The sequence below is a fragment of the Salvelinus fontinalis genome, chromosome 13 (assembly GCF_029448725.1).
Source record: "Salvelinus fontinalis isolate EN_2023a chromosome 13, ASM2944872v1, whole genome shotgun sequence".
Taxonomy (NCBI): Eukaryota; Metazoa; Chordata; class Actinopteri; order Salmoniformes; family Salmonidae; genus Salvelinus; species Salvelinus fontinalis.
In genome coordinates, this window is record NC_074677.1 from 7,720,918 (window position 1) to 7,793,006 (window position 72,089).

General features: G+C 44.3%; 1 protein-coding gene, 2 long non-coding RNA genes and 1 pseudogene across 3 annotated transcripts; 3 read left to right on the forward strand and 1 right to left on the reverse strand.

Annotated features, from left to right (window-relative positions):
* Positions 1-9,341: 9,341 nt before the first annotated feature.
* On the forward strand, positions 9,342-12,467 carry LOC129868021 (uncharacterized). The gene is made up of 2 exons (XR_008761712.1): positions 9,342-9,562; positions 11,846-12,467. It is a non-coding gene; the product is annotated as an uncharacterized LOC129868021 (long non-coding RNA).
* A 12,529-nt stretch (positions 12,468-24,996) lies between these two features.
* LOC129868022 (uncharacterized) lies at positions 24,997-28,727 on the forward strand. The gene is made up of 2 exons (XR_008761713.1): positions 24,997-26,411; positions 27,566-28,727. It is a non-coding gene; the product is annotated as an uncharacterized LOC129868022 (long non-coding RNA).
* A 13,774-nt stretch (positions 28,728-42,501) lies between these two features.
* On the forward strand, positions 42,502-47,661 carry LOC129869110 (uncharacterized). Its single transcript, XM_055943616.1, has 5 exons — positions 42,502-42,625; positions 43,861-44,897; positions 44,991-45,122; positions 45,285-45,624; positions 45,884-47,661. The coding sequence occupies exons 1-5, from the start codon at positions 42,532-42,534 to the stop codon at positions 47,569-47,571; spliced, it is 3,291 nt and encodes a 1,096-aa protein (XP_055799591.1). The 5' UTR covers positions 42,502-42,531; the 3' UTR covers positions 47,572-47,661.
* A 19,798-nt stretch (positions 47,662-67,459) lies between these two features.
* On the reverse strand, positions 67,460-68,606 carry LOC129869111 (uncharacterized; annotated as a pseudogene).
* Positions 68,607-72,089: the final 3,483 nt, after the last annotated feature.

Below are 72,089 nucleotides of genomic sequence, written 5' to 3' on the forward strand. Positions count from 1 at the left end.
AATGCTTCATTTGAAAATGATGTCTGAGTGTTGGAGTGTGCCCTTGGCTATTCATTAAAAAAAAAATTAATCAAGAAAATTATGCCGTCTGGTTTGCTTAATATAAGGAATTTGAAAATATTTATACTTTTACTACTTAAGTATCAAAAGTAAATGTAGTTGCTAAAACATACTTAAGTTTATTTCAAACCAAATACTTTGACTTTAAGTCAAGTAATATTTAACTGGGTGACTTTCCCTTCTACTTGAGTCATTTTCTGTTAAGGTATCTTTACTTTTACCCAAGTATGACAATTGGGTACTTTTCCCACCACTGCGATTAACCTTTTGTAAGAGAAATTAGAAGATTATGTTATAAATACTGTTATTGCATTAAATTATTGTTTTATGCAACAGAAGAGGGTTCTTAGAACACTGTCATCTGTGTGTGTTCTACTGAGAATTGGCCTCTGGGGGCTTAATGCTGACAGAAGATTTATGATGCCTTGGGTGGTAAATCTTAATAAGACCGCATTCCATAGCATGAGTTTGTGTTTTTATTCTGAGGTACCAGGGTCAAGATGGCAGAAGTTTGAGGGCTAGACCCTGGTTTCTACACATAATGAGAACAGTCTTTTACACCAGATACTGTCTGCTGTGAATTATTAGTATCTTTCATACGATTCCTAACCTTGTGACCCATTCCATACATCTGTTGTTTGTCATGAACATTCAGGAGGGTGTATCTTTGGTTAACATGTTTACTAAACTGCCTGCAACCTCTGACCTTTCCTCCACCAGTGTAGTAGGCCCTAGTTATCATGTTAGCCTCTTGCTCTTGTTCCCATAGAAACCCTGTTGTACACTTATTCGCTACCACATTAATTTCCTCCCTAAGTTGCAGCGATGAATCTGCTGACCCTGTCTTATTCGGACATGTATGGTCAAACAAGTCACTACTATTTTCAAATTCTAGTCTTTCTAACCATTTATTTAGCTCTTCTCATCCTTTTATTACCTGTCCTCCTAAACCTGAGCACTCACCTTGTCACGTCTTCTCCTGGTCCTGCTCCTCCTCTGCGGCACTCGACGTTGCCGGTTTACTAATCACTGGCTCTGACAACCATCATTATGCACACCTGGCAACATCGTTATGCGCACCTGTGCCTCATTATGAGACACACCTGGACTCCATCAACTTCACTGATTACCTCCTTTATATCTGTCACTCCCTTAGTTCCATTCCCCAGGCAGTATTGATTATATGTTTCATGTCCAGACCCTACTCTCGTTTTGTATCGGTCCATGTTCATCGCGTTATTAAACTCACCACTTGCTTCTCGACTCTGTTATAGAATACTGCCTCTACAAATGGAAGCAGCAGGAAATCAGAACATCTCCCAGACGGTCGACAAACAGGGATACCTACTTCGTCAACACCACGACCAGCTGGCGCAACTGGAGATGGCTATGGAAGAGGTTCTCTGCGGTCTTCAACGTCTCGAACATACCCGAGAAGTGTTGCCTTCAACTTGCGGAGGATACTCTACCGCCAGTCGACCCAGCAAGCCAGCATGCCAGTCCATTCAGCAGTCCACACAGGTCAGAGATGCCCGTTTGTTCTTCCCAGACAAATATGATGGAACCCCATCTAAATTCCGTGGCTTCCTACTCTAGTGCTCCCTCTATTTTTCACACCAGATGGGAGCCCCCACCACCGAGAGGTCCAAGGTTACCACGGTTATTTCTCTGATGACTGGGAGGGCGTTGGAGTGGGCTACAGCCGTCTGGAGGAGAGGAGCAGCTGGCTTCGTATGAGGGGTTCATGGCTCTGTTCAGAGGTATCTTCGATCATCCACTGGAAGGCAGAGGGGGGGTGTGAGCATCTACTTCAGGATGACCAGACTGCTGCCGAGTACACGCTCACCTCCCGGACAGTAGCAGCATCCAGCGGCTGGAATGAGCTGGTGCTCCTTAAGCTATTCAAAAGAGGACTTTGTGAGGAGGTCCAGACGGAACTGGCATGTCGAGAGGACAACACCTCCTTGGACACTCATTGGGATGGCCATCCGTTTGGATAACCTACTTCGGGAGCGTCGGTACCCTCATCGTTTCTCTCCCTCCCTAAGTGACTAGTCTGTATCACAGCCTGAACCCATGTAGGTAGGGGTCACACGCCTCCACGTGACGAAGCGACGGAGACAGCTGGAGTTCTGTCCCTATTGTGGTCAAGGAGGGCACCAACTTCAGCAGTGTTCGGTATGTCCTAACACGGGATCCACGAGAGCAGAGGGATGGTCACGTGACCATTTTAGTGTCGATCACACTAGTTGACTGTCCGCGCTAGTGGATTCCGGTGCCGCACGGAACTTTATTGACCAGACCCTTGTCTCCTCTCTTAACATCACCTTATACCCGCTCTCCTCTCCATTTATGGTTCAAGCCCTTGATAATCGGCCACTAGGATCCGGGACCATCATACACATCACACAACTCACCCTCATCCATATCCATCAGGAGAACATTCCCTTCATCATTAGTGCACCAGCTCACAAGATTATCCTCGGCCTCCCATGTCTCCAACGCCATAATCCCACCATCTCATGGTCGAGGATGAAAATCAGACTGGGCACCCGGATGCCGGAGGACCTGCTTTCCCGTCCCCTGTGGTTCCACGTCATTTGAAAGTCCTGTGGTTGCCCTTCAGTCCAATATCCCGGAGGTACAGTTGAAGTCGGAAGTTTACATACACCTTAGCCAAATACATTTAAACTCAGTTTTACACTATTCCTGATATTTAATCCTAGTAAAAATTCCCTGTTTTAGTCAGTTAGGATCACCACTTTATTTTAAGAATGTGAAATGTCAGAATAATAGGAGAGCATGATTTATTTCAACTTTTATTTCTTACATCACATTCCCAGTGGGTCAGCAGTTTACATACACTCAATTAGTATTTGGTAGCATTGCCTTTAAATTGTTTAACTTGGGTCAAATGTTTCGGGTAGCCTTCCACAAGCTTCCCACAATAAGTTGGGTGAATTTTGGCCCATTCCTCCTATCCGAGCTGGTGTAATTGAGTCAGGTTTGTAGGCCTCCTTGCTCACACTTGCTTTTTCAGTTCTGCCCACAAATTTTCTACAGGATTGAGGTCAGGGCTTTGTGATGGCCACTCCAGTACCTTGACTTTATTGTCCTTAAGCCATTTTGCCACAACTTTGGAAGTATGCTTGGGGTCATTGTCCATTTGGAAGACCCATTTGTGACCGAGCTTTAACTTCCTGACTGTCTTGAGAGGTTGCTTCAATATATCCCCATAATTGTTCTTCCTCATGAAGCCATCTATTTTGTGAAGTGCACCTGTCCCTCCTGCAGCAAAGCACCCCCACAACATGAAGCTGCCACCCCCGTGCTTCAAGGTTAGGATGGTGTTCTTCGGCTTGCAAGCCTCCCTATTTTTTTCTCCAAACATAACGATGTTCATTATGGCCAAACAGTTCTATTTGTTTCATCAGACCAGAGGAAATTTCTCCAAAAAGTACGGTCTTTGTACCCATGTGCATTTGCAAACCGTAGTCTGGCTTTTTAATGGCGGTTTTGGAGCAGTGGCTTCTTCCTTGCTGAGCGGCCTTTCAGGTTATGTCGATATAGGACTCGTTTTACTGTGGATATAGATACTTTTGTACCTGTTTCCTCCAGCATCTTCACAAGGTCCTTTGCTGTTGTTCTGGGATTGATTTGCACTTTTCGCACCAAAGTACGTTCATCTCTAGGAGACAGAATGCGTCTCCTTCCTGAGCAGTATGACGGCTGCGTAGTCCCATGGTGTTTATACTTGCGTACTATTGTTTGTACAGATGAACGTGGTACCTTCAGGCGTTTGGAAATTGCTCCCAAGGATGAACCAGACTTGTGGAAGTCTTGGCTGATTTTCTTTAGATTTTCCCATGATGTCAAGCAAAGAGGCACTGAGTTTGAAGGTAGGCCTTGAAATACATCCACATGTACACCTCCAATTGACTCAAATGATGTCAATCAGCCTATCAGAAGCTTCTAAAGCCATGACATCATTTTCTGGAATTTTCCAAGCTGTTTAAAGGCACAGTCAACTTAGTGTATGTAAACTTCTGACCCACTGGAATTGTGATACAAGTGAAATAATCTATCTGTTAACAATTGTTGGAAAAATGACTTGTCATGCACAAAGTAGATGTCCTAATCGACTTGCCAAAACTATAGTTTGTCAACAAGACATTTGTGGAGTGGTTGAGGAATGGGTTTTAATGACTCCAACCTATGTAAACTTCCGACTTCAACTGTATACCAGGACCTGCGGGAGGTTTTTCCAAAACCCGCGGTACCCGTCTCCCTCCTCATCGCCCCTAGGACTGTGCCATCAACCTGCTTGCAGGCTCTGCGCCCCTGCGCAGACTCATCTACCCTCTGTCGGTGGCTGAAACCAAGGCCATGGAGGAGCACATCCATGAGGCGCTCCAACAAGGTTTAATACCCACGTCCACCTCTCCTGCGTCTGCAGGCTTCTTCTTTGTGGCGAAGAATGATGGAGGATTACGCCCGTGTATTTATTAGAGGACTGAATGAGATCACCACAAAATACCGTTACCCTCTCCCGTTGGTGCCGGCAACCATGGAACAGCTCCACGGGGTCCGGTTCTTTACCAAATTGGACCTGCGGAGTGCATACAATCTCATCTGCATCCGGGAGGGGGATGAATGGAAGACAGTTTTCAGCATGATGTCTGGTCACTACGAGTACTTGGTGATGCCTTTGGGCTTAGTGTTCCAGGCATCGTCAACGAGGTGTTCCGGGACATGCTCGGACGCCAGGTGGTCGTGTATATCGATGACATCCTGGTCTACTCGGCTACCTTGGAGGATCAAATCGCTCACGTCCGAGTGGTCCTAGAACGTCTCCTGGCCAACGAACTATTGGTCAAGGTAGAGAAGTGTCAATTTCATTAGGAAGCTGTCTCCTTTCTAGGCTACCAGATCAGCCCGCAAGGAGTGATGGACGTTAAGAAGGTAGATGCGGTCAGGTCATGGCCAGTCCCAACCACAATAAAGGAGTTACAATGGTTTTTGGGGTTTGACAACTTTTATCACTGTTTCATCAGGAACTTTAGCACCATCGCCTCTCCTCTCACCTCAAGGGTGGGGTCCCCCTCCATCTCTGAGAAATATTGGTGACTAAATCCCCCTGGCACGCTCCAGCAGGGAAACTCCTCCCCCTTCCTGTGCCTCAGCGGCTCTGGTCTCATCTATCCCTTGATTTGTCACTGATCTCCCATCTGACGGTTTCACCACCATTTTGGTTGGTTATGGATTGATTCTCAAAATCCTGTCGTTTCATCCCCCTCTCTGGTCTCTCTACTGCTCTCCAGGTCGCTGAGGCACTATTCCAGCAGGTCTGGGGGGGTTACTGTCACGTCTCTTGCCTCTCCCCCTCTCCGGCACTCGACGTCACCGGTTTACTAATCACTGGCTCTGACAACAATCAATACGCACACTTGGCACCATCGTTATGCGCAACTCCGCCTCATTATGAGACACACCTGGACTCCGTTACTTCACTGATTACCTCCCCTTTTTTTCTGTCACTCCCTTAATCAATACTGCCTGGGGAATGGAACTGTGTTTCATGTCCAGACACTACTCTTGTCTTGTATCGCTCCATGTTCATTGCATTATTAAACTCACCAGCTGTACTCGACTCACAACGTCTGATACACCACATTATATGTCTATTTTAGTTGTGCGTTCCTCCTTTAGTAAATTGTTTCTACTGTTTCGTTTAGCGTACACATATAATTTCCTTGCGCAATATTTTTAATATTTTATATCTATTTTAAAACGCCCACACAAAACAAGCAGGACCCTACAGGAAAAGCAAGCAACAAACAAAAAGCAAAACTTAACTACTCATCCAATCCTTTTGCTTCAGCGTACGACCTCCGCTCTCTCCATTCAAAATGTTTATTTTTGTAAGGATTCCAGGGATCCCTTACCCCAAATTTATTTTTGGCACCCCTAGGTCGCTGAAGGCATCTACCAGGATTCCTTTAACCCCTTCACTGGTAGCCTGGCGTGTTGGCCTAGTCACAGTAAAGCCTGTGCATACGTCAAATCACAATTTAAAAAAAAAACGTATTAACCTGATTAACATAAGCGTCCATGCAGAGACTTCCCCATAGGACTGTACTCTTTGTTAATAATCCTGGAGACCACATTACTCCTGACAAATGTCACACTAGAACTCATTACGTACCCAATGTAATGAAAATAAGTAGTGTTTCCCTGATGCATGGCTCATCACATTGGCTTCTATGTGACTTGTCTCCTTTTTGTACCTCAACAGCTGGGTCAACACTCCCTCTACACATAGACAGGGGCGGCAGGTAGCCTAGTGGTTAGAGCGTTGGCCCAGTAACCGAAAGATTGCTAGATTGAATCCCCGAGCTGACAAGGTAAAAATTTGTCATTCTGAACAAGGCAGTTAACCCACTGTTCCTAGGCTACCATTGTCAATAAGAATTTGTTCCTAACTGGCTTGCCTAGTTAAATAAAGGTAAAATAAACATTCTTGAGGTACAAGTCTCTTTCCCCTGGGATCTATTTATCCACCGCCTCCCATCATTAAACAGACTTCCCCCTTGCCATCTCTTGGTCCTCTGTCCACGTGCCCCTTTGGTGGGCCTTAACATGCACTATTATATAATCCCCAGATTTTAGTATACCTGCTATTCCCATGTGGCCATTCCCATATTTCCCATGTGGCCCTAGGTTTCAACTTAGTCTGTTTTCAAAGTAATTCCTCTATTCATCTCCTACAATGGAATATCTTCAAATACAATTTTCTGTACATCTTTGTCACGCCCTGACCTTAGAGATCCTTTTTATGTCTCTATTTTGGTTTGGTCAGGGCGTGAGTTGGGGTGGGTATTCTATGTTTTATGTTGTATTTCTTTGTGTTTGGCCGGGTGTGGTTCTCAGAGTCAGCTGTCTATCATTGTCTCTGATTGCGACCCTACTTAGGTATCCCTTTTTTCCACCTGTGTTTGTGGGAAGTTGACTTTGTTTAGGGCACTTATCCTTTGAGCTTCACGGTTTGGTTTTGTAGTGTATTGTTTTTGTTCGGCGTCATTTTGATTTAATAAAGAAAATGTACGCTCACCACGCTGCACCTTGGTCCTCTCCTTTCAACAGCCGTGATAATCTTGTTGCTTCTAACAGGGCCTCTAATTCTCCTCCTACGAGCCTGTCACCTCACCTCTAGCCCTGCTTATGTCTCCACTCTTTCCTTTAATTATTTAACCCCATCCAGCATCTCTACCTTCTTATTTCCATCAGTACAGTGCATTTGGAAAGTATTCAGACCCCTTGACTTTTTCCACATGTTGTTACTTTACATCCTTATTCTAAAATGTATTGTAATGAAACAGCAGGGAGCAGGTCTCGAACCCTCGACCTCCTAGCCCACCACGCTGCACCGAGGTCCGGCGCACTATCGACTGTGCCGCAAAAGCATGCTCGAGCGGCAGAGTCGATTTCCGCGCTTATAAACCCAGGGTCGTTACACTACTCCCTCCTTTCAAAGAGCGCGTCCTCGCGCTAGCTTGCGACTTTACGTCTTACAGGAACGCGCTCACCGGCCAAGCACACGCACTGTCGTGGATGCGAGGTCCGATCACTTCTGACACCAGTGTAATGAAACAGCAGGGAGCAGGTCTCGAACCCTCGACCTTCTAGCCCGAGGTCCGGCGCGCTATCGACTGTGCCGCAAAAGCATGCTCCAGCGGCAGAGTCGATTTCCGCGCTTATAAACCCAGGGTCGTTACACTATTTTTAAAAATGTACCTAATCTACACACAATACCCCATAACGACAAAGCAAAATTATTTTTATTTATTAAAAACAGAAATACCTTATTTACGTAAGAAATTCAGACCATTTGCTATGAGACTGGAAATTGAGCTTATGTGCATCCTGTTTCCATTGATCATCCTTGAGATGTTTCTACAACTTGATTGGAGTCCACCTGTGGTAAATTCAATACACAAACTCTTTAGAGTGGTTTATTGACATTTTAGAGGTGATAAGTTGGACAAATTGGGTGAAAACAGCAGAAAACGTCCTTCTCTTCAGGACATGAAGCCATTTCTTCAAAAGTTGTGGGTCCTTGGGTAGGCCGATGTTAGTTTACCGAGGAATTCTTCTTGGAGACAATTCGTACAGCCTGACGCTATACAGTTTGTTTGAATTACTACTTGTTATTGTCATCATCGTTGTCTTCACCTGACATCACTCTCTTCCATTCACTCTCTGCGCGACAACTCAATACCACGGACAATTAGCTGATTCCTGCCAGTGACGCACCGGCGTCAGTCGTTACTATGGCAATTCAAAATGCCGCTGACCGTAGCTCAACTAAACCTTGTTGACGATCAAAATACTAAATATAGAGATTTTTTAATGTTAAATGCACGTTTAAGATTAGTGGATTGAATACATCTCTTAGATTTACTTCCTGAAGTGTTTCCATTCCCCTTTAAGTGATGCTCTGTTTCTGTTATTTTTCATGGTTTTAGAATTTGATGATGTAGGCCTTATTGGAATTTATTTTCCAACTGAATGCCTAGGTCCATTATTCAAGGTTTACCAATGATTACATTGTTATTCATGTAGGTACAGAATAACAATCAAAAACTTACTCTGCAGTAAGGACAATGTAATAAAGTTTATATTCACCTTCACCCATCAGTGCATGGACATTGTACTGGAGTTGTACTGTACTCAAATTAGCATACAAAGCAGATCAACTCCATGACCACCAGTAGTCTACTGTAGCAGTCTGTATCCACTAGGATGAGCTCTGTCTCCAGTGTTACAGTTTAACAGACACAGAGACTGACTTGTAGTCATGTAATTTACAAGAAGAGTGTAGGGGTTGTTTTACAAGAGAGATTTGGTCAAAGACCGTATGAAGATAGGGGAAAACCGCTTCTTCGATAGAAATCCAAGATAACACTTGTAGGCGATGTCATGGCGACGTTGGCTAGCAGAGCTCATACGTAGAGAAGCAAGTCATCGGATCTAATGGGCGTCTCACGCCGAACTGCGCATGTGCAGGCCGTCAACTCAAAGGCACTGCTTCGATATAAACTTGTTTTTGACGAAAATGAAAACGTGTCAGTTCATCACTTTCACGAGGTTGCTGTAATAACAGGTTCAACTACTTAAGAAAATGTCTCGAATCTAGGTTGTGCCTTTTGATTTCGAGAAAATTACCAACTAATGAAGATTTTCTCACTTCTCTCATTGACTTCTCAAGCCCCAAACCTCGGCATGTTCTGTTTAGTCTATTTCAGAAGAGTTCCTGGAAATCTCGCGATGTTGCGCCTCTGGGTTTAGAAACTCTGTGATTTTGTCTATAAAACAGGGTGTAACACCCCGTCTACATCTTGGTAAACACATATACGTATGTTGTATACCTGGCTTCTATTTTGAACATCTTCTTGTAATTTTTGTCTGTTTGACATCCATCGGCAAACTTCGTTGTCTTAAGGTAGGCTACTAACCCTTATTTAATTTCAAATGTAGGCTTAAATGGTTGCTTAGCAAAACCTTTACTGGGCAATCATTAAAGCTACAATCCGTATTTGGTGAAACTGGCACGTCCGATTGTGATATTACAACAACGAAGAAGTTACTTCAAACAAAACACCGTTTTTTTCCATCGGACATCATTGCAACAAAAAAAACACTGCTGGACGCTCCTCTCCTCCGTTTCATCACTAAAACAATATCAACGGCGCTGGCGCTGTTTCACCAAATGTAGATTCTAACTTTAATTGATCTTTGAGAAATAACATTGTCCGTCCCTCCAGTTATTATGGTCTACAACTGAGGGATGGGACGAGGGAAATGTAATCCTTCTCGAATTCTAAAGTGCTCTAGATGCCAGGACTGACAGTCCATGACATCTGCATTATAGTTTTAACCATGTTTTTAATCAATACATTGCTTTTTTTTACATTTACAAACAAATAAGCGTTTATTTCGCTTATTTTATTTCGCACATTTTGATAGCCATAATGGCTTCAAGTCTGTTGTCAATCAACATTGGCACATATTATTACCAGATTCCTCTTTAAATTCTGCCTTCCAGAATCCATCTTTATTTACCTATAAACGATCAATAAATCTATCAAACATATTGGTTCAATCAGATGTGGTCAGAGAAAAGAGACATTCATAAAAGGATGATTCCCTTGTACCTCTTGTAGCGCCATAAGGAAATGTTCGTTATAAGGAATAAGGAAACGTTGTTGCCCTCAGACTTCTAGGACCTATGAGATAAAGTCATGTATAACTTTCACTACTAAAGGAGTTATTTATATGTTAGTGTTCTTGTAATGAGAAATAGTTTGGCAAAACATCTCGCGCCTTGAAAGTACGTCTTGGAGAACATAAATCTACGATTAGACGTCAAGACATCACCTCGCTAGTTGAGAGACACTTTATAGAACACAGAACACAATCATTCTATTAATGAATTGCGTTGCGTTCGGATCAAAAACGTTCATCCACCAAGTAGAGGTGACCATGACAACAAATTACTCCAAAGAGAAGCCATGTGGATGAATAAGTGACATTCTGTATCTCCACACGGTTTAAATGAAGAATGAGATTTCCCCACATTTAGACCGCTATACAAGAACACTGTCCATATCAGATTTTGCATATAATTTGAGTTGCCCAACATATTTCTTAACGGCTTTGCCTAATGTCCTTTCTGGTGGGTTATTTCATGAATTGACATTAGTGGGGCGATTTGACACACGGGGCGATTTGATTTGTGAGTTTCCCATTAGGCCCGCCCCCATACCCTATAATTCTGTATTTCTTTGTGATTGTAACTTGTATACAGGTAGACCAGAGAAGCCACATCCCTGATTGGCAGATGAATGGCAACCCTGATTAGAAGCACCTGCTGCTCATCGGTTCTTTACAAACGTTGTTTTGAATTGGAATAAAGTTGTACCTAACCACCGATGAAGGCTGTAAAAGCCGATACATTTGTGTATGCTATTCCTGATGCAGTGAAAATAATTTAAAACATTGAGTGATCTTTATGCTATAATCTACTGAAGCATTGTTGTGACTTCAAAAGCACTTGAACGCAATCATATCGTATTTACAACTCCCCCAACTTGGAAAGAGATTCAGAGGAAGACAGCATGACTACTACTTTATACTGCCAGCACCATTTCACTTGAACAGACAGATGAGAAAATTGATTTTCACCATCAATATGTTTTATTTTAAACTTTTATTTAACTAGGCAAGTCAATTAAGAACAAATTATTTACAAATGTTTATTTACAGTGTTTGTAGATTAGAATTATTGTCTCAAGGTATTAAAGAAACATAATTAGCCTTGTTTGATTTTCACCATCAAATTTTATTTTTTCCCCCCCAAACTTTATTTAACTAGGCAAATCAATTAAGAATACATTATTTACAGTGTTTCTAGATTAGAAACAAAGAGGCTGGTGGCAGTTATATTGTCTCAAGGTATTTAAAGAAATTACAAAGTTAGTTTTGTTCGACCATCCTGTTTAGTCATGCTGTTGGGTCAGAGTTGAGATGCATGTTTGATCACAAATACCTTAATAGCTTCTACTGAGGCTAAGAACACATTTATCAAAACAAAATGTAGTCGAAGCAGGCACACACATTTTCTTCAGGAAACAGTACCAAATAAATATACAGTACAGAAAATACTGTTTCCAGAGCAAAAGCATTCACTGTCTGTTTTTGGTTATTTTCATATCTCATCTCTAAGAAAGTCAGAGACCTTCAAGATCAACAAGAGAATGGGTGGAGATAAATCAAAAAACCGAGCGGATAAGGCAGAGAAAGACCTCAATCAAACCAAAACGGAAAAAAAGAAAGTGAAGAAGGGAAAGACGACTGAAAACGATTACAACCAACTCCTTGCTAAGAACGTGAGACTGGAAACAGAACAAAAGATGGAAGAAGAACGAAGACAGGAGCTCGAGAAAGAAAGACTACAATTAATGGAACACAATAGACAGCGAGAGAGGGATGAAAGGACCAGGATTAAGCAGGAAAAAGAGATTGTAAAAGGAGAAGAGATTGTAAAAGGACATCAGAACACTGTATAAAAAAAGGGCATAAACTGTTTAATTTATCCACAAAATGTATTATTGAACAAAGCACACAATCATTGTAAACTTTTAATATCCACAATTGCACTGCCTGTTTTATTTTCCTCATTCTGTGTTTAAAGGGATAGTTCACACAAATGACAGTGGTTTTATAATCCTGTTTGCAGTCTTTGGTTTTGTTTACCTGGCTGCTGCCACCAAATGCTTTTTCAAAACCAATGCCTGTCAATATCTGAGAATCCTCTGTAGCTTTGCAATAAATAGATTCTATTGATGCCTTGTCTGATCTCTTCTCTGACACGTCACACCTGACACAGAACAATCCAAACAGCTTATTCAGGACACTTATAGGCTGGCATTCAATGCATGCAGTATATAAAAAGTACATGTATCTTGACCAGAAGCAGTATGTTGGCCCAACCCAGCCTTTGGCCAGTAGTGAAGCCCCGGATGTTTTTGGTCCAGCTCCGACCCTTTTGATGGTATTATTATTATTATGAAAAAAATATATACATTTCAGTCTGAGTTTTCATAACCACACATCACTTGCGCTATGCACATTTTAATGACTAAAATAAACTATCCAATATACTATGCTTGGCAGTAGCAGGCACTGCAAGAAGCCCCTGGTGTGACTCAGTGTCTGCTGTGATTGGTAGAGATATAACAAAACAGTGGACCGCTCTCATCCCTTGACCCCACCCCTACAGCACTGGTTAGATGTCAATCCCATCACTCAGTAAAATGCCTCAAAATAACACAGCAAATATGGATACTCCAGAATTTCTTGCGAAAGGCAAATAAAGTGAGCAGGTTGAGGCAGTAATAAATGCGGTAGAACAGCCAGAAAGTCAAAATGCAGCAGCAGAGTTAGCCACAGGTTTGGCGGCAGCTAACTAGTCTCCATCAGCATAAGGGTAGGCTAATGTTAATAAATTAGCGTTTAGTATCCTAAAGGCATTTGATGTGAGTTTGAGTTATTTAACAGTATATTTAGTGAATGGGAAAGCTAAGAATGTTCATGATATTAGGAAAAGTAATTATTTCCAGAGTGTATTGGATGGGTTTCGTTTCTGTAGCTAGCTAAATAAATAAAAATAAATAAAAGCTGAGACCGAAGAGATGAGCAAATGTTTTTCTGACTGAAGCAGATATCTTCTGACAGCCCCCCTGTGGACTGAAGCTGAACTTCACTCCAACATATTTAACCCTTTTAAAAATGAGCAATGTTGGTGGTAGAACTAACTAAATGAAATCAATCATAGGTCTTACAACCTATATCATTCTACAAGTAAACATGATTGGCTCATGTCTGTTATTTCCATGGAGGCTATGTAACTATTTGAGGTGTTTTGCATTAGCATCGAATAGCCCCAGCAATATGCAACTTTTCAGGGAAGTCAGGAACCAATATAACTCAGTCAGCTGGGAAAGCTAAGGCTAACTTTTTCTTTCAAACAGAAATTTGCATCCTGTAGAATTAATTCCAAAAAGTGTTGGGACACTAAAGTCCATGGAGAATAAGAGCACATCCTCCCAGCTGCCAGCTGCCCTGAGGCTAGGAAACTCTGTCACCACCGATAAATCTACAATAATCGATAATTTCAACAAGCATTTTTTTTCTACGGCTGGCCATGCTTTCCACCTGGCTACCCCTACCCCGGCCAACAGCTCAGCACCCCCTGCAGCAACTTCCCCAAGCCCCCCGCCCCCCTGCTTCTCCTTCACCAAAATCCAGACAGCTGATGTTCTGAAAGAGCTCCAAAATATGGATCCCTACAAATCAGCTGGGCTAGACAATCTGGACCCTCTTTCTAAAATTATCGGCCGAAATTGTTGCAGCCCCTATTACTAGCCTGTTCAACCTCTCTTTCGTATCGTCTGAGATCCCCAAAGATTGGAAAGCTTTGGAGACACTAGACCCAAACTGTTATAGACCTATATCCAGCCTGCCATGCCTTTGTAAAATCTTCGAAAGCCAAGTTAACAAACAGATCACTGTAAATAGCACACCCAGCTACCTCATCCCCATATTGTTAGTTATCCTCTTGCTCTTTTGCACCCCAGTATCTCTACTTGCACATCATCATCTGCACATCTATCACTTCAGTGTTAATGCTAAATTGTAATTATTTCACCTCTATGGCCTATTTATTGCCTTACCTCCCTACTCTTCTACATTTGCACAAACTGTATATAAATTTTAATATTGTGTTATTGACTGTACGTTTGTTTATGTGTAACTCTGTGTTGATGTTTTTGTCACACTGCTTTGCTTTATCCAGGTCACAGTTGTAAATGAGAACTTGTTCTCAACTGGCCTACCTGGTTAAATAAAGGTGAAATAAAATACAAATAAAACTGCCCATTATTAACTTGAAATAATAATTTTAATTAGTCATTTAGCTACTTACTTTTTCTATTGTTGCATTGTCGAGAGGTGAACCTGCAAGTAAGCATTTCATTGCACTGTGTACTCCATGTTTATGACAAATAAACAAACTTGAATTTAGACCAGGGGGAGGGCAGCCAGATAGAGAGGGGAAAAGATGGCCAGCTATGTGGTTATATTGTACACTGAACAAAACGATGAAAATACATAGGCCTTTAAATTGTGTCCTCAAATGTTTTGTCATCTAAAAATCTCACATTAGCTGGTAGAACTGACGAGGTCTTATAACTCATTCCATTCTACAAGTACATTCGGATTATATTCATAAAGCCTAGGGGGCTATGCAGCTTATCTGTCGTGTTTGGAGTTGTGTTGCGCTGTTATGTGAACACTTGCATTTTTCTTTAGTTGAGTTGACCTGGTTGTGTCAGTATACTAGGATAGGGCTGTAACGGTACAGGTATACCTACCAAACCGTTCGACACGGGGAACACTGTTCAGTCCGCACTGTGAACCTGAATGAATACTAAAAACATTTTAAAAATAATAAAAACGCCATGCCTACCGTGCGTTGTATGCCACTGCCTCGTGTGTAAAGCTGAAAAAACTTTGTAGGTTATTCTGTTAAAACAACTACAATTTATGCGCACATTGTAATCAAAATGTGAATGTTAACTGACGGATTTAAAACGCTCCTTTTGTGAGGTGCAGCCGGGAACTCTGGAGATGGTGAGTGGTGGGATCGATAAACCAGAATTGGAGGATCCTCCATCGTTTAAATCTCCCGTTTGGGAACATTTTGATTTCACTGTCGATTACAACAGCGACGGACAGAGTTGTGGAAAAAATGTTAATATGTTCTCCACTGCTCAACGAGAATAGCCCAGAGTGGCGCGTGTAGCTTGTCGGCCAATCACAAGTCATCAAAGGGCCACTACAGTCATAGAGCCTCCGTCTGGTACTAAATAATAATATTGGGTGATAAATAACCTAGCTATGACAAGCTACAAGTTTGTATTATTGCGCAAATCGGCTTGTTATGGTTGGTTTCTATTTCTCCCTGCCCTCGTCTTCTGTGCGTTTTACGGCAGACAACACCCCAAAAGGTGTACTGCCGCCACCAACTGGATAGTTTGAAAACCAAAACATTTAAATAAAATAATGTCGTAAATAAATCCATACGTAATAGTGAAACTAACTTAATCCATCCTAATAAAAATAGTACATTGCCAAAACAAACAAAACTCCCACTTCCTTCCTTCTTTTAATTCTCCATATCTCTCTTCAGCCCAGCCTCACATTCAATTCGCGCATATATGTACAAAATGTATTTCAGCAGATTTCGTGCGTTTTTGTGCATTTTTGGGGTGGTTCAATTCGTTTGAAAATACACGAATTTCTGTGCTACTTAATTCGTGCGAAAATACACGAATTTCTGTGCTACTTAATTCGTGCGAAAAGACACGAATTTAACCAGTAGGCGACACACAAGCCGTTGCAACAACCATAGACGCGATCGCCTGTATTTATTTATTTTACGTTATGAATATATAGATATTTTGTCTTTTTTTAACCATTTAACCATAAGAGGTTATATATATATTATCTTTATTTAATCCCTATTAAAACATTGTGGTTTTATGCCTATATGTACTGTTTTCGATTTTTCTGAACAGACTTTTCAGGATAGAATGAATGTAAGCAATGCATGATGGTTAATGTTGTTTTATTCGGTTGTAGTTCCATGTATTTCTTAAAAAATAAACGTGTAAACCATTTTTATTGAACAGAATGTAACTGAAAATACAATGGCAGCCTTGCCATTGTCCATCAATAACAAAACGTTTTTTTTTCGTATAACATTTGGGGAAACGTATGCAGTCATTGTAGTCTTACATTTTGTTGGCCAACCAAAATTACCAAAACGTTAACCCGTAATAAGGCTAGGGTGGCTGAGTGTAAATACATGGCTCTGAGTGTAAGCACCTTTTCACTAGAAACGTTCTTGTGTTCAAATTACCGTCAGTGCGAAATAGCTAGAAAGCCTTCGTATTTCCACTTGGCTGCACCTACGGTTACGATAACGATAAATCAAGTGCAATACCTGCGTCGACCTGTGTCGAGCAGCAAAACACCGGAAAGCTTCTAGCCTACCGGAAAGTTACAAGAAGAACAAGAATAGTTACCTCATCCGGTCATGTGACACTCTGGATGCCCCCTAAAAGTAATTTCAACCGTTTTGAAAAATGACGCCTGGTAACCCCAAAAAAATACCAGGTGCATGAAAAGTTTGGACTTAGAATATTTTTTGAAAACCTCCATAAATCACTCAGGCCAGCACCCGTTGATTTGGGGCGGTAGTATAGTGCTCCCAGAGCGGGTATGGAAGTCTGGATCCCCCCTAAAAGCATTTAAGGCTCTGTGTGTCTTTAAGCACCATACTTTTTCACTCCATCCTTGCTGTGTGTGTGTGTGTGTGTGTGTGTGTGTGTGTGTGTGTGTGTGTGTGTGTGTGAGAGAGCTTTTCTTTGACATCTGTTTAGCGAAATTACTGATTTACAGTTCATGAGGGTTGACCGATTCACACATTTAAAGTTTTGGAAAGATCTGACTTTTTTAAACCTTCGAAACAGCACCTATGACCCCATTTTAAGGCACTTCCGGTTGGCATAGGAAGCTATAAGTAAATACATATCCTGATCGGGGTATGCTTTTACAGAATCCTGAGTTTTAAGTCTATACGTTAAGAACTGACTGATTTACACAGGGTTGAATGCACTATATATTACAAACTGCTGGTTGGGCATGGCAAAACACTTTTAGGGTGATTTTATCACTTCCGGTTAATCCAGGAAGCTTAGAATCGACACAGGTAGACCTCATAGTGGCTTGATGGATTGTCATTGAAGACAGGTTCATAAGACATTCATAACCCACATAGGCTTCAGGTTGAATTTAGGGGTGCAGGCAATGTGTTCCTATGGGGTGAGATGTCATTACATTTACATACATTTAAGTCATTTAGCAGACGCTCTTATCCAGAGCGACTTACAAATTGGTGCATTCACCTTATGACATCCAGTGGAACAGCCACTTTACAATAGTGCATCTAAATCTTTTAAGGGGGGGGGGGGTGAGAAGGATTACTTTATCCTATCCTAGGTATTCCTTAAAGAGGTGGGGTTTCAGGTGTCTCCGGAAGGTGGTGATTGACTCCGCTGTCCTGGCGTCGTGAGGGAGTTTGTTCCACCATTGGGGGGCCAGAGCAGCGAACAGATTTGACTGGGCTGAGCGGGAACTGTACTTCCTCAGTGGTAGGGAGGCGAGCAGGCCAGAGGTGGATGAACGCAGTGCCCTTGTTTGGGTGTAGGGCCTGATCAGAGCCTGGAGGTACTGAGGTGCCGTTCCCCTCACAGCTCCGTAGGCAAGCACCATGGTCTTGTAGCGGATGCGAGCTTCAACTGGAAGCCAGTGGAGAGAGCGGAGGAGCGGGGTGACGTGAGAGAACTTGGGAAGGTTGAACACCAGACGGGCTGCGGCGTTCTGGATGAGTTGTAGGGGTTTAATGGCACAGGCAGGGAGCCCAGCCAACAGCGAGTTGCAGTAATCCAGACGGGAGATGACAAGTGCCTGGATTAGGACCTGCGCCGCTTCCTGTGTGAGGCAGGGTCGTACTCTGCGGATGTTGTAGAGCATGAACCTACAGGAACGGGCCACCGCCTTGATGTTAGTTGAGAACGACAGGGTGTTGTCCAGGATCACGCCAAGGTTCTTAGCGCTCTGGGAGGAGGACACAATGGAGTTGTCAACCGTGATGGCGAGATCATGGAACGGGCAGTCCTTCCCCGGGAGGAAGAGCAGCTCCGTCTTGCCGAGGTTCAGCTTGAGGTGGTGATCCGTCATCCACACTGATATGTCTGCCAGACATGCAGAGATGCGATTCGCCACCTGGTCATCAGAAGGGGGAAAGGAGAAGATTAGTTGTGTGTCGTCTGCATAGCAATGATAGGAGAGACCATGTGAGGTTATGACAGAGCCAAGTGACTTGGTGTATAGCGAGAATAGGAGAGGGCCTAGAACAGAGCCCTGGGGCACACCAGTGGTGAGAGCACGTGGTGAGGAGACAGATTCTCGCCACGCCACCTGGTAGGAGCGACCTGTCAGGTAGGACGCAATCCAAGCGTGGGCCGCGCCGGAGATGCCCAACTCAGAGAGGGTGGAGAGGAGGATCTGATGGTTCACAGTATCGAAGGCAGCCGATAGGTCTAGAAGGATGAGAGCAGAGGAGAGAGAGTTAGCTTTAGCAGTGCGGAGCGCCTCCGTGATACAGAGAAGAGCAGTCTCAGTTGAATGACTAGTCTTGAAACCTGACTGATTTGGATCAAGAAGGTCATTCTGAGAGAGATAGCGGGAGAGCTGGCCAAGGACGGCACGTTCAAGAGTTTTGGAGAGAAAAGAAAGAAGGGATACTGGTCTGTAGTTGTTGACATCGGAGGGATCGAGTGTAGGTTTTTTCAGAAGGGGTGCAACTCTCGCTCTCTTGAAGACGGAAGGGACGTAGCCAGCGGTCAGGGATGAGTTGATGAGCGAGGTGAGGTAAGGGAGAAGGTCTCCGGAAATGGTCTGGAGAAGAGAGGAGGGGATAGGGTCAAGCGGGCAGGTTGTTGGGCGGCCGGCCGTCACAAGACGCGAGATTTCATCTGGAGAGAGAGGGGAGAAGGAGGTCAGAGCACAGGGTAGGGCAGTGTGAGCAGAACCAGCGGTGTCGTTTGACTTAACAAACGAGGATCGGATGTCGTCGACCTTCTTTTCAAAATGGTTGACGAAGTCATCTGCAGAGAGGGAGGAGGGGGGGGGGAGGGGGAGGAGGATTCAGGAGGGAGGAGAAGGTGGCAAAGAGCTTCCTAGGGTTAGAGGCAGATGCTTGGAATTTAGAGTGGTAGAAAGTGGCTTTAGCAGCAGAGACAGAAGAGGAAAATGTAGAGAGGAGGGAGTGAAAGGATGCCAGGTCCGCAGGGAGGCGAGTTTTCCTCCATTTCCGCTCGGCTGCCCGGAGCCCTGTTCTGTGAGCTCGCAATGAGTCGTCGAGCCACGGAGCGGGAGGGGAGGACCGAGCCGGCCTGGAGGATAGGGGACATAGAGAGTCAAAGGATGCAGAAAGGGAGGAGAGGAGGGTTGAGGAGGCAGAATCAGGAGATAGGTTGGAGAAGGTTTGAGCAGAGGGAAGAGATGATAGGATGGAAGAGGAGAGGGTAGCGGGGGAGAGAGAGCGAAGGTTGGGACGGCGCGATACCATCCGAGTAGGGGCAGTGTGGGAAGTGTTGGATGAGAGCGAGAGGGAAAAGGATACAAGGTAGTGGTCGGAGACTTGGAGGGGAGTTGCAATGAGGTTAGTGGAAGAACAGCATCTAGTAAAGATGAGGTCGAGCGTATTGCCTGCCTTGTGAGTAGGGGGGGAAGGTGAGAGGGTGAGGTCAAAAGAGGAGAGGAGTGGAAAGAAGGAGGCAGAGAGGAATGAGTCAAAGGTAGACGTGGGGAGGTTAAAGTCGCCCAGAACTGTGAGAGGTGAGCCGTCCTCAGGAAAGGAGCTTATCAAGGCATCAAGCTCATTGATGAACTCTCCGAGGGAACCTGGAGGGCAATAAATGATAAGGATGTTAAGCTTGAAAGGGCTGGTAACTGTGACAGCATGGAATTCAAAGGAGGCGATAGACAGATGGGTAAGGGGAGAAAGAGAGAATGACCACTTGGGAGAGATGAGGATCCCGGTGCCACCACCCCGCTGACCAGAAGCTCTCGGGGTGTGCGAGAACACGTGGGCGGACGAAGAGAGAGCAGTAGGAGTAGCAGTGTTATCTGTGGTGATCCATGTTTCCGTCAGTGCCAAGAAGTCGAGGGACTAGAGGGAGGCATAGGCTGAGATGAACTCTGCCTTGTTGGCCGCAGATCGGCAGTTCCAGAGGCTACCGGAGACCTGGAACTCCACGTGGGTCGTGCGCGCTGGGACCACCAGATTAGGGTGGCCGCGGCCACGCGGTGTGGAGCGTTTGTATGGTCTGTGCAGCGAGGAGAGTACAGGGATAGACAGACACATAGTTGACAGGCTACAGAAGAGACTACGCTAATGCAAAGGAGATTGGAATGACAAGTGGACTACGCGTCTCGAATGTTCAGAAAGTTAAGCTTACGTAGCAAGAATCTTATTGACTAAAATGATTAAGATGATACAGTACTGCTGAAGTAGGCTAGCTGGCAGTGGCTGCGTTGTTGACTTTGTAGGCTAGCTGGCAGTGGCTGCGTTGTTGACACTACACTAATCAAGTCGTTCCGTTGAGTGTAATAGTTTCTACAGTGCTGCTATTCGGGGGCTAGCTGGCTAGCTAGCAGTGTTGATTACGTTACGTTGCGTTAAAAGAACGACAGTAGCTGGCTAGCTAACCTAGAAAATCGCTCTAGACTACACAATTATCTTTGATACAAAGACGGCTATGTAGCTAGCTGTGTAGCTAGCTACGATCAAACAAATCAAACCGTTGTACTGTAATGAAATTAAATGAAAATGTGATACTACCTGTGGAGCGAAGCGGAATGCGACCGGGTTGTTGAGTGCGGAAGTTCTATTTGGTAGACGTTGGCTAGCTGTTGGCTAGCTAGCAGTGTCTCCTACGTTAAGGACGACAAGTAGCTGGCTAGCTAACCTCGGTAAATTAAGATAATCACTAAAACTACACACTCTAAACTACACAATTATCTTGGATACGAAGACAGCAAAGACAGCTATGTAGCTAGCTAACACTACACTAATCAAGTCGTTCAGTTGAGTGTAATAGTTGCTACAGTGCTGCTATTCGGTAGACGGTGGACGTTTGCTAGCTGGCTAGCTGCTGGGCAGATAGCAGTGTAGACTGCGTTAGGACGACGAAATACGATAATTACGCAATTATCTTTGATACAAAGACGGCTATGTAGCTAGCTAAGAAGAAATTGCTAAGATTAGACAAATCAAACCGTTGTACTATAATGAAATGTAATGAAAAGTTATACTACCTGCGGACCAAAGCGCGAATGCGACCGCTCGCTCCAACCCGGAACCATGTCATTGTAAACTGTTTGATGTAAACACCTTCTTTTAACTGTTAAGGGTTAATGCCACACGGTCAATGTTAGGCTTGCACAGAGACCTTAGGAACGTTCCTGAGGTCAAATTGTGCTTCTAAACCTTAACAGTTCTCTCTCTGTCTCCCAAAAGCAAAAGACTTGAAATGTAGGTCAAGGGTCATCTTCTTGTCACTGTCGCTGCGCTCAGACCGAGCAAGCTACGGTCAAGCGGGGCATCTCGTTGAACTCGGCACGGCTGTGGTGATGTAATTTTTAGTGGTGATTTCAGAATGCTATTTTGGTGGTTTTTCACTGTTGAAACATATTGCAAATGCACAAAAGTCAACTAGCAAGTCAGTGTCCATCAGCCAATTAGATATTTTCAGACACCAAACTGATACCATCTGACTCCAAACTCACTTTTTCCAACTCGTTTAGAAGCCAACTATCACATATTTCAGAGCAGGCCCAAAATTCACAGCGCCTTCCATTTAAACCATAATAAAACAAATAATACGTAGTTATGTTCTAGCTACGGGTCCAGTTTTCACATTATGTTTAGCCCTATGTGAGGCGACCTCGAATCCCAAGTTTCGCCCGATAGGTCATTCGGTGCCCGAGCAAAACCTTAATTGGTGCTGAAATTCCACTTTTTTCCATGCCTTGCTACGGGGTCCTTGAATGAGCTATCGGACAGAAATGTCGGGGTCCGTCTCTATGGGCCGAGCCGGGTTCAATGCACCTAGTCTTGCAACTCTGGAACTTTTCTAAATGTCACCATTTTGTAATGCTCAAAATGAATTGAAGTCAATGCAAATGCACCGAGGCTTTTTATCGGTCCGAGAAGCTTCTAGAGCCACATAACTCACCGTGCTTAACCGACCTGAGCTCTAGAACAGGTTTGTAAAGTTTCAGAACTCTAGGTCTGACGGTTCTTTAAAAGTTCAAACAAAAGTAACTATTGCAGGCACTGTCTGCCTCTAAGCCCCTCAGTGTGTCACTCCATCCTTTCTGTGTGGGTGTGTAAATTTTTCCTTGAAATCTGATGGGATGAATGACTGATTTACAGTTCATGAGGGTTGCCTATTCACATATATTAAGTTTTGGAAAGATTTTACTTTTTTAACCCTTCGAAACAGCCCTTTGACACCAATTATGGCACTTCCGGTAGGCACAGGAAGCTGAAAGTAAACACATATCCTCATTGGAGTAGGCTTTTACAGAATCCTGAGTTTTAAGTCTATACGTTAAGAACTCACTGATTTACATAGGGTTGAATGCACTATTTCTCTCAAACTGCAGGTTGGGTATGGCAAACACTTTTAGGGTGATTTAACCACTTCCGGTTGCTCCAGGAAGCTTAGAATCGACACAGGTAGACCTCATAGTGGCCTGATGGATTGTCATCGAAGACAGGTTCATAAGGCATTATTAACCCACATAGGCTTCAGGTTGAATTTAGGGGAGCAGGCAATGTATTCCTATGGGGAAACATGTCATTGTAAACTGTTTGATGTAAACACCTTCTTTTAACTATTAAGGGTTAATGCCACACGGTCAATGTTAGGCTTGCACAGATCGGGAGGACCTTAGGAATGTTCCTGAGGTCAAATTGTGCTTCTAACCTTAACGGTTCTCTCTCTGTCTCCCAAAAGCAAAAAAATATGAAATTGAGGTCAAAGGGTAATTTGGGTCCTTCTTATTGTCCCTGTCGCTGCACTCAGACCGAGCTAGCTACGGTCAAGCGGGGCATCTCGTTGAACTCGGCACGGCCTGGAGATAATGGCAATGCCATTGCAGGCTTTGTGTGTCTTTAAGCACCGTACTTTTTCACTCCATCCTTTTATCCCCTTTTCTTCGTGGTATCCAATCGCTAGTAATTACTATCTTGTCTCATCGCTACAACTCCCGTATGGGCTCAGGAGAGACGAAGGTCGAAAGCCACGCGTCCTCCGAAGCACAACCCAACCAAGCCGCACTGCTTCTTAACACAGCGCGCCTCCAACCCGGAAGCCAGCCGCACCAATGTGTCGGAGGAAACACCGTGCACATGGCCCCCTTGGCTAGCGCGCACTGCCCCCGGCCCGCCACATGAGTTGCTGGAGCGCGATGAGACAAGGATATCCCTACCGGCCAAACCCTCCCTAACCCGGACGACGCTAGGCCAATGGACCTCCCGGTCGCGGCCGGCTGCGGCAGAGCCTGGGCGCGAACCAAGAGACTCTGGTGGCGCAGCTAGCACTGCGATGCAGTGGCAGAGCTTCGAGACCCACTTAAAAAATGTTCGTCTGAACACACTGCAACTGGATCTGTAACTTTTTTTTTTTTTACTCCTTTTGTGAACATGACCAATTTGTCAATGTACGATTTCTCTTAAATTACGATCGTTAAATGCCTGGTTCTTTTTTTTCTGACACCGTATGCTTATGTACTTTGACGTGAAGCGGTCAAATTAGCACCCTACTTTACGTTTTTTACCTTTAATCCCAGAAAAATGGCCATAACTCAAACAGCGTTGAGGCCTCGACGCCATCTTGTTCGGGGCCAACTGTCCATTACGTCTTCGAAATATTTTCCGTTTAGGAGAAAAGGCCACATGCATTTGCAATATTATTTATTTTCCCTCTGGTGGGAATTTCCTAGACTGCGGAAAAATGACCAAAATGTGTTATTTTTATAAAACGGAAACCGAACGTCTGAGAGATTTAGTTTGATGACTTCCTGAAAGATCTCTCCCCCGCGCACGGCCCGACGACGTCCGCGAATTTTAGAAACGTTGCAGGACGTCTAGTAAGGGACCTTACATTTGCAATGTGGCGTTTCTCACTAACCATATGGCGAGTGCTAAAATGTTCCCTTAAGGTATGGAAAGGCCTTGGAAAGGCCATAAGTGTAAGCCAACACAATTCATTATTTTACATTAACATGTAATACATGCATTATGAAGAAAATGGTGTAATTTAGGCTCCACGAAATATGAAATGGGTTATGAAGAAAATCGTGTATGGTTGCCTACATGACAAAAAGGCGTTCTGATTACAAGTGCACCAGTATCCAAAGTATTAAGCGAAATCAAGCACAGAAAACAGCATTGGCATTAATAAAACAATATTTCCCACGAATTAAGTCGCACTTAAATGTGCGTCTTTTCTCAAAAATTCTGTTCAGCAAGTCTAAAACAGTACATATAGGCATACAACGACACATTTTAAAACATGGTTAAACAAAGACAACATTTCTGTATATTCATGACGTTGAATTAGCCATTAAGAAGAACAAAAATGAAATACAAATTATCGCGTCTACATGGTTGTTGCAACGGCTTGTGTGTCTCCTTCTGGTTAAATTCGTGTCTTTTCGCACGAATTAAGTAGCACAGAAATTCGTGTATTTTCAAACGAATTGAACCACCCCAAAACACCCCAAAAATGCACAAAAACGCACGAAATCTGCTGAAATACATTTTGTACATATATGCGCGAATTGAATGTGAGACTGTGTTGCAGCCCGAGGTGATATATCGTCGTCTAATGGTGGATTTATGTTCTCCAAGACGAACTTTCAAGGCGCGAGATGTTCTGCCAAAATACTTCTCATTACAAGAACACACACTAGTATTCTACAATGTAGAAAATAGTACAAATAAAGAGAAACCCTGGAATTAGTAGGTTAGTCCAAACTTTTGACTGGTACTGAATATATACACTGCTCAAAACAATAAAGGGAACACTTAAACAACACAATGTAACTCCAAGTCAATCACACTTCTGTGAAATCAAACTGTCCACTTAGGAAGCAACACTGATTGACAATAAATTTCACATGCTGTTGTGCAAATGGAATAGACAAAAGGTGAAATATTATACATATAAATATTAAAATAAATATTATCTAAATATTTTGAATTAAATAAATGGTTTTAAAATTAAAAAAGGCTGTTAATTAAGCGTAAGTGTCCGTAAGACCCAGACACACTTTTTTGTTTGGGGGGTAGGCCTCTGTTTTCCAGGATATTGTAAAGGGAGAGAGAGCCTTGAGCGCAACCGCATAGCCATTTATGAACACACACCCCGCCCCGTTTTCTTTGTTTTGAAACACACACACATCCACTACCGCACACGCACGCACACACACGCGCCCACATGGCTTTTTCCTTAAGTTTTTTTCTCCGGGGGCATGCTTGGTGATAGATGGAAAGGACTTATTCCTATCGTTTAAAGGTGAGATACCATTTATTTAATTCAAAATATTTAGTACGTACAGTTTATAGCCGTTCATAATTAATGTCTTTTACTATGCCTTACTATGCCTTTCTTCCAGATACAGGTCCTGGTTAGCCCTTTTTCCGCAAGTCTTTTTCTCAGGGACAGACTGTGGTACCTTGCTTTTACACCTGCATTGCTTGCTGTTTGGGGTTTTAGGCTGGGTTTCTGTACAGCACTTCGAGATATTAGCTGATGTACGAAGGGCTATATAAAATAAACTTGATTGATTGATTGATTGGTAAGAGTGAAAAACGAGAGAGTTCAGGACGTCGTTAGATACTGCTTTTAAAAACATCTTTATTTCATTCAAAAAATCATGTACATACAATTTATATCCGTTCATAATTAAGGTCTTTTACTATGCCTTTCTTACAGATACAGGGGCCTGGTATAGCCATCCACCATTATCCGTGTCCAATTCCCCTTCAAACTGCCTGGCTCTCTTGCACGGTCCATCAAAACTCCGTAAATTTTCACTCCAGGGGTATATAATCCTTCGGGCCTTTAGGTCCTGTGTATGTCTCAAGGACAGCCGCGGCCAGCGCTTTAACTGTTCACGATTTTGGAAAAGACTGTCCAGCTTATTCATAAGTGTTATGAAAATTGGATAATCCACCCATTTAAAACTAAACACAGGAATAAAAAAGTTTACATCTTTGCATGCTGGGGAAGATACAGGAGAATTGACAGACCTTGTAGCATTAGCACCATCATAAAGTTCACAGGCTAAAATTGTCACTTTGTTGTCAGGGCTATAGGCCATTGAAGCAATTCTTAGGGCCTTCAGATCACTGCGGTCGCAGACCTGTTCTTCCAACGCATATCCGGGCACATTTGTACCACTCTGGGCCTGTTCAATTTTACAGAGCGCCAGCCTAATCTTTAGCCATTCTCTCATCCGCAGAGCAGGAGAAAAACTCCCAGGTTTTGCCTGATAAAGGGGTTTGGGGCCACTGTCTGTGAATATCTTTACCGTAGAATCCTCAGGCTGGAATATGTAAGACATATGTCCCTCACTCGTACCCCAAACTCCTGTAAAACATTCTGGAGCTTCACACAGAACTTCCTCAATGCTTTGGTCACTGGGTTCATGACAAGACGCGCATAACATGCCGAAAATTGGCATAGGTGTCATTTTTGTTTAATATTCCGGGGGTTATCATGTACAGTCTTACGCATGTATTGTTCTGGGGCTTTATAAGGCGTCTGCAAAGCCCAATACCCCAGGACATTCGTGTTTCATAGACAACAATCCTGAGGGCAATAAAATAGGGGGGGCCTTACTCTTTGAAATGCTTACTCTTTGAAATGTTCATTCCCCCCACTCCGTTCCAAACAGGACACTAGACATCAAACATCATGACAACTTCAAAGACACAAAAAAAACTATTTTCACACTATAAACCGTGAGAAACAGGAACAGGATGCCCAAACACATGGTCACTTCCTACCCCCCGCCCCCCACCCCACCAGGATGTCCTGACCGGAAGCCCAAATATGGGCATGCACACGTCATCATGACATAGGGTCATAAATCAACATTTTGACGTGTGACATCTACTTTATTCTCTCTAGCATTCACTGTCTATTTTTGGTTATTTTCCTATCTAATCTCTAAGAAAGTCAGAGACCTACACGATCAACAAGAGAATGGGTGGAGATGAATCAAAAGCTCGAGCGGATCAGGCAGAGAGAGACCGCAATCAAGCCAGAACTGATAAACAGAACATGGAGATGGACAAGCAGAAAGCGGAGATGGACAAACAGAAAGCGGAGATGGACAAACAGAAAGCGGAGATGGACAAACAGAACATGGAGATGGAAAAGAGAAAGACTGAAGAGGATTACAGGCATGTCACACCCTGGCCTTAGTATTCTTTGTTTTCTTTATTATTTTAGTTAGGTCAGGGTGTGACATGGGGAATGTATGTGTTTTTGTAGTGTCTAGTGTGGTTGTATGGTTTAGGGGGTTTTATAGAGTAGATGGGTTTGTGTTTAGTATAGGTGTCTAGCTGTGTCTATGGTTGCCTGAATGGTTCTCAATCAGAGACAGATGTCATTAATTGTCTCTGATTGGGAGCCATATTTAAAGCAGCCATAGGCACTAGGTTAATGTTGGTAATTGTCTATGTTATACGTTTGTAGCCTGTGTGTGCACTTACGTCTTTAGCTTCACGATCGTTTGTTGTTTTGGTTTCAGTTTATTAAAGTGTTCGTTGCGTGTTTTTTCCTTTTCTCTAAAATAAAAGAGTATGTATTTTGCACACGCTGCGCCTTGGTCCACTCTCTCTTCACTAGACGATCGTGACAAGGCAGCTCCTTGCTAAGAACGCGAGAATGGAAACAGAAAAAAATATGGAAGAAAAACAAAGACAGGAGCTTGAGAAGGAAAGACAAAAATTAATAGAACACAATAGACAGCGAGAGAAAGATGAAAGGACAAGAATTCATCTGGAAAAAGAAAAAGGAGATCAGAAAACTGTATAAAATGTATCCAAATATTAAGAGACAAGGGCATAAACTGTTTAAATCATCCACATAATGAATTATTAAACAAAGCACACAATCATTGTATACCTTTAATATCCACAATATAACTGCTGTTTTATTTTCCACAAATTATGTGCTTAAAGGGATAGTTCACACAAATGACATAGTGGTTTAATAACCCTGTTAGCCGTTTTTGTTTACCTGGCTGCTGTTACCAAATGCTTTTTCAAAACCAATGCATGTCAATATCTGAGAATCCTCTGTAGCTTTGCAATAAATAGATCCTATTGATGCCTTGTCCGATCTCTTCTCTGACACCTCACACCAAACACAGAAAAATGCAAACAGTTTATTCAGGATTTATTACATTCAGTATTTACATTCAACTCCCTTATAGGCAGCATTCAATGTGACGGGTCACGGCACCAGTGTAACAGATGTATAATGTACTCTCCATGCGTTGTGTTTTCTCAAAATAAATCACTTCAGCCAGTGGTCCCAGTTGAGCATCATTTATTTCTGTTGTTAAATGGGAAACAGCATGTTAGTTGTGCAGGGCTTAACAGTGTTGATGGCTGTCGATGGCAAAATCTGTAGCATGAAGACAACTGTGTTAGCAGTGGCTTATGTGACCATGACATCGGTGTATGCTAGCTAACACACTTATTTACAGCAATCATATGCCAAAGCACATCCCAGAAAGCCCCTCAATCCCTAACAGGTACCATATACCCACACATGTATAAATCAGTAACGTACAGCAAACTTGTACACATTGTAAAATAGAAAACAGTATTCAGAACGTGACATACCCCTTGCATCACATTTTCCTACTGGGAAGACCTGACGTTCGCGATCTCCCCCTATCTGCAAGCGGGGCCAATCACAACACCCCTTATTGTCATCAGAGTTGAACTAACCAATAAGAATGCTTGAACATCAAATACACATTTCTTTAGAGGCAAGTGGAAACATAACCAACCCTGTTACATTCTCCCCTGCTGAATTACACTTGCATACTACAAAGAAACTAAATGAGGTATGCAATACCTTGCAATACATATGTCACCAGATATTCCAGTGCAAAGACTATTCTCTAAAGAGAATTAGGGGAATTCAAAGACCCCGTAGGAAAACATGCCTGTTACATGTCCTGTTACACAAGGCATGTTTTCTATAAACATGAATCCATACCCAGTATGTTAGCCAGTGGGTTCATTAGGTCTGGACTTCTGGGGCTTCAGCCCTGGATGTTAATGGTCCAGCCCAGACCCTTTTGATGGTATTGTTATTAGTATGTTTTACATTTCAGTCTGGTCTGAGTTTCCATAACCACACATCAGTTGCGCTATGCACATTTTAATGACTAAAATAAACTATCCAATATATCTGCTTGGCAGTAGAAGGCACTGCAAGAAGCCCCTGATGTGACTCAGTGTCTGCTGTGATTGGCTGAGATTTCACAACTCAGTGGACCGCTCTCATCCCTTAACCCCACCCCTACAGCACTGGTTAGATGTCAATCCCATCACTCAGTAAAACACCTCAGTATAACACAATAAATGTGGATATTCAGAATTTCTTTTGAAAGAGAGGCAAAAAGCGAGCAGGTTGAGTAGTGAATGAGGTGGAGAGCGTAGAACAGTCAGAAAGTCAGTGCAGCAGCAGAGTTAGCCACAGGTTTGGCGGTAGCTAACTAGTCTCCATCAGCATAAGGGTAGGCTAATGCTAATAAGTTAGGTTTCAGTATCCTAAAGGTATTTGATGTGAGTCTGAGTTATTTAACAGTATATTTAGTGAATGGGCAAGCTAAGGATGTTGAAATAAGTCATGATATTAGGAAAATTAGTTATTTCCAGTAAGTGAACTTGATGGGTTTCGTTTCTGTAGCTAGCTAGATTCTGTAGCTAGCTGAGACTGAAGAGATGAGCAAATGTTTTTCTGACTGAAGCACCGATCTTCTGACAGTGACACAGCGCCCCCCTGTGGACTGAAGCTAAACTTCACTCCAACATATTTAACCCTTTTTAAAATGAGCAATGTTGGTGGTAGAATTAACTAAATGAAATGAATCATAGGTGTTATAACCTATATCATTCTACAAGTAAACATGATTGGCTCATGTCTGTTATTTCCATATAGGCTATGTAACTATTTGAGGCGTTCTGCATTAGCATCGAATAGCCCCCGCGATATGCAACTTTTCAGGGAAGTCAGGAACCAATATACTCAGTCAGTGAGGAAAACTAAGGCTAGCTTTTTCAAACAGAAATTTGCATCCTGTAGCACTAATTCCAAAACGTTTAAAAACAAATCAAATCAAATGTATTTCTCACATACACATGGTTAGCAGATGTTATTGGTCACATACACATGGTTAGCAGATGTTAGTGGTCACATACATGGTTAGCAGATGTTATTGGTCACATACACATGGTTAGCAGATGTTAATGTGAGTGTAGCGAAATGCTTGCGCTTCTAGTTCCGACCATGCAGTAATATCTAACAAGTAATCTAACCTAACAATTTCACAACTACCTTATACACACAAGTGTAAAGGAATTAATAAGAATATGTACATAAAAATATATATGGATGGCCGAACGGCATAGGCAAGATGCAGTAGATGGTAAAGAGTACAGCATATAAATATGAGATGAGTAATGTAGGTTGTAAACATTATATAAAGTGGCATTGTTTAAAGTGACTAGTGATACATTTATTACATCTACTTTTTAATTATTAAAGTGTCTCGATATTTGAGTCAGTATGTTGGCCGCAGCCACTCAATGTTAGTGATGGCTGTTTAACAGTCTGATGGCCTTGAGATAGAAGCTGTTTTTCAGTCTCTCGGTCCCAGCTTTGATGCACCTGTACTGACCTCGCCTTCTGGATGGTAGCGGGGTGAACAGGCAGTGGCTCGGGTGGTTGTTGTCCTTGATGATCTTTTTGGCCTTCCTGTGACATCGGGTGGTGTAGGTGTCCTGGAGGGCAGGTAGTTTGCCCCCAGGGATGCGTTGCGCAGACCTCACTACCCTCTGGAGAGCCTTACGGTTGTGGGCGGAGCAGTTGCCGTACCAGGCGGTGATACAGCCCGACAGGATGCTCTCGATTGTGCATCTGTAAAAGTTTGAATATTTTTGGTGACAAACCGAATTTCTCGGGCCTTCTGAGGTTGAAAAGGCGCTGTTGCGCCTTCTTCACCACACTGTCTGTGTGGGTGGACCATTTCAGTTTGTACGTGATGTTTACGCCGAGGAACTTAACTTTCTACCTTCTCCACTACTGTCCCGTCGATGTGGATAGGGGGGTGCTCCCGCTGCTGTTTCCTGAAGTCCACGATCATCTCCTTTGTTTTGTTGACGTTGAGTGTGAGGTTATTTTCCTGACACCACACTCCGAGGGCCCTCACTTCCTCCCTGTAGGCCGTCTCGTCGTTGCTGGTAATCAAGCCTACTACTGTAGTGTCGTCTGCAAACTTGATGATTGAGTTGGAGGCATGCATGGTCACGCCGTCATGGGTGAACAGGGAGTACAGGAAAGGGCTGAGAACGCACCCTTGTGGGGCCCCAGTGTTGAGGATCAGTGGGGTGGAGATGTTGTTACCTACCCTCAACACCTGGAGGCGGCCCGTCAGGGAGTCCATGACCCAGTTGCACAGGGCGGGGTCGAGACCCAGGGTCTCAAGCTTAATGATCAGTTTGGAGGGTACTATGGTGTTAAATGCTGAGCTGTAGTCGATGAACAGCATTCTTACATATCTATTCCTCTTGTCCAGATGGGTTAGGGCAGTGGGCAGTGTGATTGCGATTGCGTCGTCTGTGGACCTATTGGGGCTGTAAGCAAATTGGAGTGGGTCTAGGGTGTCAAGTAGGGTGGAGGTGACATGGTCCTTGACTAGTCTTTCAAAGCACTTCATGATGATGGAGGTGGGTGCTACGGGGCGATAGTCATTTAGCTCAGTTACCTCACTTACCTTAGCTTTCTTGGGAACAGGAACAATGGCGGCCCTTTTGAAGCATGTGGGAACAGCAGACTGGAATAAGGATTGATTGAATATGTCCGTAAACACACCAGCCAGCCGGTTTGCGCATACTCTGAGGACGCAGCTAGGGATGCCGTCTGAGCTGGCAGCCTTGCGAGGGTTAACACGTTTAAATGCTTTACTCACATTGGCTGTGGTGAAGGAGAGCCCGCAGGTTTTGGTAGCGGGCCGTGTCGCTGGCACTGTATTGTCCTCAAAGCATCGTGGTCATCGTGGTCCTGTAACGGCTTTCTTCCTGGGGTGAAGGAGAGGACCAAAGTGCAGCGCGGCTAGTGTTCAACATGTTTAATAAAAGATCAAGTGAACACTACAAACAACTTACAAAATAACAAACCGTGAAAACCGAGACAGTCCTATCTGGTGCAGAACAAACACAGAGACAGGAAACAAACATCCACAAAATCCCAACACAAAACAAGCCTCCTATATGTGATTCTCAATCAGGGACAACGATTACCATCTGCCTCTGATTGAGAACCATATTAGGCTGGACATAGAAACAGACAAACTAGACACACAACATAGAATTCCCACCCAGCTCACGTCCTGACCAACACTAAACAAGCAAAACACATAATAACTCTGGTCAGGACGTTACAGTACCCCCCTCCTGAGGTGCGGACTCCGAACGCACCCCTACAACTCAAGAGGAGGGTCTGGGTGGGCATCTGTCCGCGGTGGCGGCTCCGGCGGTGGACGAGGACACCACTCCACCACTGTCTATGTCCCCCTCCTTAGCGTCCTTTGAGTGGCGACCCTCGCCCACGACCTTGGCCTAAGAATCCTCCCCAAGGCCCCCACATGATTTTGGAGGTAGCTCAGGACAGAGAGGTAGCTCAGGACAGAGAGGTAGCTCAGGACAGAGAGGTAGCTCAGGACAGAGAGGTAGCTCAGGACAGAGGGGCAACTCCGGACTAGTGGCAGCTCCGGACTGAGTGGCAGCTCCGGACTGAGTGGCAGCTCCGGACTGAGTGGCAGCTCCGGACTGAGTGGCAGCTCCGGACTGAGTGGCAGCTCATGACTGTAGGGCAGCTCATGACTGTAGGGCAGCTCATGACTGTAGGGCAGCTCATGACTGTAGGGCAGCTCATGACTGTAGGGCAGCTCATGACTGTAGGGCAGCTCATGACTGGCTGATGGCTCTGGACGCTCATGGCTGGCTGACGGCTCCGGCAGATCCTGTCTGGTTGGCGGCTCTGGCAGATCCTGTCTGTTTGGCGGCTCTGGCAGATCCTGTCTGGTTGGCGGCTCTGGCAGATCCTGTCTGGTTGGTGGCCCTGGCAGATCCTGACTGCCGAATGGCTCTAGCGGCTCCTGACTGACGAACGGCTCTGACGGCTCGGAACAGACGGGCGGCTCGGGACAGACGGATGGCTCAGACGGCGCTGGGGAGACGGATGGCTCAGATGGCGCTGGGGAGACGGATGGCTCAGATGGCGCTGGGGAGACGGATGGCTCAGATGGCGCTGGGGAGACGGATGGCTCAGATGGCGCTGGGGAGACGGATGGCTCCGATGGCGCTTGGCAGACGGCCAGCTCAGATGGCGTTGGGCAGACGGACAGTTCAGACGGCGTTGGGCAGACGGGCAGTTCAGGCGCCGCTGGGCAGACGGGCAGTTCAGGCGCCGCTGGGCAGACGGCAGACTCTGGCCGGCTGAGACGCACTATAGGCCTGATGCGTGGTGCCGGAACTGGAGGTACCGGGCTGAGGGCACGCACCTCAGGGCGAGTGCGGGGAGCAGGAACAGGGCACACTGGACTCTCGAGGCGCACTATAGGCCTGGTGCGTGGTACCGGAACTGGAGGTACCGGGCTGAGGGCACGCACCTCAGGGCGAGTGCGGGGAGAAGGAACAGTGCGTACAGGGCTCTGGAGACGCACAGGAGGCTTGGTGCGTGGTGCCGGAACTGGAGGTACTGGGCTGAAGACACGCACCATAGGGCTAGTGCGTGGAGGAGGAACAGGGCTCTGGAGACGCACAGGAAGCCTGGTGCGTGGTGTAGGCACTGATGGTACTGGGCTGGGGCGGGAAGGTGGCACCGGATATACCGGACCGTGCAGGCGTACTGGCTCCCTTGAGCACTGAGCCTGCCCAACCTTACCTGGTTGAATGCTCCCCATAGCCCGTCCAGTGCGGGGAGGTGGAATAACCCGCACTGGGCTGTGTAGGCGAACCGGGGACACCATGCGTAAGGCTGGTGCCATGTACACCGGCCCGAGGAGACGTACTGGAGGCCAGATATGTAGAGCCGGCTTCATGGCACTTGGCTCAATGCTCAATCTAGCTCGCCCAGTGCGGGGAGGTGGAATAACCCGCACCGGGCTATGCACACGTACAGGAGACACCGTGCGTTCTTCCGCATAACACGGTGTCTGCCCGTACTCCCGCTCTCCACGGTAATCACACACCTCAGGGCGAGTACCGTGTATGCTACGCCAAACCAGCATCTCTCTCTCTTCGCTCTCCCCCAATATCACCAACAACTCATCAAATGTCTCATAATCTCCCATCCTTTCACTTTCCTCCAATCTGTCCAATAACTCCTCCACATTCTCCGACTCGTACCTCAATTTAGCCCACTGCTCCTTCTGGTAAGCACGGGGAACTGGCTCAAATCTCCCACTTGACCCAGCCATACTCCCCGTGTGTCCCCCCCCAAGAAATTTTTGGGGGAGCCTCTCGGGCTTCCAGCCACTCTGCCTTGCTAGCTCCCGCTGCTGCTGCTGCTGCCGCCGTTGCCTGTTGCCACACTGCTTGGTCCGGGTTTGGTGGGTGTTTCTGTAACGGCTTTCTTCCTGGGGTGAAGGAGAGGACCAAAGTGCAGTGCGGCTAGTGTTCAACATGTTTAATAAAAGATCAAGTGAACACTACAAACAACTTACAAAATAACAAACCGTGAAAACCGAGACAGTCCTATCTGGTGCAGAACAAACACAGAGACAGGAAACAAACACCCACAAAATCCCAACACAAAACAAGCCTCCTATATATGATTCTCAATCAGGGACAACGATTACCATCTGCCTCTGATTGAGAACCATATTAGGCTGGACATAGAAACAGACAAACTAGACACACAACATAGAATTCCCACCCAGCTCACGTCCTGACCAATACTAAACAAGCAAAACACATAATAACTCTGGTCAGGACGTTACAGGTCCGCGACTGGGCTGGTTTTCTTTTTGTAGTCTGCGATTGACTGTAGACCCTGCCACATACCACTCGTGTCTGAGCCGTTGATTTGCGACTCTACTTTGTCTCTATACTTACGCTTAGCTTGTTTGATTGCCTTGCGGAGGAAATAGCTACACTGTTTGTATTCGGCCATGTTTCCGGTCGCCTTGCCCTCATTAAAAGCAGTGGTTCGGCTTTCAGTTTCACTCGAATGCTGCCATCAATCCACGGTTTCTGTTTTGGGAAGGTTTTAATAGTCGGGGACACTGTAAAGTCCATTAAGAATAAGAGCACCTCCTCCCAGCTGCCCAATGCACTGAGGCTAGGAAACACTGTCACCATCGATAAATCTACAATAATCGCTAATTTCAACAAGCATTTTTCTACGGCTGGCCATGCTTTCCACCTGGCTACCCCTACCCCGGCCAACAGCTCAGCACCCCCTGCAGCAACTTGCCATTTATTAAATTGGTGAAATTATTTCATTGAGCTTTTATGTTTTACTCTTTATTCATTTAGCTACTTACATTTTCTATTGTTGCATTACAGAGAGGTGAACCTGCAAGAAGGGGAAGGGCATCCAGAAAATGGGGGGGAAAAGATGGCCAGTTTTGTGGTTATATTGTACAGTGAACAAAACATTAAATACATAGGGCTTTCAATTGTGTCCTCAAATGTTATGGAATCTAAACATCTCACATTAGCTGGTAGAATAATTCTATCCTCCTGCTTATAAGCAAAAATTAAAGCAGGAAGCACCAGTGACTACATCAATAAAAAAAAGTGGTTTGCTAGCACAGACTGGAACATGTTCCGGGATTCCTCCGATGGCATTGAGGAGTACACCACATCAGTCATTGGCTTCATCAATAAGTGCATCGATGACGTCGTCCCCACAGTGACCGTACGTACATACCCCAACCAGAAGCCATGGATTACAGGCAGCATCCGCACTGAGCTAGAGCTACCGCTTTCAAGGAGCAGGACTCTAAACCGGAAGCTTATAAGAAATTCCGCTATGCCCACCGACGAACCATCAAACAGGCAAAGTGTCAATACAGGACTAAGATTGAATCGTACTACACCAGCTCTGATGCTCGCGGGTTGGCAGGGCTTGCGAACCATTACAGACTACAAAGGGAAGCACAGCCGAGAGCTGCCCATTGACACAAGCCTACCAGATGAGCTAAACTACTTCTATGCTGGCTTCGAGGCAAATAACACTGAAACATGCATGAGAGCACCAGCTGTTCCGGAAGACTGTGTGATCTCGCTCTCCGCAGCCGATGTGAGAAAGACCTTTAAACAGGTCAACATTCGCAGGGCCAGACGGATTACCAGGACGTGTACTGCGAGCATGCGCTGACCAACTGGCAAGTGTCTTCACTGACATTTTCAACCTCTCCCTGTCCGAGTTTGTAATACTAACATGTTTTAAGCAGACCACTGTAGTGCCCAAGAACACTAAGGTAACCTACCTAAATGACTACCGACCTGTAGCACTCACGTCTGTAGCCATGAAGTGCTTTGGAAGGCTGGTCATGGCCCACCATCAACAACATAATCCCAGAAACCATAGACCCACTCCAATTTGCATACTGCCCCAACAGATCCACAGATGATGCAATCTCTATTGCACTCTGCACTGCCCTTTCCCACCTGGACAAAAGGGAACACCTATGTGAGAATGTTATTCATTGACTAAAGCTCAGCATTCAACACCATAGTGACCTCAAAGCTCATCACTAAACTAAGGACCCTGGGACTAAACACCTCCCTCTGCAACTGGATCCTGGACTTCCTGACGGGCCGCCCCCAGGTGGTAAGGGTAGGTAACAACACATCCGCCACGCTGATCCTCAACACAGGGACCCCTCAGGGGTGCGTGGCACGATAAAACCTATTCCCCCTCAGGAGACTGAAAAGATTGGGTATGGGTCCTCAGATCCTCAAACGGTTCTACAGCTGCACCACCGAGAGCATCCTGACTGGTTGCATCACTGCCTGGTATGGAAACTGCTCGGCCTCCGACCACAAGGCACTACAGAGGGTAGTGCGAATAGCCCAGTACATCCCTAGGGCCAAGCTTCCTGCCATCCAGGACCTCTATACTAGGCGGTGTCAGAGGAAGGCCCTAAAAATTGTCAAGGACTCCAGCCACCCTAGTCATGGACTCTCTGCTACCGCACGGCAGGCGATACCAGAGTGCCAAGTCTTGGTCCAAAAGGCTTCTAAACAGCTTCTACCCCCAAGCAATAAGACTCCTGAACATCTAATCAAAATGCTACCCAGACTATTTGCATTGCCCCCGCCTTATACACCGCTGCTTCTCTCTGTTGTTATCATCTATGCATACTCACTTTAATAACTCTACCTATATGTACATATTACCTCAACTAACCGGTGCACATTGACTCTGTATTGGTACCCCCCTGTATATAGTCTCGCTATTGTTATTTTACTGCTGCTCTTTAATTACTTGTTACTTTTATCTCTTATTCTTATCTGTATTTTTTTTAAACTGCATTGTTGGTTAGGGGCTCGTAAGTAAGCATTTCACTGTAAGGTCTACTACAACTGTTGTATTCAGTGCATAAGACTAATAAAATTTGGCAGCACACAAGTAATCATCAATTCGGGGTGCAGCTGTAAATTACAGAATATACAGTACATTGCAAAATATGTTAATTCCAATAGCTCCAAATGTCAATGACTTAACCTCAAACCAACTATAAATTGTATAAATGCAAATACATGTATTGAAAGCATTAATGAGAACTAAAAGGTGTGCAACATGAAAACAACTAGCCCTGGCGATAGGTTGCACACCAGCCAGCTGAAGCTAATTGGTGAACTAATTTGGCTAACTCTTCCCCCCTGCGAACACACACACACACACGAGACACCCACATGGAACCACACCCCGAAACGAACTCATGGTTGAATTCAGTGATGGCTGCTAGCATTTCTTAATGAACCAAATCTAAAACGAGGCCAAATCAGGAAATCTAGCTGGTGACATGTTTTATCTCTTCCTTGCTACCTTTCAGAGCCAAGGAGGAGGACGGATGAGAACAGCAGGCCAGTGGAGCACTTAGAACAGCAGCAGCTACGGGCAAATGGTAGAAAAGAGGAGGAGAAAGGAGGATTTAGGTGCCCTAGACACAGGCCCAAAACAAGTTAAGCTACCTCAGTATCCCCTTGGCCATTCTGGATTGCAAAACTAAAGAGACCCACCAGACACAAAGATGGCAACAGAAAACTAGATGATGGTGGGAGGCACAAAACACAGAGACTGCAACACATCAGAAGGATTTGATGGAGAGTCAACAGAAGAACGTAACAGGCCATAACAGAAGAGGATAGACAAAGAGACCCACAGTAGCTACTGTAATTGAGTACTGGCAGTGTCTGCTGTGGCAGGGGGAAGGTGCAAGTTCACTGAAATAAATTCATGCATTTAGCTGTTGAAATTCAAAGAAAATTGGCAGGGGAGAAGGCCCACGGACCCCTTCTATTAGCTTTGGGCTAAGCACCAATGTCACAATGTCTTCAAATCCTAGAAACGCCCCATGATGTTAGCGTGGTTTGTAGTTGCATAAATTATGATCTTCTATTTAGACGATAATGTTTGGTTTCATTCCTCCATTGTTTACAAACAACAAGAACGTAAACCATATATAGCTTCCAAATATGTTTCAAACTATCTTGTGAATATCATGGACTGTCAGTTCTTCTAGAATTTGATGGTTACCAGCCTCATCAAGAAACTAAGCTGTATGCCAAAACAAGAGGTTGCCGTTTTGCTGAAGAACGAATCCAGAGTGTAGAGAAACTTCTGTATTTTCTACTCACAATTGTAATATACAGTTGAAGTCTGAAGTTTACATACACCTTAGCCAAATACATTTAAACTCAGTTTTTCACAATTCCTGACATTTAATCCTAGTAAAAATCCCCTGTCAGTTAGCATCACCACTTTATTTTAAGAATGTGAAATGTCAGAATAATAGTAGAGAGAATGATATATTTCAGCTTTTATTTCTTTCATCACATTCCCAGTGGGTCAGAAGTTTACATACACTCAATTAGTATTTGGTAGCATTGCCTTTAAATTGGTTAACTTGGGTCAAACGTTTTGGGTAGCCTTCCACAATCTTCCCACAATAAGTTGGGTGAATTTTGGCCCATTCCTCCTGACAGAGCTGGTCAGGTTTGTAGGCCTCCTTGCTCACACACGCTTTTTCAGTTCTGCCCACACATTTTCTATAGGATTGAGGTTAGGGCTTTGTGATGGCCACTCCAATACCTTGACTTTGTTGTCCTTAAGCCATTTTGCCACAACTTTGGAAGTATGCTTGGTGTCAGTGTCCATTTGGAAGACCCATTTGCGACCAAGCTTTAACTTCCTGACTGATGTCTTGAGATGTTGCTTCAATATATCCACATACTTTTCCTGCCTCATGATGCCATCTATTTCGTGAAGTATCCCAGTCCCTCCTGCAACAAAGCACCCCCACAACATGATGCTGCCACCCCCGTGCTTCACGGTTGGGATGGTGTTCTTCGGCTTGCAAGCCTCCCCCTTTTTCCTCCAAACATAATGATGGTCATTGTGGCCAAACAGTTCTATTTTTGTTTAATCAGACCAGAGGACATTTCTCCAAAAAGTACGATGTGCAGTTGCAAACCGTAGTCTGGCTTTTTCATGCGGTTTTGGAGCAGTAGCTTCTTCCTTGCTGAGCGGCCTTTCAGGTTATGTCGATATAGGACTCGTTTTACCGTGGATATAGATACTTTTGTACCTGTTTCCTCCAGCATCTTCACAAGGTCCTTTGCTGTTGTTCTGGGATTGATTTCCACTTTTCGCACCAAAGTAAGTTCATCTCTAGGAGACAGAACGCGTCTCCATCCTGAGCGGTATGACGACTGCGTGGTCCCATGGTGTTTATACTTGTGTACTATTGTTTGTACAGATGAAAGTGGTACCTTCAGGCGTTTGGAAATTGCTCCCAAGGATGAACCAGACTTGTGGAGGTCAACATTTTTTTTTCTGAGGTCTTGGCTGATTTCTTTTGATTTTCCCATGGTGTCAGGCAAAGAGGCACTGAGTTTGAAGGTAGGCCTTAAAACTTCTTAAGGACATCCAGTGAAATTGCAGAGCGCCAAATTCAAATTACAGAAATAGTAATAATTAACATTCATAAAAGATACAAGTGTTATACATCAATTTAAAGATGAAGTTCTTGTTAATCCAGCCGCTGTGTCAGATTTCAAAAAGGCTTTACGGCGAAAGCATACCATGCGATTATCTGAGGACAGCGCCCCGCTTACAAAAGCATACAAACATTTTCAAGCCAAGTAACGAAAGTCAGAAATAGCGATAAATTTAATCACTTAACTTTGTCGATCTTCATCTGGTTGCACCTACAAGAGTCCCTGTTACACAATAAATGCTATTTTTGTTTGATAAAGTTCCTCTTTATATCCAAAAAACTCAATTTTGTTGGCGCGCTTTGTTCAGTAATCCACTGGCTCAAAGGCGGTCACAACAGGCAGACGAATATCCTAATAGTACCGGTAAAGTTTGTCAAAACATGTCAAACGATGTTTATAATTAATCCTCAGTTTGTCTACTGTCTAAATAATTGATAATATTTCAACCGGACAATAGCGTTTTCAATAGAAAGGAAAAACAACGAACGGCGAGCAATCGGTCATGTGCGTAAACCAGCTCTTGTTCATTCTACAGTCCACTCAGAAAATGATCTGATTCTTCCTAATTTTTCAGAATACAAGCCTGAAACAATGTCTAAAGACTTGACATCTAGTGGAAGCCATAGGAACTGCAATCTGAGTCCTAACCTATTAGATACTGTATAGGCGTTCAATAGACAATAGACTACACACATCAAAATATCCCACTTCCTGGATGGATTTTCCTCAGGTTTTCGCCTGCCATATCAGTTCTGTTGTACTCACAGACATTATTTTAACAGTTTTGGAAACTTTTGAGTGTTTTCTATCCAAATCTATCAATTATATGCATATCCTAGCTTTACTTTGGGCACCTCAGTCATCCTAACGTCCGAATACTGCCCCCTATCCCTAAAAGTTAAAATACATCCACATGTACACCTACAATTGCCTCAAATGATGTCAATTAGACAATCAGAAACTTCTAAAGCCATGACATCATTTTCTAGAACTTTCCAAGCTGTTAAAAGGCACAGTCAACTTAGTGTATGTAAACTTCTGACCCACTGGAATTGTGATACAGTGAGTTATAATTGAAATTATCTGTTTGTAAACAATTGTTGGAAAAATGACTTGTGTCATGCACAAAGTAGATGTCCTAACCAACTTGCCAAAACTATAGTTTGTTAACAAGAAATGTGTGGAGTGGTTGAAAAATGAGTTTAAATGACTCCAACCTAAGTGTTTGTAAACTTCCGACCTCAACTGTATCTCCTATTTTAATGTTTGGAACATTACTTAGGTAAACTCTTAAGGTGGATTGTTTTAATTAAGACTGCATTATGTCCACTAGAAAACCATCAACATGTAAAGTGTCTTTGTTTTGTTTGTGCTGTTCAAGGTTTTTTTCCCAAAGAAATAAGAGCACCAATCGTTAGGGTTCCAGAGACCTCTTCCTGTTCAGAAAGAACAACAAGACTAGCGGACAAAAATGTGAGTGACTCAAATGTTTGCATAACATACTGTATCAGTGATTTATACACACGCTGCATTGCCTGGGCAATGAGAAAAAAAACTATGATTTTATGTTGAGGGCCAAATGATCTGTTGAAATGTTCTAATATTGGGGCTGCTGAAATAACCCCAGTACTGATATGTTTTCAGAACACTGAGTCATGTCTGACTCGGAGACCATCGAGCTAGCCGCTCTGGGCCGACCCTTCCAGCTGGGGATGCTGTATGACTGTCGTAGAGATGTCCTCATCCCAGGTACAGGAAACTATTCCTCTTTGGTTTGGAGGTAATCAGTATGCATCATCTTAAATTCATTGACAGTGTTTCCACCATGGAGTTGGATAGAGGGCACACTGTTTTAGCAGGGGGAACACCATTGAGGGCTTTCACCATTTTAAAGTAGTTACTATGGATTTAGGAAGAATCAGCAGGGAGGGGTCAGCTAATGAATTGCACTCCCGAGCAAATGTTCCATAACTGCAGATGTCAGTAAATCACCAACCTTGGCTTTATACCTGTTCAGACTATACACACTCCACACAGTAGGTGGTGGTATGCACCTTTACAGTTTATTTACAAACTGCTAATACACTCATAGTTGAAGAAGACATTGGGGCCATACTTGTGAACATAAGCCACCATTTACATTTAAACAGTTTCTCCAGCTCAAAATGCGTCTCAACTAATTAAAATTGTTGATTTACTTGCACATGACAGAATGCTAAATTGTAGCTGGTCCCATCAGATAACATGGCATAAGTTAGCGCTATGCTAACATTACCAAGTGGCAGGGATTTATAATCTGTCTGATCCATCTTGAGGACCCAGATTGAATTATGTAATCCTTCCTTAACCGAAAGGAAGTATCTCCCAGTTGACTACTTCAAATGGTGAAAGTCCTGAATGGAGCTGCCCATGCTAAAACAGGCTTTTGGGCACTTAAGTCCTCTATGATGCTGTCACAGAATCAGCCATTGCAGAGAGAAGATGAGCTTTCTGGTGCATCTCTATGGTCACTACAGAGTAAGAAACGCTAGAGGACGCACTTGGTACAAAAGAGTGATGGCATGCAAGTTGTTCATATAGTAGTAATGCTGTCATAGAAGTGATCAATGGAAAAGATGGCACTCTTTTTAATGATTGTATGTGGCACCATTTGTCCCTGTAGGGAAACGTTCTAGATATAAGTCTTTCTGGTTCCAAATAGCACCTTTTATTTGGAACAAAGGTTCTATTGACCTGAAAGAAGCTCCAGATAGAACCCATTTCCAGACTGGTTCAAATGGTGCTACAGAGAGCAGTCTTTACTTCTGAGTGTAGGAGGTGTAGGTTTTCTAACTATGCGTGTCATGTCACCTAGAATATTTACTTTGAATTAAATATTTACCTTCAATTAGTTATTTGAATTAAACCATGTTTACATATAGAAATATTTACACATGTATAAATTTCACAATAATCGTTCTTTGGTCATTCTCTTTAAACTGCAGGTATCACTCTCTGGGATTCTGAGATGCTGCAGAAACACATCAATGTCCGTCCACAACCGAACACCGACTTCAAAATCATTGCTTCAGACTCAAGTGAAGCCAAGTCAGAAGCTTTGAATGTGTCTGCATCTCTTGAGGCCAGTTTTCTTGGTGGCTTAGTCAGTGTGAAGGGTTCTGCTGAATTCCTACATGACAAAAAGACCTCAAAGCGTCAGTCTAGGGTTTCCCTGCAGTACCGTGCCACCACTCGCTTTGAGCAGCTGACCATGAACCACCTGGGGGCAGGAAATGTGAAATACTGTAATGTCTTACAAGAGGGCTCTGCAACCCATGTGGTGACTGCCCTGCTCTACGGAGCCCAGGCCTTCTTCGTTTTTGACCAAGAGGTTTCCTCAGGAGAAAACCACCAGGACATCCAGGGAAACCTGCAGGTCACAATAAAAAAGATCCCTCAAATGTCAATAGAAGGGCAGGCAAATTTGAAGATGAGTGAGGAAGAGCAGAGGGAGGCCAATAAATTCAACTGCACCTTCCATGGTGATTTTGCACTAGAAAACAACCCTGTCACATTTGAAGATGCCATCAAGGTGTATGCTGGCCTGCCAAGTCGACTAGGGGAGAACGGAGAACATGCTGTGCCCATGACCGCCTGGCTCTATCCTCTCAAGAACCTGGACTCTGCAGCTGCCCAGCTAGTCAGGCAGATCAGTGTTAGCCTGGTGCGTCGCGCACAGCGACTCTTGGACGGACTGGATAATACTGATGTACAATGCCAGGACATGATGAAGGAAGACATGGCTATCAAGTTCCCTGAACTCAAAGCCAAGCTCAACAAGTTCAGGGACTTGTGCTCAGAGTACAAGCTGGTGTTCCAGAAAGGTCTCTGCAAGGTGCTTCCCAACATAAGAGGAGGAGGAATGGAGGAGGAAGAGCTGATAAAAATGCTCAACAGCAAAGAAAGTTCTCCATTCCAGAATGACCTCATGATCACGTACCTGGACGACAGAGAGAGAGAGATGAATGATATAATGAAAGAGGTACAAATTGTGTACTCAAGCAGTGAATTGGATAGAATAGTGCTTGATAAAGCTAATGATTATGTAGTGTGTTTTTCATTATCCTATTTGAAGGAGAAAGAAGACTATGAGTTAGTCTTGGAGAACTACTTGCTGGAAGAATCTAAAAGTGATTTTTCACTGATACCTTACAACCCCAACGCAGCCGGGAAGACTGCAGCAGAAAAGTGGTTTCGCTCAGGGGAGGTAATGACCCTAACCAGGCAAACCATAAATCTGTTCCTAGACTTCAAAGAGTCAAACGAAGGCAGAGAAAATCTTGCATTCTGCATTGCATCAATTCCAAACAAACACCTCACTGCGTCCTCCATCCATGTCTATGAAAGAGGGACACTTTTGAATCCACAGTTTGAGCTGCCATCAAAGCCTGGTGTTCCCACCATCAAGAGTCTGGAGCATGACTGTGTCCACTTGCAGGTCAACCCTCCCAACCTTGGTTTTACCTCTGTGGAGTCGTACCAGGTTTTGTACCAGGCTGAGCAGGCTGACTCTGAGTGGACCGAGGTCAAATCGGATTCTACAACTAACCAGGTCACCATCAGTCGTTTGGACCCTTACAAAAAGTACCGCTTTAGCTGCAAGGCGGTGTGTAGACCTGGTGTGAGCCTCTCCAGTGACTGGACAGAATACTTCAGGACCCGCCCATGTAGCCCCCCTGGACCACCCACAGAGAAGAGGATAGAATCAGGTAGTGTCTGTGTGAACTGGGACATTCCTACCATGGTGGGAGATGATGTTGAAGTCATTGGTTATGTGGTTGAATACAGAAAGAGTGTAAAGGCTATAGACAATCAGATGTGGCACACCATCAAAACCACTACTAGAGAGAGTACACTGGAAGGACTAGAGGCTGACACTGCATACAGCATCAGAGTCTCTGCTAACTGTGGCGAAGCAGGGAATAGTCTACGTCTACCCAGTCCTGAGACTGTGCTGACTACCCTTAGGGTCTCTGATTCCCAACCCGAAGACAAGCAAATCAACAGGAGCAAAAAGTGAGGAATTTCTAAAAAAATCCCAGAAGGTGGAAAAGGGCAACCCCTCAATCCACTGGCTGAATCTAGAACAGAAGTTGGGTGGAAATGAACATTTTGACCACTACACATTTGGGAGGAAAGTTGAGCAAGTGAATAACAAGGTGATATTGCTTCTGGGGGCCACAGGTGCAGGAAAAACAACTCTGGTCAATGTCATGATAAACTACATTCTCGGGGTAAAGTGGGAAGACTATTACCGCTTTAAGCTCATCCATGAGGTGACTAATAGGTCACAGGCTGAGTGCCAGACTGTGGTTGTGACATCATACGAGCTCTACAACCAGCCAGGCTTTCAGATTCCTTATTCTCTGACCATCATTGACACACCAGGGTTCAGAGACACCAGAGGAATGGCTCATGATAAATTGCTCATCCAGATGTTGAAGGATTTCTTGTGTCACCCTTTAGGGATTGATTACATTGATGCAGTCTGCTTTGTAGTACAGGCATCACTTGTTCGTCTCAGTCCTTCCCAGAGATACATCTTTGGTTCCATCCTGTCCATCTTTGGAAAGGATGTTGCTGAAAACATCCTGATGCTTGTGACATTTGTTGATGGGAAGAACATACCGGTGCTAGAGGCCATCAAAGCTGTAAATCTGCCCTGTAAGAAAGACAAGAAGGGGCTACCAATCCATTTCAAATTCAACAGTTCATTTCTGTTCTCAAAGGAGACGGAGAGCAGCTCTGAAGAGGATGATACTGATGATGATCATAAGGCCCAGTGTCCAGAGCAATGGAGGTCAACTTCCAAGGAGATTAAGAAATTTTTCCAAGCACTAGAAAGCATTGAGAGTAAAGATCTGACCCTGACAAAGAAAGTTCTGGAAGAACGTGAGCTTCTGGAGAAGATCATGACATGCCTGACCCCTTGGATCACTGCAGGTCTGTCAAAGCTAAGTGAGATCAAAAGCCTCAAACAGTGTCTGGAGAACGAGGACGAGAACATGAAACAGAACATGGATTTTGAGACTAAGGTAACTGTGCTACAGTTGAAGAGAAGCAAATTATCCCAAGACTTTGTGACAAACTGCAAGGTATGCAATTTTACATGTCACATCTGGAGTTTCCTTCCAAATGAGGATGACATCAAAAGTTGTGCCGTGATGGATGATGATGGTAACTGCACCATATGTCCAGGAAAATGCTCTTCCAGTGACCACGACAGGGAAAAAGTCTTGTTGACATATGACACAAAGAATGAGAAAAAGACTGTTCAAGGAATGAAGGACAACTTCATGAAGGCGTGGGGCAAGTCTATGGAAACCAAGGAGATGCTGGAGAAGCTTGAGGATGAGTTTCATAGGATCAAGGACGCACTGATGAATTTGATCAAGAAGTCTTCTGACTGTCTCAAGAGACTTAATGATGTTGCACTGAAGCCAAGCTCTCTCTCCACTATGGAGTACATTGAGATAATCATTCGCACAGAGGAGGACGAACGCAAGCCAGGCTTCGAGGATCGGATCGTAGAGTTGAAAAAAATGAAGAAAGAGTCTACAATTCTAGGTAAGATTGCAAAAGGAGAAGATGTACTCCCAAATGAGCGAGAATTCCTGAAGGATAAAGAGGATAGACGGCAGGGGGTTCCAAAATAAATAAGTCATGGAATGTTGTCCTGCTAACATTATCTGGAAACCAAAATTGGGTCTCCATTAGAACATTAAGCTTCCCAATGTTGTAGGAGCGTTTGCTGGATAGATCCAACAGATGTCGGGCTGATTTGGATTTGTTTTAAAACTCTTAGCCTTGTGTAAAGCCTTATGTTCATTTGTCCACCTCAGGGTAACTGAACAAAAATTAGGGCTTAGATTAAACCAGAACAGCATAGAAAATCATTGTTTTTGTTCGGGCAATGTCAGAGATGTAACTGCCTCAAATCGCTGAGTGGCTGTTCTTGTGGTCATTGTCACAAAGCCACACCCATCCTACCCATGTTAGAAGTTCAGAAGGAGAAAGTGTAGACTATATAGAAATAATGACACATTGAAAATCATTAAATGAAAGAATAAGGATTGATCTCATCCTAATGGAGGTGTACTGTGTATTACAACACACATTCCTATGTTCAACCTTGTCAAACGGATGCATGAGATTTCTACTAATGTGACTCAGTGCATCGAATGGTAATGTCCGCTATAGGTATAACGCCGGGAAACACAGTAACACCTCTGTCATCTGCTAAGGGTCTTTCTATAAGATAGAGTACCAGTGAAGATTTCCTGCGGTGGACAACTTACAGAAACAGCTGTTGATAACTAGTAATTGATATAAGGAACATTCAATAAAATTTACAAGTTAATTTAACAAACTCTGTTTAACCCTTTCTCATGGTTGGTGTCTTGACAAATTTGTCCAAAATCATGAGACAAACACTACATTTCTTACCTTGCATTCATGGCAGTGTTTGTTGTTCTATCATATATGAAGCATTTATCAGTTAAATGAGACATTGAACTTGAACCCGGTAAGAATCCTGGATCTTGCTCGGACAGTTCTTTGTATGGTGATTTTGGAAATGCACTGTAACTAGGCTTATGTAACATTTAGTGTTTCCTTATGTTACGGTGTGAATATAGTTTTCATGGGAACACAAATCCAAAATGGACAGTACCAGTCAAAAGTTTGGACACACCTACTCAATCCAGGTTTTTTCTTTATTTTTACTATCTTCTACATTGTATAATAGTGAAGACATCAAACAATGAGATCACATATGGAATCATGTAGTAACCAAAAAAGTGTTAAATCAAAATATATTTTAGATTCTTCTAAGTGATACAGCACTCGATGCAACAACAGCCAAAGTGCAGGGAAAATATTGTTTGCGAGGAATGTCCAGAATGTTTTGTTGTCTCCTTCGTTAACCCGATGAAGACCATTGTGCCGTGGTCCATATTAGATCTAACATCCCTAGCAGATAATTGATGTTGATCATCTGTCTGCTTGATTTACAGCAGGGTCACGTTAGATTGGACAGAGAACGAGTCAAGGTAATGAGTTAAAGTTTTATTGGACAGAGTCGACTGGGCGCAATTGTGTAGAATAGACTATAGCGTATGGAAGCATGGCCTTAACTACATATTAGGACACCGAGGTCCATGTACTTTTTGGCCAATTGATACTTCTTATTACGCGACAAGATAAAAAATAGTAAAGGCTCGTTCCTCGTTTATTTGATTTGAATCTGAAATCAAACAATTCATAAACATTTCTTTTGTTTAAAGGGAACATTAAATAATAATTATTGTGTTTTTGTAATTATTGGTTCTACTTCAGCCCGTGATTAAGAAATCATCGGCCCAGGGTTTAATAATAAATGATGCATACTGACTCACCTAATGATGGAGATGAAGCCATAGGCTACCCACAGTGATGAAGCCATAGGCTACCCACAGTGATGAAGCCATAGGCTACCCATGGTGATGGCCAATGTGCTTGCTGTGGCAATAGTCCATCTCAAGATGAGCGACTTTGAAAAACAGTGCTGCTGTGAGCTAGAAATTAGGAGTTGAGATTTTTTATTTATTTTTTAGCATTGATTCTACATACAGATTAGTCTTCTCTTTTCAGCAGTAGACATTCTCTTTCCAAACTACATTTTTCCCAGGATTGTATTTTGAAAGCTGCAAAAGGCAACCAGCCATAGAAATGTACTGAACAAAAATATAAACACAACATGAAACAATTTCAGACTTTACTGAGTTACAAATCATGTAAGGAAATCAGTCAATTGAAATAAATAAAATAGGCTCTAATCTATGGATTACACATGACTGGAATACAGATGTGCACCTTCTAACCAAGAGAAACGGGTGTGGATCAGAGAACCAGTCCTGTGCTGTCTTATGCAGCACGGCACATCTTCTTCCCATAGAGTGGATCAGAGAACCAGTCCTGTGCTGTGTTATGCAGCACGGCACATCTTCGTCCCATAGAGTGGATCAAGCTGTTGATTGTGGCCTGTGGAACGTTATTCCACTCCTTTTCAAAGTCTGTGCGGAATTGCTGGAATTTGGCCGGAAACTGGAACATGTCGATCCAGAGCATCCCAAACATGCTCATTGTCTGATATGTCTGGTGAGAATGCAGGCTATGGAAGAACTGGAACATTATCATCTTCCAGGAATTGTGTCCAGATCCTTGCTACATGGGGCTGTGCATTATCATGCTGAAACATGAGGTGATGGCGTCGGATGAATGGCATGACAATGGGCCTCACGATTTCGTCACGGTATCTCTGTGCATTCAAATTGCCATCAATAAAATGCAATTGTGTTCGTGGTCCGTTGCTTATGCCTGCCCATACCATAAACCCACCACCACCATGTGGCGCTCTGTTCACAATGTTGACATCAGCAAACCGCTCGCTCACACTACGCCATCCTCGCTGTTTTCCACCTGCCCGGTACAATGGAAACTGGGATTAATCTGTGAAGAGCATACTTCTCTAGCGTGCCAGTGACCATTGAAGGTGAGCATTTTCCCCCCGAAGTCGGTTACAACGCCGAACTACCGTCAGGCTAAGACCCTGGTGAGGATGATGAGCACGCTGATGAGCTTCCCTGAGATGGTTTCTGAAAGTGAAAGTGCAGAAATGATTTGTTTGTGCACAGCCTCAGTTTCATCAGCTGCATGCCAATTGCACGCTCCCTCAACTGGAGACATCTGTGGTTTGTGTTGTGACAAAATTGCACATCTTAGATTGGCCTTTTTATTGTCCCCAGCACAAGGTGCACCTGTGTAATGATCATACTGTTTAATCAGCTTCTTGATATGCCACACCTGTCACGGGGAAATGGTTTAGCATGGCAAAGGTGAAATGCTCACTATCAGGGATGTAAACAAATCAGCTTTTTGTGCGAAAGGAAAATTGATGGGATATTTTATTTCAGCTCATAAAACATGGGACCAAGACTGTATATTTTTATTCAGTGTACAATCCATAGATGCCCGTTCCAATTCAGGTCAGGACTGGCATCCATTGCTAGTGTACCCTTGAGTTTAACAGTCAAATTGCCAGGGTTAGAGATTCCAAAACCATTCTATGGATTATATGTCTATGGCCACAATGCAACAATCTGTATGTTTGACATGCATTCTGCCCAATTTGCGGCCTTCCCAACTGTAGGCATTTACACTTGAGTAAATGAGAGGTAAAAATAATGTAATGGTGTGGGGTGCATTTTCCTGGCATGGTTTAGGTCCACAAGTAGAATCTATGCCAAGGAGTATGAAGCTGTTCTGGCAGCTTGTGGTGGCCAAACACCCTTAAGACACTACAGTGCTTTCGGAAAGTATTCAGACCCCTTCACTTTTTTCACATTTTTCACATCTAAATCAAGGGGCCAACCATCTCTGCAGCACTCCACCAATCAGGCCTTTATGGTAGAGTGGCCAGACGGAAGCCACTTCTCCGTAAAAAGGCACATGACAGCCTGTTTGTAGTTTGCCAAAAGGCAGCTAAAGGAATCTCAGATGAAACCAAGATTGAACTCTTTGGCCTGAATTCCAACGTCACGGCTGGAGGAAACCTTGCACCATCCCTACGGTGAAGCATGGTGGTGGCGGCATCATGCTGTGTGGATGTTGTTTTTTAGCGGCAGGGACTGGGAGACTAGTCAGGATCGAGGGAAAGATGAACGGATCAAAGTACAGTGAGCGTGTTACCTTCAAGTAGGTTTTGATTTTGATAAGACACTGTGGACAGAGATGGGGGATGGGCGTAAGCATCTGCCGGTTGCAACTTAAAATCCAGTGATTGAAAGTTGTTTTTGAGATTTTTGTTTTAAGCCTATTCCAAATCTTTTTTTTTACGTTAACCTTTTGTAGTTCATGCCTAAACTAAACCCTAACATAAAATTAGGAGTTAATGCCTAAACTTAAACATAACCTTAACTTTTTGACGTTTGCAACAACTTCTAAATTTGACGTTTGAGAAACATGGATGAAAGTCTAATTCTGACGTGAGACTGTGAGAGATATATTTAGAAATGAATCCACCGATCAGAACATGGCTGAAACACGTCCAATGGCTCTATCAAACAAGGACAAACACATCTACACCCACAAACATATATAGTGTGGTCAGCATAACATAGAGCCTTATAGTGTGATCAGTGTAACATAGAGACGTCCAGGGTCTCCCGGGTGGCGCAGTGGTCTAGGGCACTGCATCGCAGTGCTAGCTGCGCCACCAGAGTCTATGGGTTCGCGCCCAGGCTGGGCTGGGTTCGCACCCAGGCTCTGTCGCAGCCGGCCGCAACCGGGAGATCCGTGGGGCGACGCACAATTGGCATAGCGTGGTTAAGGAGGGTTTGGCCGGTAGGGAGGGTTTGGCCGGTAGGGATATCCTTGTCTCAGTATGTAAAAATGTAATAAAAAAATGTATGCACTCTACTGTAAGTCGCTCTGGATAAGAGCGTCTGCTAAATGACTAAAAATGTAAATGTATAGAGCCTTAGCGAAATGCCACAAAGCAGGACTCCATTTATTTTTAGATCTCGCTAGCCTGTGGTGATTTTAGTTGGAGGCATGGCCACACAGTCATGGGTGAACAGGGAGTACAGGAGGGGCCTGAGCTGAGTGGTGATTTTAGCATTTAAAGCTTGGTGGGGAAACTCTTTTTTTTTTTTTAGATGCATGCCAGCAAAGCCACAACACAACACTAAACAATACATTAATTGCACTATAATTTTTTACATTTTATTTATTTAACCTTTATTTAACCAGGTAGGCAAGTTGAGAACAAGTTCTCACTTACAATTGCGACCTGGCCAAGATAAAGAAAAGCAGTTCGACACATACAACAACACAGAGTTACACATGGAGTAAAACAAACATACAGTCACTAATACAGTAGAAAAAATAAGTATATACAATGTGAGCAAATGAGGTGAGATAAGGGAGGTAAAGGCAAAAAAAGGCCATGGTGGCGAAGTAAATACAATATAGCAAGTAAAACACTGGAATTTGCAGTGGAAGAATGTGCAAAGTAAAGATAGAAATAATGGGGTGCAAAGGAGCTAAATAAATAAATACAGTAGGGGGAGAGGTAGTTGTTTGGGCTAAATTATAGATGGGCTATGTACAGGTGCAGTAATCTGTGATCTGCTCTGACAGCTGGTGCTTAAAGCTAGTGACAAACGGTGACAAACGGTGCCCACAAACTGTTAGGGCCTACATAAAGCTGTCCCAACAGCAGAGCTTTCTTTTCAGAACCATGGAGGGAATCCCTACCACCGCTACACCTGGCTATCAGCAGAGCCTTGTCTGGGAGCAAAACAGTTAATTCAGCCTCATTACTAACTATTTAAAAAACATAGCTGATATGGCTGACTTGTTAAATAAAAAAGTTTTTTTTACTGACAATTGAGTTGTACAAACTATGGAATAAGGGAACGATGAGCGGATAAGTGGCAATCCATAATTTCGATTAAGAAATGAGCGAGCTGAGACGGAGCTAAGCGGAGCGAGCTAAGTCAATATAACTATTTGTTCAGCATTTTTTAAATGTACAGCGACAGACTTCAGAACATGGGCCGTTCTTAGTGTTCTCCAAGTCAGAACCGTCAGATAAATAAAGGGGGCATACAAGCAGACAATGAAAGCACTTACAATATTCGATGATGACCTTTCTCTAAAACAGTCTACATGTGTACCACCAAGTCAGAACAGTAGGCTAAGTTATGAGGGGGGAAAGGGACCAAATGATTAGGGTGAGGCACATGGGTCACTAACAACTTGCTACACAACATACACTTCGTATTACTTTCTTAGCTACAGTATACATATCTCCCTGGCATATTACATCATTAATGCAGCATCATACAAAACATTTTTGGACTCACCTTGTTGTGCTATGCTCACTTCAACAGGAAGGTGGTGCGGCAGTGCTTCTTGTGGGCAAATTTTGGCATCAAACTTTGTCATCAAAGTCTGGCCTTCTCTGGATTTATAGTGCTTTCAACTGGGAACTCTGGGGGGAAAAACAATGTCGAATCATGACGTCAGTGATCTTCATGTTGGAGCTCTAGAAAGAGGCCCGAGTTCCCGACTTAGAATTCCGAGTTAGATGAGCGTTCAAAACGTATTTTCCCTGTCAGAGCTATTTTTCCTCACAGTTCCCGGTTGTCTTGAATTCACTGAAGTTGGAAATTTCCCACTTCCAAGTTTTCAGTTGTTTTGAATACGGCAGAAATCATGCTAGATTGACAGGACGGCCAATGTATTCAACCTTTTCCGGCCCATGGTGTTGCTTGTGAATGTTTATCCTTTTAAGCTTGGAAAAGAGACCATTAAACCCAGACTTGGACTACACACCCTCTCCACTGAATAGCAGGCTGGTGATTGCTTTGCAACACTTGCAGTTTGCAAATTATTCCTTCCAAACCATTCATTGTTGAATCTGCGATATCCAACTTGTTGTGTAATGTTTATGCCCAATGGCTGATGAGCACCGATACATTTTATCTATGATTTCTCATCATATGACAAGGATGGAAAAGTATTTGCCAGTAGATTGTTGACTTGATTCATGAAGATGACTACTTGTCTAGCTTTCTAGCTAATATTTTGAAAGTACGAAGTTGACATGATCAGTTCAATCAAAGCTGCTGTAGATGTAACGTGATTTGACATTTTCTCTGTGGCCAATGACCTGGAGCACTTCTAATGTAACTCCATTGCAGCACCCAAGGGGCTTGAATGTTCGAGCTCCCCCAGGAGATTTTAAGGTGACCGAACACTGAGCCAATCATGGCGCAACTAGAGAACACTACCAACCCTTACGCTCCGTATTTCCCCTGGCTGCTTCACCACAGAAAGCACTGAGCTAGGCTGAAACACCTGCATTTTGGAGCTGCCTTACTCAAGAAAGCAAACAATAGACCATATTTGTTTGTTTGTTTTTACATTGTTTGCAAACTGCAAGCATTATTATTATTATTAATGCAAAATAACATGCAAAACAGGCAACAATAACAACAGCCATACAGTAGAACATATGGCTGAAAGTTATCAGAGTAACATGAAGTAATTAGTAGTAATTACCTATTATTACACAGCATGTAAAATCCCCAATAAAACCCTGTAACTATTTAGATGCCTGCACAACATTCAGACTTTCGTGTTCCTGTCGACAATAAAACGTGTTTAGAAACACACAGCTTCTCCCTTCAGACGACAACAACACTCTGACCTGAGTGGTTGCAGTTTCCAGGTGAGCATTTCCAAGCGCTCTGATTGGTTGGGGATGGCAGGGCTATGATGGATGAGGGATAACTAAGGTAGGCTGAGCAGCCAAACTAACGGGACTGAAGGGAAACTGAAGGGACTGTGAGGGGAAGTTAGGTAGAGAGGAGCAGGATGGCCTTCTTTACAGTTACAGTACATACAGAAACATACACCCATGAAGAGAAAATCTATAATTTATTGGTGGTTCCCCTGAAATGCAGGCAGTCTGAGCACTCCAGGTTCATCATCTTGTAGTGGCCCTCCTTTCTTCTCAGTAAGGAAGCAAGAGGGCAAAACTTCTGATCAGAGGAATAACAGTCAGAGGAAAACATGTTGTGTTCAATGATCCTTTCAGTTTGAAGTCTGAACTCAATTCAAGTTACAATTAAAGACCTTAATCAGCAGATGATAGTGTTGAGTCTGAGTTTCTGGATACAGCTGGATGTAAGTTGGTGTGGAGGGTGAGGAAGCGCATGATAAGATACAAGGGCCAACTCACAAACTGCTCCACTGGTCATTGGTTTGTATATGTTGAAGCAGCACCCATCACTACTAGAACATTGGCCGTCACTGGATCAAAGTATTTTATGATTGTGACGATCCTCCCACGCTGTCTGCCGAATTCTTTCTCTTTGCTCTTGTTTTCCTTAATAGGAGGTCGGTGGGCGGAGCCGGGAGGGTCGTCAGTGAAATGGGACACACCTGGGCTCGGTTGTGTCCCAGGATAAATGCACCTCTTCCCCATTCATTGAGGAGACTCTCTCCATGCAGACACCTTTATAGGTTTTGTTGCGGTATTTTTGTGGCCTTTTGGTTGTTTGCTTTGTCACCTTTCAACACCCCGCATTATCACATTTCACATGCAAAACACTCACTTACACTACTGATTACTGATTACACACACCATTGTTAATTGTATTTCGTTTACTTTATTTCATAAATATATTTTGTTATTCCTTGTCTCCACGTTGTCACATGGTCTGTAAACATTGGTAGAGGACAGTCCTACTGTAGAGGGGGTTAGGAGATGGTAGAGGACAGTCCTACTGTAGAGGGGGTCAGGAGATGGTAGAGGACAGTCCTACTGTAGAGGGGGTCAGGAGATGGTAGAGGACAGTCCTACTGTAGAGGGGGTCAGGAGATGGTAGAGGACAGTCCTACTGTAGAGGGGGTCAGGAGATGGTAGAGGACAGTCCTACTGTAGAGGGGGTCAGGAGATGGTAGAGGACAGTCCTACTGTAGAGGGGGTCAGGAGATGGTAGAGGACAGTCCTACTGTAGAGGGGGGCAGGAGATGGTAGAGGACAGTCCTACTGTAGAGGGGGTCAGGAGATGGTAGAGGACAGTCCTACTGTAGAGGGGGTCAGGAGATGGTAGAGGACAGTCCTACTGTAGAGGGGGTCAGGAGATGGTAGAGGACAGTCCTACTGTAGAGGGGTTTCAGGAGATGGTAGAGGACAGTCCTACTGTAGAGGGGGTCAGGAGATGGTAGAGGACAGTCCTACTGTAGAGGGGGTCAGGAGATGTTAGAGGACAGTCCTACTGTAGAGGGGGTCAGGAGATGGTAGAGGACAGTCCTACTGTAGAGGGGGTCAGGAGATGGTAGAGGACAGTCCTACTGTAGAGGGGGTCAGGAGATGGTAGAGGACAGTCCTACTGTAGAGGGGGTCAGGAGATGGTAGAGGACAGTCCTACTGTAGAGGGGGTCAGGAGATAGTAGAGGACAGTCCTACTGTAGATGGGGTCAGGAGATGGTAGAGGACAGTCCTACTGTAGAGGGGGTCAGGAGATGGTAGAGGACAGTCCTACTGTAGAGGGGGTCAGGAGATGGTAGAGGACAGTCCTACTGTAGAGTGGGTCAGGAGATGGTAGAGGACAGTCCTACTGTAGAGGGGGTCAGGAGATGGTAGAGGACAGTCCTACTGTAGAGGGGGTCAGGAGATGGTAGAGGACAGTCCTACTGTAGAGGGGGTCAGGAGATGGTAGAGGACAGTCCTACTGTAGAGGGGGTCAGGAGATAGTAGAGGACAGTCCTACTGTAGATGGGGTCAGGAGATGGTAGAGGACAGTCCTACTGTAGATGGGGTCAGGAGATGGTAGAGGACAGTCCTACTGTAGATGGGGTCAGGAGATGTTAGAGGACAGTCCTACTGTAGAGGGGGTCAGGAGATGTTAGAGGACAGTCCTACTGTAGAGGGGGTCAGGAGATGTTAGAGGACAGTCCTACTGTAGAGGGGGTCAGGAGATGGTAGAGGACAGTCCTACTGTAGAGGGGGTCAGGAGATGGTGGAGGACAGTCCTACTGTAGAGGGGGTCAGGAGATGGTAGAGGACAGTCCTACTGTAGAGGGGGTCAGGAGATGGTAGAGGACAGTCCTACTGTAGAGGGGGTCAGGAGATGATAGAGGACAGTCCTACTGTAGATGGGGTCAGGAGATGTTAGAGGACAGTCCTACTGTAGAGGGGGTCAGGAGATGGTAGAAGACAGTCCTACTGTAGAGGGGGTCAGGAGATGGTGGAGGACAGTCCTACTGTAGATGGGGTCAGGAGATGGTAGAGGACAGTCCTACTGTAGAGGGGGTCAGGAGATGGTAGAAGACAGTCCTACTGTAGAGGGGGTCAGGAGATGTTAGAGGACAGTCCTACTGTAGAGGGGGTCAGGAGATGGTAGAGGACAGTCCTACTGTAGATGAGGTCAGGAGATGGTAGAGGACAGTACTACTGTAGATGAGGTCAGGAGATGTTAGAGGACAGTCCTACTGTAGAAGGGGTCAGGAGATGGTAGAAGACAGTCCTACTGTAGAGGGGGTCAGGAGATGTTAGAGGACAGTCCTACTCTAGAGGGGGTCAGGAGATGGTAGAGGACAGTACTACTGTAGATGGGGTCAGGAGATGGTAGAGGACAGTCCTACTGTAGAGGGGGTCAGGAGATGGTAGAGGACAGTCCTACTGTAGAGGGGGTCAGGAGATGGTAGAGGACAGTCCTACTGTAGAGGAGGTCAGGAGATGTTAGAGGACAGTCCTACTGTAGAGGGGGTCAGGAGATGGTAGAGGACAGTCCTACTGTAGAGGGGGTCAGGAGATGGTAGAGGACAGTCCTACTGTAGAGGGGGTCAGGAGATGGTAGAGGACAGTCCTACTGTAGAGGGGGTCAGGAGATGGTAGAGGACAGTCCTACTGTAGAGGGGGTCAGGAGATGTTAGAGGACAGTACTACTGTAGAGGGGGTCAGGAGATGTTAGAGGACAGTGCTACTGTAGAGGGGGTCAGGAGATGGTAGAGGACAGTCCTACTGTAGAGGGGGTCAGGAGATGGTAGAGGACAGTCCTACTGTAGAGGGGGTCAGGAGATGGTAGAGGACAGTCCTACTGTAGAGGGGGTCAGGAGATGTTAGAGGACAGTCCTACTGTAGAGGGGGTCAGGAGATGATAGAGGACAGTCCTACTGTAGAGGGGGTCAGGAGATGGTAGAGGACAGTCCTACTGTAGAGGGTGTCAGGAGATGGTAGAAGACAGTCCTACTGTAGAGGGGGTCAGGAGATGGTAGAGGACAGTCCTACTGTAGAGGGGGTCAGGAGATGGTAGAGGACAGTCCTACTGTAGAGGGGGTCAGGAGATGTTAGAGGACAGTCCTACTGTAGAGGGGGTCAGGAGATGGTAGAGGACAATCCTACTGTAGAGGGGGTCAGGAGATGGTAGAGGACAGTACTACTGTAGAGGGGGTCAGGAGATGATAGAGGACAGTACTACTTTAGAGGGGGTCAGGAGATGGTAGAAGACAGTCCTACTCCTACTTGAAGAGGATAATTACTTGGCTCCCAAGGTCAAAGGTGAATGAAACATTGGAGTTGGTACCGGGTGAGCAGAAAATCCCACTGAAGAGAAGGGAGCCGGCCAGGCAGAGACAGCAAATGTGGTTTGTCATTCCAGTGCCTTGCCGTTTAACATAGGATCGTTTAACATAGGATCGTTTAACATAGGATCGATTAACATAGGATCGTTTAACATAGGATCGTTTAACATAGGATCGTTTAACATAGGATCGTTTAACATAGGATCGTTTAACATAGCATCGTTTAACATATGATCGTTTAACGTAGGATCGTTTAACATAGGATCGTTTAACATAGGATCGATTAACATAGGATCGTTTAACATAGGATCGTTTAACATAGGATCGTTTAACATAGGATCGTTTAACATAGGATCGTTTAACATAGCATCGTTTAACATAGGATCGTTTAACATATGATCGTTTAACATAGGATCGTTTAACATAGGATCGTTTAACATAGGATCGTTTAACATAGCATCGTTTAACATATGATCGTTTAACATATGATCGTTTAACATATGATCATTTAACATAGGATCGTTTAACATAGGATCGTTTAACATAGGATCGTTTAACATAGGATCGTTTAACATAGGATCGTTTAACATAGGATCGTTTAACATAGGATCGTTTAACATAGGATCATTTAACATAGGATCGTTTAACATAGGATCGTTTAACATAGGATCGTTTAACATAGGATCGTTTAACATAGCATCGTTTAACATAGGATCGTTTAACATAGCATCGTTTAACATAGGATCATTTAACATAGGATCGTTTAACATAGGATCGTTTAACATATGATCGTTTAACATAGGATCGTTTAACATAGGATCGTTTAACATAGGATCGTTTAACATAGGATCGTTTAACATAGGATCGTTTAACATAGGATCGTTTAACATAGGATCGTTTAACATAGGATCGTTTAACATAGGATCGTTTAACATAGGATCGTTTAACATAGGATCGTTTAACATAGGATCGTTTAACATAGGATCGTTTAACATAGGATCGTTTAACATAGGATCGTTTAACATAGGATCGTTTAACATAGGATCGTTTAACATAGGATCGTTTAACATAGGATCGTTTAACATAGGATCGTTTAACATAGGATCGTTTAACATAGGATCGTTTAACATAGGATCGTTTAACGTAGGATCGTTTAACGTAGGATCGTTTAACATAGGATCGTTTAACATAGGATCGTTTAACATAGGATCGTTTAACGTAGGATCGTTTAACATAGGATCGTTTAACATAGGATCGTTTAACATAGGATCGTTTAACATAGGATCGTTTAACATAGGATCGTTTAACGTAGGATCTTAGGATTTGGATGTTGTATTGATGGTACTAATTGAGAACATGGTTCATATTTGTATCTGTGATTTCCTAACTATTTTTAATCATATTGTGGGTCATTTAAATTGTATTGAGGGGCTTGTTATTGTCAAACCCTCTATTTGTCCTATTCTCTATTCTATTCTATTGTGAAACACTGTTTATTTGTCCTATTCTCTACTCTATTCCTTTGTGAAATGTTTTTATCATTTTGAAAGTCATTTTATATCACTAATTCCTATTCATTCATCTATTTGGTATTTTCATAATATTAATATATTTCAACATTGGTGCCCTATTCTATTAGCTATTGTTCTTAAATACTATTTTTTAAATTGTAATGTTATATCTTATTGTTATTTATTATATGACACATTGAGAATGTATGGCAGAGCTGTTTCCATCTGAACCAGGGGAGCCACAGCAAATATATCGCCTGTAGGACGTCCAGCCCTGGCGTCCCCTTTCCTTTCACCCTGAGATCCAGAGCGGTCAATAAAGCCAACACCTCAGACCCTCAACACGTCTCCTCTTTTAAGGCGCCAGAACACAACACAACACACCTTCCGACATAGGCGCAACACGCCGGCTACATAGGCAATTTGCAACATAAATACATTGTCACAAAATAACTTTACATTATTTATCCTATACAAAGATGATCGTTTGCGGTGGACATAAATCAAGTAGTCTTTGAAGATAATCGACAACCTTCTCACTCGGCTAAGGAACAGGTTCAAGGTCCACGAAAGGCTGATGTTCCTTACCCTCCTTGACCCAACAGTTCCCCAGATATTGGGAAACCTTCCCCAATACTGTGCTCACAATTCTCGAGGAAAGTCCAGGAACACCACTGGACAGGCCCGACTGCCAGCCTTGGCTTTGATCTCAATGGAGAAAGTACTTCTCTCGGATATTAAATCAAAAGGACAAACTATATGACCCTGCCATTGCACATTTCATGAAGAAGGACCGGAGGATAGACTTTGTTTTCAAATGATCATTATCCAAAGAGTGCCACAGCTTTTCATTTTATTGCATTGCAGTTCATTTGCTGTTGCTATTCATCTTTTTGATATAATGCATGTGAAACATTTTTTGCATTTGAACTTCAGAACACCAGTTATTGAACGTAATAATATATGTTTGTAATGGGAAGTAATTGCGGGTTTGTTCATTTCGTGTTGGAATTGCTTAATGGTTGTGTTAGTGTATTGTTATGATTGGGGTCTGCCTGGTTTATTATTTGTAGTGAAATGGACTGCTTATTCTTTAACATTTGAAGCTGTGTGTGACTGCTGTTCCTATCGGTGCTCTCTTTCAACGTGGTGCTGAAATAGCCGGGGTGATGCGCCTGTTTTCTTCCCGCTGACTCGCAGTAACTGTCCGTGGTCCTGAATCAGTAGTTAGGTCTGTGTGTGGTTGGATTTATCCAGACTTGACTTCTGGAACTGTTTCTGTGAAACGATGTAAGGCCATATATATCACGGTGAATAAATGCATTTCCATAGAGTAGCCTAAACAACGCAATTGTAATATGGCTATTTGTCCTGGCTTGGTTCCCCTGTGATTTACACGCACTGTTACTGTTGATGTGTCACTGTTGTGTCCGTGTGCTGTCTCTGTGTGAGCTGCAGCCCGAACGAAGCACGGCTCAGGCCTGTTTGATTGTCATTAAAAAAAGCATTGCTTCTCCTGCACTAGAGTCTGAAATAGAATGGTCCGATTACACAATATAATGTCAGGCGCATTAAAGGGGAACACTAGGATTTAGAACGCCAGCTAACTGTAAATCGCCTTATTGGCATTGTTGCATCACTAGCAGGAGAGTAGCTCCGAGTCTGAGAATGAGTTTATGGCAGGGGATGAAATAACTTTAGTTAGGGAGCAAATAAACCTACTGAAGCCGTTCATGTTTGAGCCGATCGTTGCCCCAGACCAGAGATCGATCTCGTAGCAGTAAGAACACAGATATGCCGCCTGAAACACCTCAGCTAGAGGGTCGGAGTAGCGATGACACAAACTGGTGTGAGTGCGGATACTGACAGATAATGGCTAGGGAGTATGAGTGTGTGAGTTGTAGAGAGATGGTGGCGATACAGTACAAAATCCCAGTCGATGGTGGCTGTTTTACACCCAGTCAGAGGTTCCTGTCAATCTGTCTGGATGGCAAAGTATTGGACTAAACCTTATGAAGGACTTCCTGGCAGAAGAAGTTACTCGACCAGTCAGCAGCGGGTATGCCAGTTAAATAGTTGCCGAAATGTTGGTTGATTATAAATTGTTTAAAGCTAACATCAGTAGTGGGTGAGTGCTCAATATATATAGAATCATTAACCTATGACGATAATTATCATAAGCTCTGTTTGGCTCGATGGTAACGCATTGGCCTCTTGATTAGATGCCGAAGTTGGAATCGCACACAGCATCATGATTCATTAAATCTCATTCTAACCAATGATGAGGACGTGCTCAACATGAATACAATAGGATTTAGTTTCGTTATCAGACACATTTTTCAGTGATTTTGTTTGCAGAGCATACAGGCTGGCAGCTTATCGCTAGTTCACCCTACTAGTTCAACCTACTATGGGCACAAGGGAGAATTGAACGAGGTGTACGGCGTGTCATCCCTGTCATCCCTCTTCCATAAGGCGAACATACCTAGAAGCAAGTGGCATTTACATTGACTTTGAGTTGGAATAAAACCAGTTCATTTATTAAATCTAGCCTGCTGTATTATTTTCAAGACATGTGCCTAATGCCTGTGTAAAAATAGTATTAGTTAGCTTGTCCACTATAATAACAGGTTCAAGTGTAACCAGAGAAACTTGCTTTGAAGATAAAACTACTTTCAACACGCACTAACCCCCTGTCCCTGTTGCTATAGTAACTTCAACTAGCTTTGGCTGCCATCTATTTGAAAGGAAAGGTAACTACACTGGGAAGCTGGAGTCAAAGGAGACTTTAATAATATATGCCATTTAGCAGATGTCTTTATCCAAAGCGAACTGGGTTACATGGTATTGGAAACAGATCATAGAAACAGGATTTAAAAAGACATAGTAAATTACAGGGTTATTAAGGTGTTTTTACAAGTTCCATTAAAACAAGAGGATTCACATGAAAGGATTGTGATTGCAAGTCTTTGCCTCATGCACAACATCAATACCTTAAAAGGGGCAATCGGCAGTTGCTACATCCATTTTTGCACCTAATGATATGTAACCATTGATTCTAGAAGAATGTAACCTGTAAATGTCTAATTTGTACCCAATCAGAACCCAAAATATAAGCTTGTTTTACTCCAACAATTGTAAACAAAGGAAATGTAAAGAAACACAATATAGCCTCAAAACATGTTTAAACATGGAGGGTCAGTCCTTGCATCCAGGGCTCTGTCTATGCATTTGAGAGTGGTTACATTTCTCCAGCCCCATCCCTCTGCTGTTTACCAACAGAGGAGCAGGGAGGACACTTTGTTTCTACTGCTGATTGCTGCTTTAAGAAGTTAAGTTGCAGATGAAATACACACCAAAATGTGTTTGACACTATACAAATGTTACATCACTCAGACAGTTAGTGAAAACACAGCAAATAATCAAATGCATTTTACAAACTCCTTTTTACGTCAAAATTACAACCACCTCAGAGGCAAGTTCAACACCTCAGAGGCAAATGTCAGTTGGCTTTTCATAGCTGAGTATTCATAGGTTGAGACAGCAGGTCTGGGAGAGAGAGAGAAAGAGTCGAAACAGCAGGTCCGGGACAAGGTAGCACGTCCGTTGAAACGAGTATAGAAATCAGTGGGAAAACAATTCCACTCCGATTCCCTCTATGGAGGATCTTTGAATTCACTGTTGAACGGCTGCTCCTTCTCCATTTTCAGAACAGCAGCCAGCTATACCGTTACTGATTTTATTAAATCAATTGGTTGTAGAAATTCGCTTAGGAATGCATAAAAAAAAACAAGGCTTTGAAAAATGTGCTTATTAATTTACTCAAAATGTTGCCGTGTCTGTAAAGAAATAGTTAACACGCTTTTTTTACCTTCTTGAGATCCTTCAACAATCTCAGGTTGAGGTCAAATTTCCTCACTGCCTCGAAAGCTGCTGACTGTGTTCATCCAGGGTCGTGTTCCTTCTTTTGTTCAGGTGGGGTGGGGAGGGGGGGGGGGGTGCTCACAGCAGTTGAATTCGTCTCCAGTGACCCACTGGTGTTCAACCTTTAAGTCATTATTGAAGACTCATCTCTTCAGTAGGTCATAGGATTGAGTGTAGTCTGTCCCAGGAGTGTGAAGGTGAACGGAAAGGCACTGGAGCAACGAACTGCCCTTGTTGTCGCTGCCTGGCCGGTTTCCCTCTCTCCCCTGGGATTCTCTGCCTCTAACCCCATTACGGGGGCTTACTGGTGCTCTTCCATGCCGTCCCTAGGAGGGGTGCGTCACTTGAGTGGGTCGAGTCACTGACGTGATCTTCCTGTCCGGGTTGGCGCCCCCCCTTGAGTTGTGCCGTGGCGGAGATTTTTGTGGGCTATACTCGGCCTTGTCTCAGGATGGTAAGTTGGTGGTTAGAGGTATCCCTCTAGTGGTGTGGGGGCTGTGCTTTGGCAAAGTGGGTGGGTTTATATCCTGCCTGTTTGGCCCTGTCCGGGGGTATCGTCGGATGGGGCCACAGTGTCTCCCGATCTCTAGGGCCAGTCTGTTATATCTGGAGTATTTCTCCTGTCTTATCCGGTGTCCTGTGTGAATTTAAGTATGCTCTCTCTAATTCTCTCTCTTTTTTTCTTTCTTCTCTCTCTCTCTCGGAGGACCTGAGCCCTAGGAGCATGCCTCAGGACTAGCTGGCCTGATGACTCCTTGCTGTCCCCAGTCCACCTGGCCGTGCTGCTGCTCCAGTTTATTATTATTTGACCCTGCTGGTCATCTATGAACATTTGAACATCTTGGCCATGTTATGTTATAATCTCCACCCGGCACAGCCAGAAGAGGAATGGCCACCCCTCATAGCCTGGTTCCTCTCTAGGTTTCTTCCTAGGTTTTGGCCTTTCTAGGGAGTTTTTCCTAGCCACCGGGCTTTTACACCTGCATTGCTTGCTGTTTGGGGTTTTAGGCTGGGTTTCTGTACAGCACGTTGAGATATCAGCTGATGTACGAAGGGCTATATAAATAAATACATTTGATTCGTGATGTGGTGATCCACTGATGTTCATTCATAATGTGGTGAACTGTGGTGATCCACTGGTGTCCATTCGTGATGTGGTGAACTGTGGTGATCCACTGGTGTCCATTCGTGATGTGGTGAACTGTGGTGATCCACTGGTGTCCATTCGTGATGTGGTGAACTGTGGTGATCCACTGGTGTCCATTCGTGATGTGGTGAACTGTGGTGATCCACTGGTGTTCTTTCATGATGTGGTGAACTGTGGTGATCCACTGGTGTCCATTCGTGATGTGGTGAACTGTGGTGATCCACTGGTGTCCATTCGTGATGTGGTGAGCTGTGGTGATCCACTGGTGTCCATTCGTGATGTGGTGAACTGTGGTGATCCACCGGTGTCCATTCGTGATGTGGTGAACTGTGGTGATCCACCGGTGTCCATTCGTGATGTGGTGAACTGTGGTGATCCACTGGTGTCCATTCGTGATGTGGTGAACTGTGGTGATCCACTGGTGTTCTTTCATGATGTCAGTACCACAAGTGGTGCATTAATGCCCTCACCAATGGCAGTATCTGAGACACAGGGAATACATGACACCCCTGAGTCACTGATTTGATTCATAATAATCATATAGTTGTGATTTTACTACAAAATATATGACAGTATACTTCCTGACAGCCCCCAGCTGTGTCCTCACACCTTTGGCAATGTGCCACAGGTCATACTCATGCCAGATATCAGCAGGTGAGTCCCTCAAGTGAACCCTCACACTTGGATGACTGTCAGTGGCCAGGTTTCAATACTGCATCCATGGGCCTGTTAGTAGGGTACCTACGTCCTCTTCATACATCCACCAAATACACACTTACAACCTTTAGGCTAGCTACAGAATATAGGTTAGGCTATAGCTTACCTCAATGTGTTGCACACATCTCTCTAATCCCTCCGTCTCCAACCAGTAGCTGTTCTTCACTTCGGTCACATGCAGTTTTTGTGGGAGGATCAGGTGGGAAGCAGAGTCCAGGATGGTGTAAGAGGCAAAGGAGGCACAGTGGCCTGGCCAATCACAGCATGCATCTCCAGAAAAAAAATCAGTGGACTGTCACCAATTGTCACTGTGTGCTGGGTCCGCATGTGGTTCACCTCTGGCACAATGAAGTGGCGCTGTGTGTTGGCGAACTGTCGCAGCGACATGGACACCAAGCTGAGGAAGTGACATGTTTCCACAAATGTGGAGATGGAGCCGCCAGTAAGGCAGACCAACAGATTCCATGTAAACAACTTTCCCACTCTGGTCTGGGACTCCCACTTAATCATGTGGCCCACAACACACTGTCTCCGTGGTGATGGCAAAACCATTTATTTTCAGTGATGAACTGATGACACCTGCTCGACATTCTGGCTCATGGCAGACATTGAACAACTCCTTCAGCTTGCTATCAAAGACTATGTATTTAGGATCTTACACACACACTCTTTGATAGTATCTCTTGCACTGTGATGATTGTGATTCTGAGCTCTCAGGTTCATACAGTTCATACAGCGATTCCTGGTCTTCACTCATCTCCCTCTCAGTCAGCTCCATCTGTGGCAGACAGGGGCAGGACTCGGTTTTATACCGATGGAGAAGCACACTGTGATTCCTCCCGTGTAGCTCAGTTTGTAGAGCATGGCGCATGCAACGTCAGGGTTGTGGGTTCAATTCCCACGGGGGACCAGTACGAAAATGTGGCTCCGGCCACTCTGGGCGGCCGGAGCGGCTCACGGCAATTTACTACCGTGGTAAAGACAGATTCAGGTTGTATAGTGTAGTTTTCCTTACGTTCACCAACAGCAGTTAGGGACCGTCAACATAGTGTCAATTCCAATTTTTCAAATTTCAATAGCTCCTTCGTCATGTCAATTACACAGCTAAGAAGTATGCAGGCGTGTCATGGTCTTCTCCAGAAGCTCACGTTCTTCCAGAACTTTCTTTGTCAGGGTCAGATCTTTACTCTCAATGCTTTCTAGTGCTTGGAAAAATTTCTTCATCTCCTTGAAAGTTGACCTCCATGGCTCTGGACACTGGGCCTTATGATCATCATCAGTATCATCCTCTTCAGAGCTGCTCTCCGTCTCCTTTGAGAACAGAAATGAACTGTTGAATTTGAAATGGGTTGGTAGGCCCTTCTTGTCTTTCTTACAGGGCAGATTTGCAGCTTTGATGGCCTCTAGCACCGGTATGTTCTTCCCATCAACAAATGTCACAAGCATCAGGATGTTTTCAGCAACATCCTTTCCAAAGATGGACAGGATGGAATCAAAGATGTATCTCTGGGGAGGACTGAGACGAACAAGTGGTGCCTGCACTACAAAGCAGACTGCATCAATGTGATCAATCCCTAAAGGGTTACACAAGAAATCCTTCACCATCTGGGTGAGCAATTTATCCTGAGCCATTCCTCTGGTGTCTCCGAACCCTGGTGTGTCAATGACAGTCAGCGAATAAGGAATATGAAAGCCTGGCTGGTTGTAAAGCTCGTATGATCTCACAACTGCAGTCTGGCTCTCAGCCTGTGACTTGTTGGTCACCTCATAGATGAGCTTAAAGTGGTAACAGTCTTCCCACTTTACCCCGACAATGTAGTTTATCATGACATTAACCAGTTTTTCCTGCACCTGTGGCCTCCAGCAGCAATATCACCTTGTTATTCCCTTGCTCAACTTTCTTCCCAAATCTGTACTGGTCAAAACTGTCACTTACACCCAACTTCTGTTCCAGATTCAGCCAGTGGATTGAGGGGTTTCCCTTTTCCACCTTCTGGGATTTATTGAAGAATTCCTTGAGGAATTCCTCACTTTTTGCTATGGTTGATTTGCTCGTCTTCGGTTGGGCATCAGAGACCCTAAGGGTAGTAAGCACAGTCTCAGGACTGGGTAGACTATTCCCTGCTTCGCCACAGTTAGCAGAGACTCTGATGCTGTATGCAGTGTCAGCCTCTAGTTCTTCCAGTGTACTCTCTCTAATGGTGGTTTTGATGGTGTGCCACATCTGATTGTCTATAGCCTTTACACTCTTTCTGTAATAATTCCAAGATGGCGTAGCAGTCGGACGTGTGTTTGTATTGTCCTGTATTGTCCTGTAGCGTGTAAATAGTAAATAGTAAATAGTCTTCGTATTTTTCGTATACATTTCGTATATATTTTACTTTCACTTTCCATCTAGGAACTGAATATACATTCCTACATTCCGCCTCACCCAATGTGGTACGGACCTGCTATTTTTTTTATACTTTAGAACCGTAACCCCAAGCTGAAGCTAGCCAGATAACTAGCTACTAGCTAGTAGTCAGTTAGCCACTGCTGCGGTCTTCACCCTCAACTCGGACACAGCCAGCTTCAATACCGGGCCAATACATACCAGTCTGCAAGCGCGATATCAACCGAGAGCATATAGGACTGCTTTTTTCTCTACCACATCACCGGATTCCTGACGCAAGCTCTGGACAATTACACCGTATCATCACAGCTAGCTAGCTGCAACCGAGTGGCTACTACTGGCTAACACCTCTGTCCCGAAGCAAGCACCAGTTAGCCTTGAGCTAGCCTCGAGCTAGGCCCATCTGCCGGCTAGCTGCAAGCGCGATATCAACCCAGAGCATATAGGACTGCTTTCTCTCTACCACATCACCGGATTCCTGACGCAAGCTCTGGACAATTACACCGTATCATCACAGCTAGCTAGCTGCAACCGAGTGGCTACTACTGGCTAACACCACTGTCCCGAAGCAAGCACCAGTTAGCCTTGAGCTAGCCTCGAGCTAGGCCCATCTGCCGGCTAGCTGAAGAGCTAGCGCTAGCGCCACTGCGCCAGACCCCCTCCGTCTGAGCAGACCACCCCCCGGGCTACTAACTTTATACGCCGCGTGCTAGCTTAGTGGAGGCCTCCTCTGCTCCATCTACGGCTGCCCCCTGGACACTATGATCACTTGGCTACATAGCTGATGCATGCTTGACTGTCCATTAATTCACGGTACTCCATTCTGTTTATTTGTGCTTTACCTGTCGGCTCTGTACTTTAACTCAGGATCTGTGTGTAGTTAATCCGACCCTCTCTGCCTAGTCGTCGCCATTTTTACCTGTTGTTGCTGTGTTAGACTAACACCCTGTTATTGCTGCTGTTATCTTACCTGTTGTTTTAGCTAGCTCTCCCAATCAAGACCTGCAATCACTTTATGCCTTATTGTATGTCTCTCTCAAATATCAATATGCCTTGCATACTGTTGTTCAGGCTAGTTTTCATTATCATTGTTTTGGTTTGCAATGGACCCTGTAGTTCCACTCTCCGTACCTCTGATACCCCCTTTGTCCCACCCCCCACACATGCGGTGACCTCACCCATTGAGACCAGCATGTCCAGAGATACAACCTCTCTTATCATCACCCAGTGCCTGGGCTTGCCTCCGCTGTACCCGCGCCCCTCCATACCCCTGTCTGCACATTATGCCCAGAATCTATTCTACCACGCCCATAAATCTGCTCCTTTTATTCTTTGTCCCCAACGCTCTAGGCGACCAGTTTTGATAGCCTTTAGCCGCACCCTCATCCTACTACTCCTCTGTTCCTCGGGTGATGTGGAGGTAAACCCAGGCCCTGCATGTCCCCAGTCACCCTCATTTGTTGACTTCTGCGATCGAAAAAGCCTTGGCCTCATGCATGTCAACATCAGAAGCCTCCTCCCTAAGTTTGCCTTACTCACCGCTTTAGCACACTCTGCCAATCCTGATGTCCTTGCCGTGTCCGAATCCTGGCTTAGGAAGGCCACCAAAAATTCTGAGATTTCCATACCCAACTATAACACTTTCCGTCAAGATAGAACTGCCAAAGGGGGAGGAGTTGCAATCTACTGCAGAGATAGCCTGCAAAGTTCTGTCATACTTTCCAGGTCTATGCCCAAACAGTTCGAACTTCTAAATTTAAAAATTAATCTCTCCAGAAATAAGTCTCTCACTGTTGCCGCCTGCTACCGACCCCCCTCAGCTCCCAGCTGTGCCCTGGACACCATCTGTGAATTGATCGCTCCCCATCTAGCTTCAGAGTTTGTTCTGTTAGGTGACCTAAACTGGGATATGCTTAACACCCCGGCAGTCCTACAATCCAAGCTTGATGCCCTCAATCTCACACAAATCATCAAGGAACCCACCAGGTACAACCTTAAATCCGTAAACATGGGCACCCTAATAGACATTATCCTGACCAACCTGCCCTCCAAATACACCTCTGCTGTCTTCAATCAAGATCTCAGCGATCACTGCCTCATTGCCTGTATCCGCCACGGGTCCGCGGTCAAACGACCACCCCTCATCACTGTCAAACGCTCCCTAAAACACTTCAGCGAGCAGGCCTTTCTAATCGACCTGGCCCGGGTACCCTGGAAGGATATTGACCTCATCCCGTCAGTTGAGGATGCCTGGTCATTCTTTAAATGTTACTTCCTCACCATATTAGACAAGCATGCTCCGTTCAAAAAATGCAGAACCAAAAACAGATATAGCCCTTGGTTCACTCCAGACCTGACTGCCCTCGACCAGCACAAAAACATCCTGTGGCGAACTGCAATAGCATCGAAGAGCCCCCGCGATATGCAACTGTTCAGGGAAGTCAGGAACCAATACACGCAGTCAGTCAGGAAAGCAAAGGCCAGCTTTTTCAAGCAGAAATTCGCATCCTGTAGCTCTAACTCCAAAAAGTTCTGGGATACTGTAAAGTCCATGGAGAACAAGAGCACCTCCTCCCAGCTGCCCACTGCACTGAGGCTAGGTAACACGGTCACCACCGATAAATCCGTGATAATCGAAGACTTCAACAAGCATTTCTCAATGGCTGGCCATGCCTTCCTCCTGGCGACTCCAACCTTGGCCAACAGCCCCGCCCCCCCCGCTGCTACTCGCCCAAGCCTCCCCAGCTTCTCCTTTACCCAAATCCAGATAGCAGATGTTCTGAAAGAGCTGGAAAACCTGGACCCATACAAATCAGCTGGGCTTGACAATCTGGACCCCCTATTCCTGAAACTGTCCGCCGCCATTGTCGCACCCCCTATCACCAGCCTGTTCAACCTCTCCTTCGTATCATCTGAGATCCCCAAGGATTGGAAAGCTGCCGCGGTCATCCCCCTCTTCAAAGGGGGAGACACCCTGGACCCAAACTGTTACAGACCTATATCCATCCTGCCCTGCCTATCTAAGGTCTTCGAAAGCCAAGTCAACAAACAGATCACTGACCATCTCGAATCCCACCGTACCTTCTCCGCTGTGCAATCCGGTTTCCGAGCCGGTCACGGGTGCACCTCAGCCACGCTCAAGGTACTAAACGACATCATAACCGCCATCGATAAAAGACATTACTGTGCAGCCGTCTTCATCGACCTGGCCAAGGCTTTCGACTCTGTCAATCACCATATTCTTATCGGCAGACTCGGTAGCCTCGGTTTTTCTAATGACTGCCTTGCCTGGTTCACCAACTACTTTGCAGACAGAGTTCAGTGTGTCAAATCGGAGGGCAT

Bases quoted from the DNA above. Each gene is read 5' to 3' on its own strand.
- LOC129869110 (XM_055943616.1), top strand. From the start codon at position 42,532: ATGTCTGACTCGGAGACCATCGAGCTAGCCGCTCTGGGCCGACCCTTC. The intron at 42,626-43,860 runs GTACAGGAAACT...TTTAAACTGCAG, and splicing joins TAGAGATGTCCTCATCCCAG to GTATCACTCTCTGGGATTCT. The intron at 45,123-45,284 runs GTAATGACCCTA...TTGAATCCACAG, and splicing joins AGTGGTTTCGCTCAGGGGAG to TTTGAGCTGCCATCAAAGCC.